Genomic DNA, 72,089 nt, shown 5'->3' with positions numbered 1-72,089 from the left:
TATCTCCTTTATTCAACATGTATTTATATGAATGCCAAATTTCTCGTTGAATATTTCATTTTTATTATCATCTGATGTATATTCTTTGTCAGTCGATCTCATTTAGGAATAAGGTACAGTATAAATCAATAGTAATCTATCTATTAGATGTGCATGAAACTGGAAGGCAAGTTTACAAATAGAAATCTAAAGATTAAGTATAAAGTAAAGGTTCTAAGTGATAATTAAAATGTAATAGAAGGACAATTCAGACTGTTGAAGTGGTTAGGAAAGGCTTCAGGGAGGATGTAGAGTTTAAGCTTGGTTTTGGGAGAAGTAGGAAAAGCATTTTTACAGTAGAAAAAAAATGCAAAGGAAAAAACCAGAAAGGTGTATATGAGGACTGATAAAGGAGGCCATCCTACTAGAATAAAGGTTGCTATAAGAAGAAAGTAATAAAGTTAAAACAGGCATTGGGACAAGAAAATGTCAAGATGTTGCTTTCATTAAACAACTATGAACTTTATCCTGCTGGCACATGGGTGTCATTGATAATGGATGGAAAGAAAACTGACATTGATAAAACTAGTTTTAAAAGAAATAACTTACCTTAAAAAATAAATAAAAATAAAAGAAAAAAGCTTATCCTGCAATAATGTGTCCAATAGATTAGTTAAGATTTCAGAGATAAGGAAGTCCATTAGGAAAGTATTGTGATAGTTCAGGCATGATATCTAACACATAATATAAATGTTTAATACATGTTCATTCAATAAATTAATGACTGATATAACAAAGGAATGGATAAGAGGGAAAAGGAACACCATTTACTAAGATGGATGTGAAAACAATTATAAATGATAAGTGACAGAATTGGAAACTAATTGCAAAAGAAGGTGTAGAAAAGATTAGAAATTCAGTTCAGATGCTTATCATGTTGGCAAAAATATGAAAGATAAGAACAGTAATACCTTTATTGAAGATGACTAATTGGATTTTAATTATTATTATAATTTTAATTATATTGAATTTGAGGTTAAAAAAATCTAGATGAAAATATTTTAGTATATTTAGAATGCAAGATTATAAGGCAGAGATTTTTTAAATTTATTTCATTCACTGTTTACCCCAAGCACTTAGAAAAGTACATGGTACACATTGGGCACTCAATATATATGTCTTAGATTAAATTTAAATGTTTAGTCAAATGTGACTTGACTGAAGTTCCCAATAGAGATTATGTCTCATGGTAATTATGTACATTATCTACATAAAAATAATATTGAAAGCGTTCTTCTGAAGTGAACTTAAAATAATGTAGCAATACTATTTTAATTGTGTCCATTTACCCAGAACTTATTTTGATCTTATTGGATTGTCTTATTAAATATTCTTGATAATATTTGAGCAGAGATTGAGATTACCATAAACCCATATTGAAAAACACTCCATAGATTTATATGAAAGAGGAGTTTCTGACTCATACTTTACTGGGAGGCTGTGACCTGTTGTATGTGTAACTATTCTATTCATTCTGACTTAAAAATATTTTGGTATCAGGGCACCTGGGTGGCTCAGTTGGTTAAGCATCTGCCTTGGGCTCAGGTCATGATCTTAGGGTCCTGGGATCTAGCCCTCCATCAGGCTCTCTGCTCAGTGGTGAGTCTGCTTCTCCCTCTCACTATCATTCTGTGCTCTCTCTCCCTCAAATAAATAAATAAAATCCTTAAAAAATCCTTAAAATCATGGTACACTATATCTAAAACTAATGATGTAATGTATGGTGATTAACATAACAATATTTTTTTTTAAAGAAAAAAACTAATGATGCAATGTATAGTGATTAACATAACATAGTAAAATAAAATTTAAAAAAACAAAACAAAAACAACAACAAAAAACCTACAAGTATAGATTTTCCTTTATTATCTAGTTTGTGATACTGATTTGTTAGGTATCCCCTGTGTCATGTATCTTTTCCATAGGGGCATAATGTACACTAAGAATAGAAATCGATTAAGCACAAAGAGCCAGAGGAGTTACATGGAGGGCTTCTCTTCTCACTATTATTAAAGAATAAATAGTTCATTGAATGTATTAGATCCTTCTAAATTTTAACATATTGCTGAAGAAAAGTTGGTATGAGAGTGTCTACTTACAGTAATGTGCAGATCTGTGGAACAAAGGCAGAAAGAAAAAGGGATAATTTCACTTCATCAAAAAATAAATATGAACAAATGATATTTTCTTGCTCTTTCTCATAATAATCCACAGCTAATTTGAGAAATATTCATGAGGTCTATAAATTGTAATTACCTCATTTTTATACTTCCTGAAAAGAGAAAAAAATAAAAAGGAGATCTGATACTACTATTGCTATGTTAACAATTTAAATTTAAAAGTTTATACTAACTACTTTTCCATGATGTTTTATTGATTTTCTTTTGGTTCAACTTCATTGATTAAATGAGACAAAACATATGGTATTGAGATTTCTCACTGATGTTTTCATCAAAACTGGATAAAATCCAAATGATATAGTATCTTATAGCCTGAATCAAAGCCCTGATTTTACAAGATAGCTGTCTATTTTTTCTTTCTTTCAAGGGCTGGTTTCTTTCACTTGTGGCTTAATATTTAAGTACAAAAGTGATGCTTTAACAGTCTCACTTCCTCATAAATAATAAATAATCAAAATAAATATTTTAATAAAAAATTGTCTATGTCATTTTAAGTCCTAAAAACAGTAGCCAAATGGTATTTGAGCAAGAGAGAACAAGAAAAAGAGAAAGAGAGGAGAAAAAAAATAATTAAAAGAAGAAAATCTTTGATCATTTATTTATCAGTTGGACTTAGTATTAAATAAATACTTAATAGTCTCTTTTATCTTTTGGACTTTCTGAAGATTCAAACTATGTAAGTCATGTAACATAAGGATTTGTTCCACCATGCATAAGAATCCTATGCAAGGGTGTGTATCTGTGAATTATTTCATGGCCTCAAACAACAATAAAATTGTCCAGATGAAGGCAAATGGGTCAGAGATTCTGAGAACTAATCCAGGAATACTTAAACTTAAACTTTCATGAAATATGCCCAATTTAGGTCTGCATTGTCCGCTCTCTCTCTCTTACCATTTCTTATCTCTCAAGCTGTTCCTTTAATATGCTGTGCCCATTAAAAACAAACCACGAGAGACTATAGACTCTGAGAAACAAACTGAGGATTCTAGAGGGGAGGTGGGGGATGGGTTAGCCTGGTGATGGGTATTAAAGAGGGCACGTTCTGCATGGAGCCCTGGGTGTTATATGCAAACAATGAATCATGGTACACTATATGTAAAACTAATGATGTAATGTATGGTGATTAACATAACAATAATTTTTTTTTAAAAAGAAAAAAACTAATGATGCAATGTATGGTGATTAACATAACACAGTAAAATAAAATTTAAAAAAACAAAACAAAAACAACAACAAAAAACCTACAAGTATAGATTTTCCTTTATTATCTAGTTTGTGATACTGATTTCTTTTTTCTTTTACTTTTTGTTTTATTTTAGAATTTCTTTTCATTTTTAGATTTTATGTGAGGTGCTTAAATTCTGCTTTTAATTCTTAACCCATTTCTCATAAAACCAAACTAGGAAATAACAGTTTTGATCAAAAGTTGCATATAAGCAAGGGTTTATTTTATATTGCATAATTAATTATAACATTGGATACAACATCTGATCTCTCTGCCTTTAGCTTCTGTTTCTCCTCTTCCCGAAATCCTCATTGGGTTAACTCCTACTCATGTGTACCACATTTTTCTACAGGCCACTTGGTTAAATAAGGAGCTCCAGTGCCTGAGATCCCTTTACCTGTTGGGTTCCTGGTTAGACCTGGCCCAGAGTAACATATGGGAGATCTGAGAAGTGAAAGTGAACTAACAACATTACCCTTCAACTGTCTTACTGTGGTCATACAGATGGCAGAGAGACACAGTGGTGCCTGGTGGATTTCAATTTGTTCTTGTTCTCCTCCATTCTGTGGCCAACTCTTCTACCCAATTGTTGACAACCTGATAGCTAACAGTGACCCCAGATCAAAACAGGCAGAAGTTACACAGAAACAAGAGCTTCCTCTCAAATTCTTCAGGAATTTCCCTTACAACCAACCTCGTAGTTGGTTACATTTGTATATCTATATTAATAGTCACAAACGACAAAATTCTAGTTTGATCTTTTCAAGCAAATCACAAGTTCTTATAGATGTATCAGTTAGTTAAATCATGAATATAGAAACTACCAGAAGTATTTCAAATAGGAATGGATTTAACACTGGAAATCAGAGGTTTGCCTAATTGTTGGAAGAGTTAGGACAGTGAAGATCAGAAAGCTCCTGATAGATTTCACAAAACTGGGGAGTGTAGAAATTATAGAAAATTGCCACTCATGTTCTCAGTGGCTTACAACAACAAAGTGGATGACTCTCAGGAGGGCACATGGAAGTGGCTGGCAAACACTCACAACTGACATCTGCCAAAGCCATGAGCCTGTTCATAGCTGTTGGCTGAAAAATTATTACTTCTGTTTTTCTTCCATTCCCCAAATATTTTGAGAGTACCTCTCATTGGTAGAAATAACCATACTGGCAGGAGATAATGGTAAATCCAGCTTCCAAATTCTAATTCCTATCATGTATGGGAAACTTAGATAGGAAGGGTATTATATGTGATATAGTGATTGCTTTTGACATAAAAATTCATGTAGAGGCATTTATCTCCTCAAATCTCAACACATAATTTAGGTTTTCCTCCTAATATTGTTTTTTTTTTTTTTCCTATTGGTAAAATTTAAGGCTCTTCTAAAAATGATAAGATTATACGCTTTTATTGTGTCACACATATGCTATTTTATTCTTAAATAATAACCAACTTTTCTAATTATTCTCTTGAAGGAAAGTTACAATATACACATAGAGATTTGAAGCAACGTGTGTGAAAAACATCTGAAAAAAAATTAAAGTTTCTGGACAGATGTTATAAGAGTCTTGTAGAAAAAGCTATCAGCATTACAATCCCAATTCTAATTTACTTTACATCAGGCATTTAAATTTATTATCTTTAGGCCATATGTTCCAAATGAAGCTTGGTTCTATATTCATGAATCAGTTGACAATGAATAGTTAAGTTCTGCTAATTCAGAAAGGTGAAGTTGAGTGAGCTTATTTAAATGGTAGAATATTTGTAACTACAAATTCTACATGCCATCAGAAAACTTCCAAAAAAGACCTGCCATATGTTTTAAACCATGATGGGAATAGTTTAAAAAAAACCCTGCAGCTTTTATGCAGCTATACTTGAGAATATCTTAGCATTTCCATTAAAATTCTATTTTGAGAGTTTTAAAGTTGGTTCTAAAATTCATTGTAGACTAAAACTTAACATGTGAAATCTAAGGGAATATTAAGTAACAGAATATGTTAAAATAATTAAATGGCTTCAACATTTTATAGGTCTTTAATACCTTAGCAGTACAGTTAGATTTATATTATTAAAAAAAATTGTGCCACATGGACTATTGGTTGTGGCTCACTTTGGTGTAATAATGAACTCCCAGCACACCAGTCATAATCTTCATGAACATTACACTCTACTTGCTGGAAAGAGCAAAAATGACTACAGGTAGAAAAACTGGGAGTGGGAGGTAGGATTCCCTGAACTTCCAAAGACCTCAAATCAAAAAGTCAAGGATATGTTCCAGATTCTCTAAAAAGTAGCCCATTTAAATGGGAAGCAGTGTGTTATCAGTGAAAATTTAGAGATCAGTTACCAAAATGCTTAAATAGAACCTGAACAGAAGTTAAATAGAACTGAATATACGAACAAGAGACTCCTTCCAGTTGAAGGAGTCGGTGAAGATCATACAAAGAATATCTTTACATTTGTGTTGTAAAGCCTGATTCTCTCCCCTGAAACCCAGCACAATCAGAGTGAGTATAAATTATCAGCTCAGAAAGCCTGCAAAAGGAGAGACCCAGTCCTGTCTACAGCATGGTTCCAGGAATACATTTCTAGAGGAACCTTGTTGATCCTCTAGTGCTTACCCTGGGTTAAAGGGATGATGCAGAAGAATGGACAGCTTTTGTATCCTGTTAAAGTCATGTTGGAATCAGAGAAAGATGTGTTTGAGCCTTGGGTTCTGCCATTTTCAGCCTGTGTGTTCTTGGGCAACACAATAACCTCTCTAAATTTCAATTTACTAATCTATGAAATGGGGTGATAATATAAACCTCAGAGGTTTTTAAAATTAAGATTAACTAGATAACTACAAAGTAGCAACAATGTGCTTATCACATATCAAAATTCAATAAAACCTAATTGTTGTTATTTTATATGTATGGAAACCAAACACTGTTTCATTGACTCTAAATACCTAGTACCTCTATTCCAGCTATTATCAAGAGGAGGGTCCACCTGGTTACTTTTGATTCTCCCTCTGACATTGATTATCACACTCATGGGTATCAGGAAGGTGATAAGAAGGCAGAAGACAAAAGCATAGTACTTGAGAATGAGAACCAAATCCATTTTTTTTTCTGGAATATTATTATTTGATTTAAATATTGATCTTTCAGATCCATCTAGTTCTAAGAAATTTTTACATTACCTTAGTTCATTCAGTAAACATTCATTAAGGCTTTGTTGTATGCCAAGTTCTCTGTTAAAAACTGGTGCAGAAAAAAAAAGAAATAAAATATGTTTCTTGTTCTCAAAAGCTTGTAGTTCCAAAGGTAAGGCTGACAGGAATGAAATTATCCTAATAGCATGGGATCAGGGCTGAGAAGTCAGATGCAGGATGCATTAATATTAGATTGTGATGTCTGGGAGGGCTTCTTAAAGAATGTGATGAAATGGGTTTTAAAAAAAGAATTTTAGTTGAGCATATGAATAAAGGGAAGGAGAATGTTTTAGTAACAGGAAGAGCACATTTAAACAAGTTATGAGAGAAAGAAATCATTTAGTTTGGAAAAAGTCTAAAATTATGATAGTAACCCATATAGAAAGAAAGATACGCAAGGAAAAGTCAGAAAGAGTTTCTCCCAAATCATATGGGAGCCTATCAAAGGATTTTAAGTAGGTAACTGGTAGAATTAAATTTGCATATGAGATTTTCAGTTCCGTAGCCCTGTGAAGGATAAGATTGCACTCAGTGAGATCAGTTACAAAGCAATTCAATAATCCTAATAAAATAGTGCAGTATTTACTAATTGTATAATACTGGGAAAGCTATTTGGTTTTACTTGACTTTTTTAAGCATCCTTCTCATTAGTATTACATAAAGGTAAATACTAACAGCAGCAACAACAATAATAATAACAGGGTAGGTCCAATCACCTACCAGAGATTGATACAAAGATTAGATGAAGAAGTGTATGTGACAGCATTGAGCTCTGTGTCCATATAGGAGCTTAATGTGCTTGTTCACATTTTTCATCCCAAACCACATTGGCTCATGTGGAATAAACACATGGAGGTGAATTTTTGAGCTGTTGGATGTTTTGTTGTGATCATTTGGGGATCTAGGCAGAAAAGGGTGACAAATGATAAATATCTACATCTTCTGTAGGGCAGCGCTTTGCATACTTGAACGTGTATAAAAATCACCTGAGTATTTTGGTAAAATGCAGATTTGCTAAAGTACAGATTCAGAATGTGCAGGCCTGGAATAGGGCCTAAGATTATGCATTTCTGAAAAGTTCCCAGGTGATGTTGAGGCTTCTGGTCCATGAACCACCTTTTGAATTACAAACTGTAAGGAATACTTGGAATTTTGTCCATGTTCCTAAATTATTTATTAAAGATTGTATATATTTGTTTGAGAGAGAGAGAGAAAGAGAGAGCAGGGGGGAGGGGGAGAGGGAGAAGAAGACTCCCCACTGAGCAGGGAGCCCTATGCAGGACTTGATCCCAAGACCCTGGGATCATGACCTGAGCTGAAGGCAGTCGCTTAACCAACTGAGCCACCAGACTCCCAAAGGAGAGGCAGATTTTAAAAAGCAAATGCAAGAGATAATGGAATTAGCATGCTGAAATTCTACTGTGACTCATTCTATAGATCAGATCCTATTTCCCACAACATCTTTTTCCCCTTTAAAGCTATGTACTATATATCATATATATAAAGCAGTTATTAATTCTGTGATTTAATTTCAGACTATCTAATTTCAAGATGTGGTGAAAAGACATTCACTGTTTATTTTACTTAATTTTTAATCACATTCTCAAATTAAACATTTCAGAGTACTCCATCACCACATGGGCTTTTGGCAGATTGGACAATGGCTTCCCTGGAAGGAAGGGTATCAGATGAACTTTGAAATTTGAAGATGAGAAAATTTAGGGGTCAGAACTGGAAAAAGAGATAATAATGTATCCCTCTACTTTTCCACAGACTTGATCAGTGGCATAGAATTTTACATAGAAAGACCTAGTGAGGAGCAAGATTGTCCTTGTCAGCAATTGGACAGATTGCTAAGAAAATGCCTTTCAACTACCTTTAACTTAGGATCTATTTAAAAAGAAGTATTTGCTATTGACTCCCATGAGGTGTTTTACTATTGAGAACTCTGAGGACTCTTAATTTCTAGGAAGTTAAGAAAGAGACATCAAATAATGATTGAGGATTTATAAAATTATACTTGCTTGAAAATATTCCACATGCAATTGTGCAACCAAGAGATTAGGCAAAATTCAACACTTTTTTACTTGGATTAGAAATGTTTTATAGGTATAAAAAGTACATATTCTGAAGCAAAGTCAAGTCAAATCTGAGGCTGGGCTTTTGAATCAAAGAAGAAAATTTCAATGTTTGGATTAAAAAAAAATGTGCCATTTCTGGAAAAATTGCCTTTTCTTGTCTATTTTTTCTTGTTTCATACATCTGTGCTTTTGTAAAATAAAAACTAGTTAGCATGGCAACTGGAGAATCACGTGTACTATCTCAGAGCTAAAATACTCCTTGTTTGAGAAATATTATGTTTGCTATTTATTTGAACATGTATAATATATTCAGAGGAGAAAGTATTTTATAGGTACCATATCATAAAACTATTCAATGTATTTTAACTGTTTTTCCAATAAATAATTTATTATTATTTAAACAATATGTTGGATAGTACCAATGAAGAAAACTCAGTTATAATAAAAAATAAAGGAGGTTAAAATTTAATATTCTAGATGAATCAGATGACAACTGAAGGATACTTCCTTTTAATGAGGGAAATAAGTTGTTTTCCTAAATATGTTAAAATTATAGTAAATAAAGATATCAAGGCACAATTATAAAATAAAAAAAAAGCTGCGGAAGCTTCAGTATATACCATAAAATTGCTAGTTATTTTACCATCATTCTATTATTCAAGACATTTTATGTGGCAATTTAAACTAACTTAAAAATAAAGGAGACAGTTACGGATTCAACTTAACCAAATTCCTAGGAGGGACAGAATAACTCCGGTCCTAGGGATGACTAAACCATGCTCTTATATGTTAAGAGACTCTTCTATTAATTTGTGACTGTCTCTTAAAATTATCTTTATTCTCTCCTACTTCTATCCTCAACAAAGCAGGATACACCATCCACATCTCAAGGATTTTACTCTTTCAACATTCCAACCAGAGAGAAAGGGTAATTTTTTCTGAGAGAGGAATAACCCTTCCAGGACCATCCTGGGTATGGTACTCTATCATTAAATTATTTAGCTATGGTGAAAAGATTTCAGAATAGAACCAAAGGATTGAATGAACATGAAAGCTAGGAAAATTGTAATGTAAAGGACAGCTATGACCCTCAGTCCAATATGTATATTCTCTAATTATCCAGAGAATAAACACTGAGTTCAAGTTTATCTTCTCTGAATTAAACAAGAATATTGCTTATATATCTCATATTCATTAAAGTCTGTATTTATTTCATGCAGATTTTCTTCCTTTGCCAGGAAAGGAATTTCTTTGTATTCCTCTGTTTTGCAGTAGTAGTGTGCCTGCCTCCATCATAATTTCTATAGGCTTTCTTTACCATGCTCTAGGAATGACTTAAAATGAAGTGTTCCATGATTCATTGTTTGTGCATAACACCCAGTGCTCCATGCAGAATGTGCCCTCCTCAATACCCACCATCAGGCTAACCCATCCTCCCACCCCCCTCCCCTCTAGAACCCTGTTTGTTTTTCAGAGTTTTCAGAGTGGAACACTTCAAAATAAACAGGGGATAATGGAGGTTTTACCAAATAATTGGGTGTGCCCCGCAAAAAGAACATTGCAAGAAGGATATTGGCAGTCAGGAAATATATCTCAAAGCTAAGGGCTTTTTCTTCTCCTTCCCTGAGACTTTAATCTTTGTAAATCACCAAGGACTGTAAAGATCTGAATTGAGAGAAGAAAATAAAATAAACCTCTGTTGCTCATGAAAGTAGAGGTATATTCGTTTGGCCTTGCCATCTTCTCATCTTCTTCTCCATCTTGTCTTTGTTTTTGTCTTATGCTTTCATCTACTTTTTCTGCGTGATATATGTCTAACAAAATCCAGGGAAAATCTACCCATAATGCAAGGATTTTGACTCAAGATATACTAAGGAGCTATAATCCAGACAAGTTAAATGACACCAAATAATACTGCTAAATAAGTAACATTTATAATTAAGAGAATTATGTTTAAGAAGCTTCCTCATGTAATTGATGTATATAATTGCACAGATTAAAATTAAGTGGATTAACTAGACCAAGTGTCTTTCCTGTGAGAACTTTACTTACCCACCTTATTTATTTACAAGTCAAACAGTTAGGAATATAAGTATTTATAAATGCTGTTCACCATGAGAGACGATGGACTCTGAAAAACAAACAGGGTTCTAGAGGGGAGGGGGGTGGGAGGATGGGTTAGCCTGATGGTGGGTATTGAGGAGGGCACATTCTGCATGGAGCACTGGGTGTTATGCACAAACAATGAATCATGGAACACTTCATCTAAAACTCATGATGTAATGTATGGGGATTAACATAAGAATAAAAAAATAAATTAAAAAAAACCATATGAACTTTAACAAAAAAAATAAAATAAATGCTGTTCACTTAATAGTACTTTAGTAAGGGTATCAATGTCATGATTGTGATCAGCACCATAATTTATATATATATATGTATGATTTATTTCAGAGAGAGAGAGAGCGCATGCACATGAGTTGGCAGGGGGCAGAGGGAGAGAATCTTCAAGCAGACTCCCTGCTGAGCTGCAGAGCCCAATGCAGGCCTGATCTCACAACCCTGATGCCATGACCTGAGCTGAAATCAAGAGTCAGACGCTTAACCGACTAAGCCACTCAGGTGCCCCCATAATTTATAAATACTGAGTGATTATGTTACAGTGACCATGCCAAGCACTTTCCATATCTTATTTAACTTACTCTACACTAAACTCCACAGGGGTAGTTATGATTACCCATGTTTCTCAGCTAAAGAACTATTAATGATGTTAGATAACTTATACTAGAACATAGATTATATCTACATGTGTAAATCAAGTAGAATTTTCCCAAGTGTTATCTTTCTCTGGAAATGGAAAGGAATTTAGGATAAATTTGTATAAAATTTATTTGATAGTAACTAAGTGGTGGAAGGGGATAATTTCCAAGTAGGTCCTTAACCAATGTGAATGCAGGATGATAGAGGATTACTTAATTTTGACCTCTCTGTACAAAATGACACCCAGTTGGACAATTGAAACAATGCAGTCATGAATTACTTTCTGCTATGTACAATAAAGATGGTGATAATTCTCTTTTTTACTTAAAATTTACCAACAGAGGTAATGAATTAATATCAGTTAATGTCAGTTACAGTGAGCAATACTTCCCACCTTTGACTATGCCTTTTTGCAACTCCATCTCTTTCTAAGCTGGAAAAGAGAATGTCTTAGTTTGTAATTCATGCTGCAAAATTTCATCTACAAAAGTTAAAATAAGAGTCAATAGAAAAGTCTATGTCCTTAATATAGAACAGTCTATATCAGACTACATTATATATATGCTCTTATGAAGTGTTTTAGGCTGTAAAATGTCTTTGTTATTTAGAATCATTTTTATGACATTAAGATAGTTTTCTTAGTGCAAGAACCTCAGGAATTATTTGTTTGTCCAGTCTAATTTCCTAAAGCAATTTTAACATAACATTAATTGAAAGCAATATTAAAAATGGTCTTGTTTAAAAAGGGGAGGCATGATTCCATGGTAAAATATTTGCAAAATTCTGGATAAATTTTAAGGAAAATTAAAGACCCCCCAGAGCTTTTCATATGTTAACTCACTATTAGTTTCAAAAAACAGACAAACATAAGTTGCTGAATTTCAGACTAAATTAACCATGGATCTCATCAGCCTCCCATTTTCTCTCATGGGATCTCTTGCAGGACTGATAGTCCCGGAAAAACATTTTGAAAAACACTCTATGAACACCACTGTAAATATTGTTCTCCAAACACCTACTATGAAATAATTTAAAATAAATCTGAAATAACTTAGCCTTTGTTTGTAGTATTTCTCCATATGGAATATTCTCCTGCTCTCCTTATTTTCCAATTTCACCTGCTCAACTCCTATTCATGCTTTATGGCCAAGATCAATTATCACCTTGTCTATCAAATAGTGTCCCTTAACTTCCCTGGCAAAAATAATATCACATTTCAAATATGTTTATTATGACTCTAATTTTTATAAAACTGTCTCGTGTTAGTTCCATGAGGAGAGGGAAAATTTTTATCTACTTTGTATTTTTAATTTGCTAGGCAATTAGGAAAAGTTTTTGAGCAGGGAATAAGGTAACTTAGCATCAAAGCAGGTTTGAGAGAGAGAGAGAGAGCTCTGGTAAAGCTCTGGAGAGAGATTTAGAGGGAGAGTTCTGGCAGCTAAGCATAGGAAAGATCATGGTTGAGTAACTGGTTAAGAAGTGATGACAATCATCCAAGTGAGAAGTAATGTCAGTCCAATGGAGTGTGGTAACATTAGGAATGGGAAGCTGGAATAACAAATGATTTGAAAGAGACCTGATAACTTCACTGGTAGATTATGGGGTGGAGAAAATGACCTGGGGACACAAGAATAGGAGAAGTTAAAGATGATGTTGATGTTTCCCAGTTGGGTTTCTTTAAATTTAGTAATATCATGAAGTAAAATTAATAATACAATTTCTCTATATCATCACATACAGAAGAATAAGGCCTTAGAAAAGATACAAGGAAAAGTGAAGAATTGTGAGTAGTAGAGGTTTAGAGTCCCACTTCTACTCTGAGCAGTGGTGGAGACCATCTCAAGAAAGGATACCTTTCACAATTCTAGGATCAGCCCCCGGGGTATCCTGAAATAATTTGGATACAGTTCTGTTCAAGGTTTTGTTTTCAGTCAATGTATTTTTTTTTATTATGTTATGTTAATCACCATACATTACATCATTAGTTTTTGATGTAGTGTTCCATGATTCATTGTTTGCGTATAACACCAGTGCTCCATTCAGTACATGCCCTCTTTAATATCCATCACCAGGCTAACCCATCCCCCCACCCACTCCCCTCTAGAATCCTCAGTTTGTTTCTCAGAGTCCATAGTCCCTCATGGTTCATCTCCCCCTCTGATTCCCCCCCCTTCATTTTTCCCTTCCTGCTATCTTTTTTTTTTTAACATATAATGTATTATTTGTTTCAGAGGTACAGCTCTGTGATTCAACAGTCTTACACAATTCACAGCGCTCACCATAGCACATACCCTCCCCCATGTCTATCACCCAGCCACCCATCCCTCCCACCCCGCACCGCTCCAGTAACCCTCAGTTTGTTTCCTTAGATTAAGAATTCCTCATATCGGTGAGATCATATGATACATGTCTTTCTCTGATTGACTTATTTCGCTCAGCATAATACCCTCCAGTTCCATCCATGTCGTTGCAAATGGCAAGATATCATTCCTTTTGATGGCTGCATAATATATATACAATGAAATATTATGTTGTTGTTTTTTAAAGATTTTATTTATTTATTTGAAAGAGAGAGAGAGAGATAGCAAGGGACAGATTGAGCAGGGGATGGGGAGGGGGAGAGGGAGAAGCAGACTCCCTGCTGAGCAGGGAGCCCGATTTGGGGCTCCATCCCAGGACCCTGGGATCATGATCTGAGCCGAAGACAGACTCTTAACTGACTGAGCTACCCAGGTGCCCCATGTTGTTGGTTTTTTAATCAATGTTTTGCATTTTTTCATATACATAACCATAAAATAATTAAAATAACAATAATGAAAAGACACTACTGCCTAGTACAAATAATTAGAAATCTAGTCATGTACCTATTTAAATTTAAAACATTAGCATTTAACTCAGCTTAATTTTAAAATTACAAAATGTATCCTATTTCCCAAACTTTAGACATGGAGATAGTGTGCATGTGTGTCCTTTGGATCACAGAAGGGAGGAAAACATCCTACAACACACTCTGTCCCCAAACCCAATTCTTCACTGAAAATAGGCTGAAACCCAGATAGAGTTGGGACCTGTTGGCTACTGCCTGAAGTAAACACTCCTGCTCTCCAGCTTTGGAAAGCAGCTGTCAAAGTGCCCTTGGCCTATATACATGTATGTGTGGTGTATGCAAGAAGCCAAGCGCATATATATTTAGAATAGCATGATTCTAAACCTGCTGAGTATCTCCTTTCCTGCTTGCCCATGTCTACTGTCAGATATCACAGCATATAGGAAATTGCAGTCAGCCTCATGGGAAAGCACCCTCTCTTGTCACTTGCAGAAAGACCGAGATGGTCCTAACAGAAAATTCACTCTAGAAAAATCACTTTCAGCCCTATCTTGTTTAGTATATGTAATGACTTCACTAGAGACCTAAAAGAAATAAATGCAGGCTCATAGGCCAATTTAATCTGCCTAATCAAAAGAAAACCTTTAAAAGTGTACCCAAGTAAATTCCTAATTAATGATGCAACAGTTTTCCTATACTGTTTCTCTCTATTATATTTTTTAATTTAAAAATCTGTCAGTTTGAATGCCATCATTATTATTATTAATATTTTGTATATGTCTTCCCATGACATGGCTAACTGTCCATTGATTTCTAGGACTATTTTTAATGTGGATACTTTTTAGTAATAAAAAATGGAAGAGCATCTATTCATATTTCTAAAGATTCTAAGATTTTGTTGGTTAACAGAAGAAAGGAATGGCTAGACTGTATAGATAAATGATTACTGCCTAGCATTTATTGTATTTTCATCAATACATAATTATAAAACAAGATGAAACTAAAGGCCTAGGTCATTCTCCCATTAAATACAGTTCGTGATTATTTTTAAAAAGTATTAACCTCATGAAGTTGCTTTCTACCAATGAGACTTAATGGTGTAAAATACTTAAACTTCTGTCAGTTCAGTTTTTCACTTAGAAAACCAGCTTTATAGAAATCTAGATGAAGCAAATGAACATGGGGGATGGGGTGGAAGAGAGAGGGAAGCAAACCATAAGAGACGCTTAACTACAGAAGACAAACTGAGGGTTGCTTGAGGGAGGTGGGTGGGGGATGGGTTAGATGGGTGATGGGTATTAAGGAGGACACTTGTGTTGAGCACTGGGTGTTATATGTAAGTGATGAATCACTATAAATTCTACTCCTAAAACCAATATTACACTATATGTTAACTAGCTAGAATTTAAGAAAAATTTGAAACAAACAAAAAAAAAGAAAACCATCTTTATAGGATTCTATGAAAGAACCTAAGGGCCAAAGTGGACACATTTTTAAGGTGCAGACTGGGCTGTAATAGCCCCTTCATTTAGTTTATAAATAAAAAAAAATACTTATATTCTATTCAAAGCATTTTCTAAACTGAAAACAAAACATGATCTTGTCATTATGAAGTTTCCAGTTTTAGACACATTGAGGGCTATCGGATTGCATTAGAAAATAAACCTTTATGTTATCATTATATATACCATTAAATAACGAGAGTAAAATACTTTTTTACATTCCTTTTGACTTTTGAGCATGGAAGTGAATCTGATCAAGCGTTTCATTTTTCTTTTCCATTTTTTTAAAACTCTATCTCCCTGCTGCTGCCAGTATATCTCATCTCTCTATATTCTACCCAGATTGAGTTTAACACTCCTTTATTGAATTATTTTTATTTACATTTTTGCAAATTTTATATTCTACACACATATTCATACTTGCTTAGTTGTTGTTATTCTGGACTTAAAAAATATAAATATGATGGTTATGTTATAGAAGGGTCATGTATTTATTAAAATTATTTTATATTCACATTTATATAAGAATTTGAGTGATTGAAATAAATTTCAAAAATAAAACTGACTCATATTGGTTGATACATGTTTTCAGAAAAGATCGTAAGACTCAAAACAACACAAAAGTCTGAGACCATTCCCCTAATGAAGTGTCTCCAATGATTTATTTTGCTTTCTTGATCTCTCAATTGCAAAATGTGTTTGGCCTGCATTTGTTTCACATTTCTAGCTACTGTCTCTGCACCTGTTACCCCCATAATCTATGTCTGACATCTTTGTTTCCCATGAGGTTTTTCCCTATGAATAGCATAATTCTGCTAAAAGAACAATACTTCTGTCACACATTTGTATTTACTCCTCCAAGGGTCCTATGTCAGGATAAGTACTCAATTAATGATGAATCAGTTGATCTTTTTTTGTCTTATTCCCCCCTCCTCCACTCTCTTTTCTAGTCATTTATCAAGTCCTGCCAGTTTTCCTCTGTGGGGTTTTACGTAACTGTCCTTTACTCTCTCCCAGACCCACCCTCTTCTACTTTAATCAGAGTTACCATCTGATCATCCTAAGGCTATTGCAATTATCTGCTAATTGAACTCCCTCCCTCAAGACTCTTGGTAATGCAATTCATTGTATAAAACATTGCCTGATTAATCTTCTTAAAATGGTATTGTGTTCATGTCAGACCCTGCTTGAAAATTTGCACACATCTCTATAAAATTCTAATTCTTAAGTCCCAAATTGAAAACCCTCACAAGTTGCCTGCTACTCCCTTTCATGAAAAATGTATTTACTGAGTGCCCAATACATGCAACTTACAGTTCTTGGTGCTAGAGATATATAGAAGGAATAAGACAAAGAACCTACCATCCCAGAGAAAATATAACAACGAAGTCCTGCTGCTTAAGCACAGATTTTATTTCCCCACTTCCACACCAATGACTGGCAATGTACACTCTTCAAATCTTCTTCTAGAGCAACTCCAGTTTGGCCCTCTCGTGATGCCTTCTATTGACAGAAGAAATGTTCATGTTTCACCTTCATGTTTCTCTGGAGGGGAGGAAATTTCTTCTCCCCTGGAGTAAAAGGTTTTGAAGGTGCCATTCATTTTTTTCCAAAGCCTTTTACTGAATCCTCACCATGAGAGCAAAAGTGATTTACCTGATTAATTGGTCTATAGAGAGAAGAAATGAACCTGTGTGGCACAACCCCTTTATAGTTTTCTCTCTCTTGGAGCAGGCTGCTCTCAAGTTAGTCTCTTTCTTTTCTCCTTTGCAATAACTAGTCTGCCCCTGAATGGAAGTTCTATATTTGTTGAGCTCTGCCTGGTCCTGGGTAGGAATATTGAGTAAAGCGGACAGGGAGTGTCAGAATGTGGGAGTGTCAGCCTACTTGTGTCAGCAAATCTAGTCTCCTTCTAGTATCAGCTTTACAAGTGATAAAATTAATAATTTGATTTCTTTATGTCTGACTCTTTTGTCCATTTCTCTATTGATTTGGTTATCTACATAATATTGCTTATAACGATGTTTTTATCTTTTAGGACTAACAGAATGTCCCGTATATAGTATTTATATCTAATGGGAAGATAATTTAGTTTTAAACTTTGTGGCTTAAGTGCTACAGAAATTTGGAAAAGGGACACTAACGAGTTCCAAAGTATCTAGGGTGCTTCCCAAATGTAAGAAAACTGACTTGGGGGTTAAATACATTTCAGATTTAAATAAACCATGAGTGGAAGGCAGATAATTCATAGAGAGTAGGAGTAAAATATGAAATAAAGTAAAAAGAAGCATGTTTGTGGGAGAAGTGAGGAGATAGAAAAGGGAAGGAAACTAATCTTTCTTGGAATTAACGGGAAATTAGTTTTCAGTGTTACTCAAATAATAGATAGGCTTAAAATTCAGGAGATTAACTTCAGATTACATGGCATAAAGAAATAACAACCATCAGAATCCCATGTGTTCCTGAACATTTCTTACCTCTTATGATGTTGGAGCCATCTGATTGGCCATGGCCAGTGGGTTGTGCATATAAATGCTATACGCCTCTTTTGGCCTAAAGCAGATTAATGTTGCTATGTCTCTCCCATTTCTGCATTTCCCTGCTTTCGTGATCAAGTGTTAAAAAAAATCACCAAAAAAGGAGCTGTAGATCTGTTTACTGGATGGAGTAAAATTCTGGCTACCTGCAATGAATAATATATATTTGAGAAATAAACGTTTGCTATGTCAGGCCACTGAGATTGGTTGAGATGATAATGTTGCCGAATCATAACAAATATAAATTGGTCAGGAATTCAGAGTAATGACAAGCCAAATTCTATGTTATTCTGATCATTTTCTGGCCATAAATTAGCATTAATGAGTAACATCTAACTCAAGTAATAAGTACTGTTTTAGTAACTCCCTTTCAGAGGGCTAAGCAAATGTGTGTTGTGCAAATATATTCTGCAAGTAGACCTCACTAGGGGTGAGGCATTACCTAATTTATCTCGTAGGAAATATTTACAGAATACATTGCTGTGTTCTGTTGGTAGGAAGGAAAGAGTAGTCTATCAGAATGAATAGATTAAATAATCTCTCAGTACTTTTAGATTATATGGAGTAGTTGGAGCAATGATACAAAAATATACAGTAAGAAGTAAGCACTAACAAGAAGACGATAAATAAGCTTTCAATTTGCATTTATCAGATACACCTTCTCGGAAAAGATGGGACTTCACTTGGTCTTTGAAAGAGACATGTCAGGATTTTTGTGGAAATGTAGGAAAAATGGCAAAACAAACAAAAAAAGATTAAAAAATAGGTGAAAGTCATTTCAAGGAACTGTGAATACAACATTTTGGCTGGCATGTGTGATTGCTGCAGAGGAACAGAGAGATCAATTACCTAAATGAGATTCTGAGGCCAAAATGGGGAAATATTAGCAGTTTAAACTTTGTTTAGAAATATACGGAGATATAAAAGATTTTAAAGCAAGGAATTACACATGTATTACTCTGAGTTACTCTGAAAAACAAAGATTCCTGTTTTATTTCCCGGAGAAAGTGATTATAAAAATATACTGTGTAGCTCAGAAAATTGTTTAGGGGCTAAATGATGAACCTCTGAGTTGGTCTCCAGGAACAAACCAGAATCTTGCTGCAGAAGAGGTCTGTGGGGAAACTACTAGTTGTAAAGTTGTAGCATGGTTACCTTTTCTGGACCAAGAAGTCAACCTAATTGCTACCATTGCTTTTCATGTCTATGTGCCAGTTCTGTCTCAGGAAAGGTCCGTTATAATCATTAATGCTGCCAAGCCCAAGTATCTCCAATACTTTCTTAACTGAAATATGCCTGGTATCTGAGCCCTATTTCTCTTACTTATGAGTCAAAATTTCATACCAGTGAGTGTGGTTTGTGATTCTGAGTCACAGACCTGTGCCCTAGCTGCAGAGGATAATGGAAAAGCAATTTTCAGGCTTAAGGAAAAAATTAAGAGAAAAATCCCCAAACATAAGCAATATGTTCAAAAAGGCCCAAGGATAAATTTTATAGGGATCCTCTACATATGTTCATAGCTGTACTCTATTAAAGTTAATCTTATGGAGGTTAATAAACAATAAAGGAAAAAAAAGACAAAAAATGCATATTCATTAAGAGACTATGGTAGTATTTTCCTCCCCATCCACCCAAAGCAGCATGATCCTAAAAATACAGCCTGAGAGAATAAAATAGAGGATGCTAAATAAAGGCACGTTTAAAAGTTTAATCAATAAAACAGATACTGATTGAAATATTGGATGGGACCAGGAAGAATACAGTGTCTATATTCCTAAAAGGTTGACCCTATGTATACAAAGGATGATTGTACAATAAAAACTAATTAAAAATTCAGGAGGAGGAGCTAATTTGGAAGAAGAGGTGTTGATTTGTGTTTCAGATATGTAGAGCCCAAGATGAAGTAGCATATGTGAATTATAAAAAGAATAAACTCAAGAAGATTGTGGAAAACTTAAAGCCATTATTTTGATTAAGTTTCTAAAAGAAGATCTAATTTGAGGAGGCCAAAAAATAAGGTGCTATTTAGTTTTAGCCACACAAATAAAGGTCTAAACTATTTGGGTTGTGGACATTCATAACAGTGTTATGTTGATATACCGTTCTCTAATTCCATCGCGGCGAAACCAGAAGAAATCAGTTCTGTGGGAAGAGTGTGAGGCTATAGGCATCAGACTGGACTATCCCAGTAGAATGCAGAATGTCCACTGAAGATCTTTGAAATGTTAGATAGAACTTCTACCTGTCTGATTTGATTTAGAAGTGATAAAAGTTGAAGCCAGGGGATGAGAGTCAATGGCCTAAGTGAGCTTTTACAAGCATCTGCCATATTGTAGTTCCATAATTCTTCTAAAAGATTGCCAAATTTTCATAAAGTTGCAGTATAGTCTAAGAAATCCACTTCCTTTTATGCAGAAGAAACTCTCAGGGTTGTTTGCAAAACTTGACTTCAACCTGCAAACTATTTCTTAGTGGAAAATAATCTAAGTATTCTCCAAGAGTAGGAGAGAAAACTCTAAGCTTCGTATTATTTTACATGTAAGCCCTGGAAAATATAATTGGTTTCTCAATCATAATGAGCCTGAAACAACAGCAAAAGAAACTATTTTTTCATCACCTGTTGGAGAAGTGACCCCTTAAGTCCAATACTGTCCTCAATTTAAATGCATTAGTTACCTGTTTAATTATATAAGATGCAGTTTTTGTAGTCATTTATCCTTAGTTCGCCAAGAACAGAGAGACAGAGAAGGAAAAATATATTCTTTAAAACAGCTGTTCTCTAGTAATTTGGGGATATTTATGTCACTAATTTTAGGGCGTACATAGACGTAAACAGTTAATAATTGATTTAAAGATCTGTCACTGCAGAAACTAGGGCAGTGATATATTGCATTAAAAGCAAAAAAAAAATGACTAGATGCTTTGTGTTTCTGAAAAGGAAATAACTAATTATGTATATGAAGGCTTCTGAGATAAAATTTTCCAAGAGACATATGGGTTTAAAGAAGAGCTAGCTGACAGACAACTCTTCTCACAAACCTAAGCTGAATAAATAAGCTCAGTAAAAGACCCATAGGGATAGAAAGCTTAATTTGTGGAGCTAATGTGTAAGTCCTAAATTGGTCAGGTTAGCTTAATTGAAATGGTGACCATGAAAGCTTTCTGTTTGTTTTAACAGACTCCAAGTGTTAATAGAATGGGATTTGCAAAGTATAAACTTTAACAGGGGGTTTGTAAAGTCATTGGAAGTTAATAATTAATTGGGCTGTACTCTCTCTGGAATTAGTATCCATAGTCAAAAATAGATTTGGGAGCAAGAAAAGTAGGAAAAAAGGGTCGGTTTCCATTAAGAAACAAACTGGTTTTTAAAATAATAAGTTCCGGCGCACAGTAACTCAACATTGGTTTTTGCAAAATACCTGGGCATTTGACTAACTATTACTCATTTGCCATGTTTTCCAACCTGGTAGGCCTCTAGCAGTAAAGTAGGTGCTCAGGACAGCACCATGCCTTCTGCTGATCACTAAGAATCCTTTTCATTGGCAACAATATCATACAGTTATTCTCTTTGAGACCATGGTCAAATATTTACTGAGCCCAAACTAGATGCAGAGCATACTACCAGGAAGGTGCACAGCTGTAATTCCACTGAATGCATAGGAGGAATTATCCTTTAGAGATGACCATATTGCTTTCACAGTATAGTGACTATATTACAGCATAGTATAGCAGTACAGATTACCATATGGCGTTTCATAAACTGCATGTCCTGAGATTTCTTTCTTTTTTTTTTTTTTTAAGATTTTATTTATTTATTTGAGACAGAGAGAATGAGAGAGAGAGAGCACATGAGAGGGGGGAGGGTCAGAGGGAGAAGCAGGCTCCCTGCCGAGCAGGGAGCCCGATGCGGGACTTGATCCAGGGACTCCAGGATCATGACCTGAGCCGAAGGCAGTCGCTTAACCAACTGAGCCACCCAGGCGCCCTGTCCTGAGATTTCTGCACCCAGGCATACCTCTTTCAGCAGCAGGGGGAGAATCTTATACAAAGATTGAGATTTTACTTTTGCTGATAGTTCCTCTTTCAAATATTTGGACCAGTCTGGTTATGGTTCTGATTAACACACAGCTGTTTCCATTTTCCAGTTAATGTCAGTGACCCTTGGAATCTATTTCATTAGTCTGAACATTTGGCCTCTGTGGTAGACAGAATGATGCCATATACCACCTCCTACCTCCTTCAATTCTACCCTCACTTCAAAGATGGCCACATCCTTTTCTTTTTAAAAAAAGATTTTATTTATTTATTTGACAAAGAGAGATACAGTGAGAGAGGGAACACAAGCAGGGGGAGTGGGAGAGAGAGAAGCAGGCTTCCCGCGGAGCAGGGAGCCTGATGCGGGGCTCAATCCCAGGACCCTGGGATCATGACCTGAGCCAAAGGCAGATGTTTAATGACTGAGCCACCCAGGCACCCCAAAGATGTCCATATCCTAATCACTGGAAGCTGTGAATATGTAGCCTTGTATGGCAAAAAGGGATTTTGCAGAACTGATTAAACTAAAGACTGAGATGGTGAGAGATTCTCCTGGATTACTAGGGGAGGTCCAATGTGTTAATTCACATGGTCCTTTATAAGAGGGTGGCAAGAAGGTAATAGTCATAAAAAGGAGATGTGAAGATGGAAACAGACACTGGAGTGATGGCTTTGAAGTTGGAGGAAGGGGATAGGAGCCAAAAATAAGGAGAGCCTCTAGAAGCTGGGAAAGGTAAATGAATGCGTCCTTCCCTAGAATCTCTTGGAGTCATATAACCCTGTGGATCATTTTAGACTTAGGACCTTCAGAAAAGAGAAAAAATTTAAGCCACTAAATTTTTACAACAGCAATGGGAAAGTAATATAGCCTCTAATAGCAGATGAAAGAATTGCAAAGATCTAAATCTTTATTTAGATTTTTGAGATAAATGTTATGTATAATGAAATCACAGATATTAAGTATATAATCTGATGATTTTTGACAATTTTGTACTCATATAATCACCATGCAAATTGAGATATGGATTATTTCCATTTCCCCGGAAGTTTATATCTTATCCTTTCTGATCACAAATCAGCCCCTCCCGCACCCCCCACTGCCTCCCAGGCAACTATTGTCTGTACTGTCTGATATCTGTCACCTTAGATTAAATATGACCTTTCTCAGATTTTACATAGATGGAATCATATAGGATATACTCATTTATGTCTGATTTTTCATTCAACATAGTTTTAAGATTTCTTGTACTCTTTTGAATATTAGCATTCCCTTTTATCTTCTCTATTGACTTTTTAGCTATCCTTCTATTTTTTTAGTGGTTTCTCTAGAGATTACAATATGTATCCAGGCCTATTCTATTTATTTATTTATATCTTTGTCTATTTTAAATAAATGTATAATACTACATTGATAATGTAAGATATTTAGGAGCATAATTCCATTTATGTTTCTTGATTTTCATATTGCTATCATATAGTTTACATCTGTAACTTATAAACCTTAGGATGCATACTAGCATTTTAGCTTTAAACCTTTTAAGAGACAATATCTTGAAGTTCTTTTAATATTTCTTGTGATTTGAGACAAATTTTCTTACCTGTTGTTTGCAAATATCTTTATTATGCCTTTGTTTTTGAATGATAATGTCAATGCGACAGTTTAAAATATTTCTTCAGTACTTTACAAAATTTTTTAGTACTTTAAAAATGTAATTTTATTGTCCTCTGGCCTCTATTGCTTTTATGAGAAGTCATCCATCAATCTTATTGTTCTCCTAAATAAAATGCCACTATTTTTCTGGTTGTTTTCCATGTTTTTTTTCTTTTTTTCTTTTCTTTTTCTCTTTATCATTATATAGTTTTAATAGTTCAACTCTGATATTCCTCAGTATTTTTTCCTTTACATTTACTTTAATTGGAGGCTCCTAAACTACCTCAGTCTATGGGTTGATATCTTTCATCAGATTTGGAAAATTTTCCACCAGTATCTGGCTTCTGCCCTATTGTCTCCTTTTTTCCCCTAATAGATGAACTATACTTTTGTTAGAACATCATATTGTGCCACAAATCTCAGAACCTCTGTTCACTTTGTACATATAATTATTTCTTCTCTTTGATATGGTTTGATAATTTCTTTTGACTTGTATCAAGTTCATTTGTCCTTTCTTCTGCAGTGTTCAGTCTTCTGTTAAACTACTGAATAAATTACTCATTTCCGACATTATGTATTTCAAGTATGGGGATTCTTTTCAGTTTTCACTTTACTGAAATTCTCTATGTGTTTGCACATTTCATTGTCTTTTAATGTTTGTGTCTTTGTTTATCTTGAGAAGTTTTATGTCTCCTGGCACACAATGTTGTTGCTAATCCTGTTTGTTTGGCACTATGAGCTCACATTTTTCAAATCAATTGGAGAAAAAGAAAAAAAAAATGCCTTCCTGAATGGAGAAAGGGCCCTGGGTCAAAGAACATCACAAGTGTACCTCTGAAATCATTTATGTCTTCTTGACTAGTCTGTCTCCAGAACTGGTGCATCCATCAGTGGAATTTTTCTAACACATGAAAAATTGTGTCCTGTTATGCTTTAGTTATGAATGGAGTTTTAAAACCAAAGTTGTCAGCTTTCTGTGTTTTTCTAATTCTGGGAGTGTGAACATAATGTCACTTCCCCTCTTTCTAAAGAAGGTAGAGTAACAGTAGTCTGTTTATAAGTAGAGCTCTCTTTCTCTCTTTCTCTCAGTTTTGAAGATTAATTTGTCATAAAGATCCACCATTTCTGCAAACTATAGGCATATTTACTGAAACAGACGGATCAGCAAAGGGGAGAAAATACAGAAAACACTTTTGATGACTTACATTGAGTGAATTTGAGTAGCTGGTGATAGAAATAGTCTTTCACTGTGGCACATCTGTTAATGACATGCCAAATGCCCATTTCCCTCTTTTCCTTATTAACAGAATTACAATTTAATAATGAGTAGAAACATGTCCAGGTTACAATTTATATTTTTTAGATTCCCTCGTAGCCAGAGTTAGTTACCTGATATACTTTGGGCTCATTAAGTTTATTTATATCTCTATACTTTTTAAATTTATATTTTCCGAATCCTTCTGCTCTTCACCTTTTTTCTTTTCCTAATTTTGTCACCACCCTTCTTCCTTTAGTTAACCAAAAAGGAAAAGATATTTGCTACAGTTGAAGTAGCCATCTTGAGATCATAGCTAAGGAGATGAGAAAATCACAGAAATCTCTGCCTTTATAATCTTGAACTGATTACTCTAGGAAATCCTTACTGCTACTTTTTTGTTTAACAAGAAAAATAAAGTTTTTCTTTCTTACTAGGAGTTGAATACTCATCTTAAGTAAAATATTTGTCTGAAGATACTTAAAATCTTATAAACATATTAGAACCAAAGCCAGAGAAGAAGACTAATAACACAGTGAAATAAGTCATGTTGAGTTTAAATTGAAAGGTACTAATATTAATTGCTACAGAGATTAATAGAGTTCAAGTCATGGAGGAAAAACTCATACAGAAATAAAACTAGAGCCAAGCATTGAAGCTTAAAAAAAAAAAAAAAAAAGTAAAACATGTAAGTGGGAAAAAAAAAAATAGTGGTAAGTACCAGAAAAATAGCATGAGAAAGTATATGGGAGGGTGCCTGGGTGGCTCAGATGGTTAAGTGTCTGCCTTCGGCTCAGGTCATGATCCCAGGGTCCTGGGATCGAGTCCCGCATCAGGTTCTCTGCTAGGCGGGGAGCCTGCTTCTTCCTCTCTCTCTCTCTCTCTGACTCTCATGAATAAATAAATAAAACATTAAAAAAAAGAAAGTATATGGGAAATGGAATTTATCATTGGACATTATGTTTTTTGTGACACAGCCCTGTAATGTTTCCTGTTGAATATTTATTTTTCCTTAGTACCTGAATGTAGGCAATATGTTATATTCATCTGTGCTGAGTTCTAGTAATGTGCCTGAAACATAAATAATAATCAGTTTTTGTTGAAGAAATGAATGAATCTATGTATTTAGAGCACTGGTAAGAGAGGAAAATGGAGAAGTAATCTGGTATATAATTGTGGAGATCTTTCACTTTTGATGATTATCATCTAAAGGCAAAACTGTTTTTTCTTTTTTCTTTTTTTTTTTTTTTAAGCTGGAACTTGAAAAAAACTGGAGTTGTATTTTAGGAAAATAAATTACCACTGGTTTAATAAACATCAAATAGAAGGAAATGGATCTCCAGTTAGGAAATATATGTAATATACCAAGAATGAGATTAATATGCCCTGAGTTATTATAATGAAACAAAGAACATAAGGAAGCACATAAAAAAATAATCAAGGATCAAGGTACAACATGGTGACTGCAGCTAACACTGCTGTATAAAATATAGAAAAGTTATTAAGAGAATAAATCCTAAGAGTTCTCATCACAAGGAGAATTTGTTTTTCCCCTTCTTTTCTTTTTACTGTAAACATACAAGAAGACAGTGGTTAGCTGAACCTGTTGTGGCCATCATTTCATAATATCTGTAAATCAAGACTTCATACGATAGACCTTAAACATATATAATATGTTATGTATGATGTATATCAATTATTTATCAATAAAACTGGAAAAATAAAACTGACAATTAAAACTAAAAAGTAAGTATCAGCAAGACAACAAGTATATATATGGAGAGGAATAAAATATTTTTCTTGATATTAAAATTAGGGAATTTAGGTGAATAATAACATCCTTTGCAGAAGACACAAGTTTGGTTCAAGCTGAAAGATGTTTGACTTGTATATGCTGAGTTTGAGGGGTTAGAGACAGGGATATTCAGATAGAAGTGATTATTAGGAGGTCTAGAGATGTAAAAGTGAGACTTTGAGAAAGGAAAACTTAGAGGTATGGTTTTTAGACAGATTTTTAAGCTACTAATGAATTATCAGAAAAAAACTGATCAAAAACAGCTTTATGGTCTAATTCTGCAACAGATGAAGTACAGCTTCTCATGAGATGTTAGTGAAGGAGGGTCTCTGATAGTGACTAAGAAGGAACTGATAGAAGTCTAAAGGGAATCACAACTGAAGAGCTTCCAGGGGGAGGGGGATGGTGATTAAGATAACAAATGCCTTAGAAAAATAAAAGGAAATTAGATGGTGTTCAGTAATAATAAAGGAAATTCAATAATAAAAGATGATTTTGTGTGATTGGATAAAGAAATTTCAGTAATGGTATGAGAAGAATTCAGTTTTCATTGTGTTAAAGAGTGATAGACATTGGGGAGGGTACGTGCTATGGTGAGCACTGTGAATTGTGCAAGACTGTTGTTATCACAGATCTGTACCTCTGAAACAAATAATACATTATATGTTAAAAAAAAAAAAGAAGAAGAAGAAGATAGCAGGACGGGAAGAATGAAGAGGGGGATAATTGGAGGGGGAGACGAATCATGAGAGACGATGGACTCTGAAAAACAAACTGAGGGTTCTAGAGGGGAGGGGGGTGGGAGGATGGGTTAGCCTGGTGATGGGTATTAAAGAGGGCACGTTCTGCATGGAGCACTGGGTGTTGTTATACTCAAACAATGAATCATGGAACACTACATCAAAAACTAATGATGTAATGTATGATGATTAACATAACATAATAAAAAAGAAAAAGAGTGTGTGGTTCACGAGGAAATGGAAGCAGTGCACATGGGTTATTCTTAATGATTGGGGTGGTCAAAACGAGAATGGTATGAGATGGTACCTTAAAGGCATGTTTGTGTCAAGAACTGTGAAGGGCTTGAAAGTTTACTCTATTTGCAAGCAAATAGCGTAACTTGTCACAGTTTCATGGATGCTGGCAGAAGGCACAGACTCCTGGGTCAGAGACAAAAATATTATTACTCACAGGAGTAGTGGTATCAGCAGAGTATCATGCGTGAGCGTCCTGAGCTACAGTTCTCACAGACAGCCAGGTGAGCGCCAGGTGAGATGCCCGCACATGGAGTGGGTTTAAATATAAGAAAAGAACCCAGAGTTTAGGGAACCTATTTAGAATTGTCCATAAGCTTGTTTGACCTTTGTCATGAAAGAGACATTACCATTATTATGCTGCACAGCAAAGAAAATTTCTCTTTGCTCCACAGGGAGATACTATCTCTTTCTTCCAAAAAGCTATTTGCTATACAAACATCCTTAAAAAGATAGGCCAGAACAAAGTCGGTCAGTGCCTTGGCTTGCAAGACATGAAGAAATGTGAGACATCTATGGAGAATTGTCTCCCTATAATTAGATTGGAAAATAAAACTAAAGTTTTATGTGAAAAACTTTAGAATGTCTGTTAGCAGAAAGACAAAATCTCTGTGAAAATATTTGTTAGTAATAGAGGAGAGAGAAATAACAAAATACTTGAGGAAATACATTGGAGTATAGTAAAAAAAAAAAAAAAAGATAGTAAAGTGACATTGCCAGAAATGGGTAGATGTGGAGATATTTTACTCTGGGAAGAAGAGAGATTTTGCAGAGTTATGTCAATATTTACAAAAATACAGGAACTGAAGCGATTTTCTGTGAGTACAGAAAGGTTTCAATGAGAATACATGACACCTCCAAATTATTTGATGAACTATGAGACAAACCAAAAACTAGAGTAGTGGGCCTGATGTGAACTCAACTGCAAGAAACTATCTTTATATTGTTGTTGTTGAATTTAAACATAACAATGCATGTTACTTTCTGAGTCTCAGACAGGTTTCTAAGTAAACATAGATTTCATCAGTAGTTCCAATATTAACTTGAAATGGAGAACTACATGATTAAATGCACTCAGCTACTGAATCACACACACACACAAAAAAAAGAAGAAGATACTTGTACATGAATAACACAATCCAAGCTCAGGAACATCTCAAAACAGAATTTTACGATTAACATCTTTATATTTTGACAATAATTTATGTTTAGGTTTACTTACAGGAATATAAGTAAAATTAGTTGGTCAAGCTGCCCCACCCTGGGCACCAGCCCAGTAGGTAAGGTAGCTGTGTGGTTGCCAGAACTGAAGGATCTTTAATTCATATATTATTTATTTTTTTATTTATAAATTTAAGCAAAGGGGAATAATTTGGAAACCACTTAATCATGTTACTAAGGGCAGATTTACCAAGCAGTGAAGTTAAACTTCCCAACTAATTGTTGACACATTCAATTATGAGGTGAGCTTTAACAATTGTGTTCTTCTCTCTAGAGTGTAAGTTAGAGATCATTAACATACCATTTCTATTTGTTCTTGTCATCTTAACCAGTCAGTGGATCCACAGATTATGGTGGCAGAAACCTATAAAATCCACTAAAGCTTCCTCACGACAGCTCCTATATGCCTTTTCTCCATGTACCCTCTGTGTGGGTTCTCAGTTTACCAAACTAGAAGCAGTGTTCTCAGATGCCAGACCCTGTCTCCCCGCCCTAAGCTTCCTATCATAGTGTCAAGACCACAGGTTTTGTCATCAACACTTTCTCTGACCCACACCTCTTCCATTCCCATGACTTCTCTCATTTTGCTACAATTCAAGATCTCTCAGCATTTCCAGTGAGTGTTCATGATAACTTCCCTACTGATGTTTGTTGTACCCACAATTATTTTCCTCTGTATTACATATGTTGAGACCCATTTTCTAAAATCTCTAAACTTTTGAAATCCTAGAGTAAGTGATCATGCATGTCTTGCGTATTTATGACAAAATATTGCAGCACAGTTTCAGAAGCTTTTAATTTATTCAATAATTCTTTGGAGGCTTTGTTGCTTTTGCTACAAATTATCAAAAATACATTTTCTCCTTGCAGCATACCCATCATAGTCTATACATTTCAATCTCCATAGGTTTCCTTGTTTGGTGCTATGTGTATTTCTGTATTTCTATGAAGAGTTTTATCTGACTCAACCAATCTCTCCTTCTCCCTTTCTCTCTCCCCACCGCCCCAACCTTCTTTGCTGATCTGATGGTCGACTATTTAGCTGCCAGCATCCACGTCATCTATCTGGAAGGTTCTATATTCCCTTACCTACTGTTTCTTCAATTCTTTCCTATTTGTTATCTTTCTGATTGAATTTACTCAGGATGATAATAATTACTAATTCTCCCTTGAAATAAATATATTCTGAAATCGGAGGAAAATGCCTAACTCCTAGCAAACAAAAACCTCTTAAATAATGCAAGCGTTCTGTCTTTGTGTTGCTTATTTGTTTTCTAACTTGATTTAGACTTTCCAACAACAATACACAATTTACATCAAAGATATTGGACAATCTCTCTATGGATTTACTAAACACATGCCTTGGCCCAGGGGTGATATTATTAGAAAAAAAAAAAAAAGTTTAGTGGCCAATACAACAGAGGAACTGGACAATGCAGAAAAAGTGCAGCTAAAGCCTAGAGCAGAGTCCTGCAGGCTACCTGCTATGAGACCTGCTAACTCTTCAGTTGTAGTTTTTGCTGGCAATGGGGAACAAAAGGACCTCAGTGTCCAGATGAGGGACTAGCTGCTGCCAGAAATGATTATTTTAAACCTGATTAGAACTCTTTTGATATTATAACTGTTAAGGCCATGTTGCTATTTCCCCCCCCCCCGACTAAATCTTAATCCTGTCTTTAACTGCTTCCTGCTTATTACTTCCCAGTAAAGAAATTCCAAACATCTTGTTACTATTGTCCAAACTGGACCTTGTGTTAATATTTAAATATGGGAGTCACACCCCTGCCACTCTAAATCAGAATCCCCAGGGGAGGGGTCTGGGTAGTTAAAGCTTTCACAATCCCGGCAGGTGACACTTATCCTTATAAAATTCATGAAACAGTGGCTTACTTGTGATCCTCACAACTCACCACAGTATAAACTTTATGAAGTCTATTTTCAGAAGAGAAACTGAACCACATCAAGTTTTCATAACTTAGTATTAGGAACCAAGCCTTCTGTTTCTAATTACAATAGTTTTAGGATAATTAGATTGGATTATTTCCCTGCACTAAGAAGTTTTGAAAAATGGTAGCATTTCTCTTCAGATTTTGTCTTTGTATGCTAATTTTTCCCTATGTCATTTTTTTTTATTTTATTTTAGAAGATTACCTACTGAAATACCACTTAGTATTATTTCTATTTGTCTGCTTCTTAAAATCAAACAAAATATTAACCTCATTAGCAAAATAATAGGAGCAAAATTTTTATCATAAAATTTATCCTAACAATAAAGTTTCTTTTGTAAGTGACAATTAATACAAAATAGAGGGAATTTAGTTTCCCTAAAATGCACATGAAAGTTAAGGTAAAATGGAAATAATTTTGGAAAATAGTAGCTATTCAACCATCTCTCTTTGCATGTTTCTCCTAACAAAGTACTTGTTTTATCAGTTTGCCTTTTGGAAATAATTGTGAATAAATTTCTATCTCTTTGTAAATGATATTTTTTCTTTTTTTTCCCCCTTTGAGGTTAAAATACAGTTTCTTATCAATATAAAGTTGGTGTATTAAATGTATACAAAAAATGAAAAACATTAATTGACATCTCTATAGAGAGATGTCAATGAATGATTGAAACTAGGCAACATAATACGTGGGATGAAGATTATGGTATGTCATTCATTGAAAAACCTGAAGATGGCATGGAGAATCCAACCCAATTGAAAAAATTGAAAACTTTTTTCTGCCAATTGAAAAAAAAAAAAAAAGATTGCCAGGGCCATTAATAATCAACCAGGAGACAGGAACTTCTCTAGACTGAGATGAACTTCCTAATGTAAAATTTCCTTGTTTTGGTATTGACTAGACCTTCTATATAGAACTGGGTATATTTACGTGACTGTTAAGTCTAAATTCCAGGAAATTAGGAATCTATCATTAGGGTCCATGGATCATTTTGTCTCAATAAGGGGATTTGGAATTTAAAATTAGGTCAAATAAAATAAGATTGTTTCTGAGGAACTCATTTTTGGCTTCGACATAAAATGTGTTTGAGTGACTATAAAGATGGAGAAATTTGCCGAATGTTTTAGAGATTGTTGGGAGACATATGTAATGCTAGAATGATTGAGAATTTTTAGTTATTTGTTTTTTGTGGATATTCAATACAGTTTTCCTCAAAATGAACCACATGTTGGAATTATTGTAGTGCTTATCATAAAGGCATACTCCTGAGCTTCTTTGAAAATGGTTAACTGACAAGTATGTCTGCATTTATTGATAAGCATTCTGGAAGCTTCTTATGCACAGTGAGGTTTTAGCACCACTGCTCTAACCTTATTGAATCAGGTGCTTTTCTTTTTTTTTTAAAGATTTTATTTATTTATTTGACAGAGACAGAGACAGCGAGAGCAGGAACACAAGCAGGGGGAGTGGGAGAGGGAGAAGCAGGCTTCCTGCTGAGCCAGGAGCCCGATGTGGGACTCGATCCCAGGACCCTGGGATCATGACCTGAGCCGAAGGCAGTCGCTTAACCAACTGAGCCACCCAGGCGCCCGAATCAGGTGCTTTTCTACAGAAGCGTGTTCTAAAAATTTATAAACAGATCTCAGTGATTCTACAAACATGCAACTTTATGTGAAGTTATCATGTGATGTGAAGAGTACTGAAATAATGTGATGTGAAGAGTACTGATGTGAAGAGTACTGAAATAATTCCTCCCCAAAAGACAGGACTGCTATGAAACCTAAAACTTCACTTTGTAAGATTTATTTCCTCAGATTAAATAAAACCATCTTTATACATCCTCTTCCTCTTCCTCCTTCCTCTTCCTCTTCTGTTAAGGGCAAGTCAATATCAATAATTTTGATAAAAAGAATTTCAACCCCTTTGCTAAAATCTTTCATCAAAACTCTTGCCAAAGGTACTACAGGGCAAAGCATCAAGAGAGTGAATGCTGTGATGGTTAAGACAGAACACAGTTACACATTTCTACCAATATTATACTTGTGATTTGTCTTCTATTGTAATCAGCCATGTGTACATGTATGATCGTACCTAGTGACTAATAAATTCTTGAAGGGCAGGGACTGCTTTATTGATCTTTTATCTCCAGGAATCCAGGGCTTGCTTACTACTTGACACATGATAATTTATTGTCTGAGTAATAATACTGTTATAAAAGAATTAAAGAAAAGGCATGGGTTAATTTTGGGGGAAGGCTGAACGACTGGGAGACTAAGGTATTCAATCCCAAAGGAGAAAGAGATCCAAGGTAGGATGAAAATAGAAGAGAGGAGAGAATGCATTTAGGTTCTTTTTAAAATTCTGTCAGAAGTCAGTACTTCATTCAAAAACATGTTTTTGCCTCTGGACCTCATTATTTTAAGTAAATAAATAAAATTTGGGTGTATATGTGTGTGTGTGTGTTATTGATAACTGCATGATTTCCCTCTATATTAAACTTAGTGATTGCTTAAGCAGTGATAGCTTTTTAAAACATGCATATATTTCATTTTTTAAACAAATTATGCATTTATGTATAAGCCACTCACAATTTATTATTATTTGCAAAACACTAAGGTAAATCTAGAGAATTTGGAACTAAATAGGTTACTTTTTAGAAGGTCACACAGTATCTTTGATTAAAAATTGAGTAGGAATCATCAAATGGGTTTGTAGTCTAAGATCGACTATTACTTACAAGAGTCTATATTGGTGAACAATTTTATGGCCATGACCATACTAGTTGCCTAACTGAACTCATAGACTGATTTTGAAGTTGGAAAGAAGCACTGTGCATGAAAACATTTTGTATAAATTAAACCATATATATGTGTGTGTGATAATCAGTGTCAAATATTAAAATTATATTCATAGGCTTCCTTTGGACTCTTAAGAAAATCCTTGAGCAGCATCAGAATCTGATATTCAGGCTTTTTCTCCACCTATTTTCTAGGTTCTGTCTTCCGAGCAGTCATATTAGTAGCCAGAACAAGTGACATAAGATCCAAACAATAAAAGGATCAGACATTGGACTTTAAGGTTTGTTAAGTGCATCCATTTACAGTTATTTGCAATTGGTTGTGCGATACTGTTTTTAAACCTCTGAAAAATTGCTGATTACTCTTTTAAGTTTAAATCATTTAATTCGTAAGTAGGAGAGAGAGAATAAGATTTGAATGCTATAGGATTTAAATGTTTTTATAAAATCCTGAAAGTCTGGGGTGCCTGGGTGGCTCAGTCATTAAGCGTCTGCCTTGGGCTCAGGTCGTGGTCCCAGGGTTCTGGGATTGAGCCCCGCATCGGGCTCCCTGCTCAGTGGGAAGCCTGCTTCTCCCTCTCCCACTCCGCCTGCTTGTGTTGCCTCTCTCTCTGTGTCTCTGTCAAATAAACAAATAAAATCTTAAAAAAAAAAAATCCTGAAAGTCTAATTTTGATCACTTAAGCATATCCTTTCTCTGCTTTGGTTGATGTAGTAAGACCATGACTGCTATTACTAAAATTTTTACACATTTATTGATCATTGTGTTAGACTGAAAAATGACCTTCCCAAAGGACAATAAGAGGCCTATGCTCTAATTCCCAGAATCTGTGAATGTTACCTTGCAAAAGGGACTTTGCAGAATGGATTAATTTAAAATCTTGAGATGGTAAGATTATGTTTGATTATCCAGGTAGGGCCAATATAATCACAAGGCCCTTATAAGAAAGAGGTAGGAAAGTCAGGATTAGAAGAGGAGATCAGTGATTTTTTTTAAGACTTCAGTTTTTATAGATGCCATATGTGAGTGATATCATACAATATTTGTTTTTCTATGTCTGACTCATCTCACTTAGCATAATGCCCTCAAGTTCCATCCATGTTGTCGCAAATGGCAGTATTTCCTTATTTCTCATGGCTGATAATATTTCATAGTGGGTGTGCGTCTGTGTCTCTGTATATGGGACTATATATATATATATATATATATATATATAATAATAAAATATATAACATATATATATTGTGAATAATCCTGCAATGAACACAGGTGTGCAGATATGGAGACCTTGATTTCAATTCTTCTAGATATATACCCAGGATTGGGATTGCTGCTAATGCTAAAGTGGTAATTGTATTGCAATATATAAATGTATCAAACCAGCATATTGTAAATCTTAAGCTTACACAATGTCATCTCAAAAAGAAAAAGCAAAGATTGGAATGATTCAGTTGCTCACTGGGGGGCCACAAACCTAGGAATTTAAGCAGCCTCCAAAAGCTGAAAAAGTTAAGGAAATGGATTCTTTCCTAGAGCCTTCAGAAGGAATGCAGACTGGTTAACACCTTGATTTTAGGGCTTCTGACTTCCAGAACTGTAAGATAATGAATTTGGGTCATGTTAAGCCACTATATTTGTGGTAGTGTTGTTACAGCGACAATAGAAAACTAATACGGTCATCAGATACAGCCATAATTTAATTTCCATTGAAGAAGAAAAATATAAGTAAGAAATGGTTAAGAGTTTAGTCTATGGAATCAGAATGCCTGTATTTAAATCCCCTTTCTACCACTTACTAGATGTGTTACTTTGGCAAGAGTTTTTCTGCTTGCACAAGAGGAATAATAATAGTACCTACCTTATAAGATTTTTTAGATTAAATGAGCTAGTACATTTACAGCTACTGTGTGACACACACTAGATTTTCATAAGCTCTAAATCATCATTAATTGTTGTGGTTATTATTAATATTGTTATTATTAAAGTTATGGTATCATTTACTTATTCTTTAAATAAAAATCCCTGTATTTTTCTCTAGAGTGGCTATTTAATGGAGAAGGTATCAAATGTATTTTACCAAGTCTCTGCTTTTGGGAGCTTACAATCATGAGAGAGAGGTAGAAATTACTGCAGTACAGGATAGAAAATTATAAATGTCATACATGTTTTTCTTTCTTCCCACCACTCTGCTTCTAAGTCTAGCAAGTTTGATAGGTGGTATATTGTATATCAGTCCTTGACTATGGAAGTATCTCAGTTATAGTGCAGTTTTTGTCCCAATTATATAGGTAAAACTCCTTTTGATTAGAAAAATAAATAAGTTATTTTTGGGGAAATAAAAGGCATTTGATTCTGGTATGTGTTGGATTGCTGTCCATAAATTCCTCCCAGTTTATGATAAGTTACAATCTCTAATTACCACATAGCTCACCCACCATCACACAAAACTGTCAGATATGAAGTTATTTCAGTTCTAGTGCTTAGTTAAAAACAAAAACAAAACAACCAACAACAATAATAAAAATTATGTTTTATAGGTGGCAAACTACCTCTTCTGGTGAAAGCTCTCATATTTTTTTAGAATTATAAAATGACAGCCCAGGACTGTGACTAAAGCATCAAACAAAAAACAGTAATAACAATCTGAGTCTATGTAACAATTTTCCTCTAAAATCAACCTTCACAATGCTATGATGGATTAAACAAGTACCATTTTCAGATGTCATCTTTAAGAGAAGGAACATTCAAAGCTGTATGATCCATGGTAAAAAAATGAAAGATAAACATCATTATGATCTAAAAAAACATTTAATAAGTGCTTTTTGTTGTTTTGTTTTAATTTGTTTTGCATGTGTTGTATTTCTTATGGACCAAAAAAAAAAAAATTGGCTTCAAAGTAGGACTCAATTTGTATATATATGATTGAACAGCTAATTATAAGTACCTTCTTCACTGGGTCAAGATGCTGGACTATAGGCATGCCAGTCACACTTTTGTTGATCTCCGCTAGCTGGCACTCTAAATTTAGGAAGGTCACATAAACAGCATATTACATGGATTAGCTTAGTTTGCTTTATCTCTCTGGAGATAGTGCCTGAAAAAAATCTATGTTTAAAAACTATGATTTTGTTTGAAGTTAATGGAAGAGCATGAATTAGAAATAACAAAATGAGCCAAAATATTAAGATCACCATATAAAAGGGAAATGACTCAAGGGAATTCTAGATATTTCAACTTGGTGTTTTTGGCTATGTAAAGTTCAAAGACAAATGTTCACATAAATTTGTATACTTATCTTTCCTACAAATACTTTCAACTTGTAAATGCACATATGTTGTATCTATTTAAAAGATAAAATTATGTCACTACAATGCATAATCTTTAACTGATGGCATTTGATATTTGTTAAATATCATTTGAATAATTAGGACCAAAAAACTATTTTAAAAAGTCAATATTAGCAACAAAAAGTTATATTTTCATAAGAGCACAATTTGTGACCAAGTTACCTATTTTAAGGATCTTATAGCATTATAAACTTCACTGAACTTCTAGATCTTGGTGATGATTTGTCAGACATTAAATTCATCCTTATAATATATCCTACTTTTGTTTTTTTCAGGTAAATGCTGCAGGCTAAAGGCCTTGGCTGAAAATTAAAACATTCTTTATGAGGAATCATATGGTACAATGCTATATACCAAATTTAGGCTGAATATGGGGTTTTTTTCCAAGACATGTGTATTTGGGGAGCAGATCTTGACAACTCAATGCTATACTTGACAAACCATGGATAAAACATTGCCTTCTAGGGCGCCTGGGTGGCTCAGTTGGTTAAGCAACTGCCTTCGGCTCAGGTCATGATCCTGGAGTCCCAGGATCGAGTCCCGCAACGGGCTCGCTGCTCGGCGAGGAGCCTGCTTCTCCCTCTGACCCTCCCCCCTCTCATGTACTCTCTCTCATTCTCGCTCTCTCAAATAAATAAATAAATAAAATCTTAAAAAACAAAAAAAACAAAAAAAAACATTGCCTTCTAGGGGTGCCAGAGTGGCTTAGTAGGTTAAGCATCTGCCTTCGGCTCAGGTCATGATCCTGGGGTCCTGGAATCAAGTCCCGAGTCGGGCTCCCAGCTCAGTGGGGAGTCTGCCTCTCCCTCTGCCTCTGCCTGCCGCTCTGCCTACTTGTGCTCTTTCTATCTCTCTGTCAAATAAATAAATAAAATCTTCAAAAAAATAAAACAAAACATTGCCTTCTAACCTCAGGGTACTTTTAAGTTAAAACAATACAGACATGTGCTAGAATCTTGTAACATTGTTATTCTTTAGTTGCAAATCACAGAAACTGGCTATAACATCCGCAACAAGAGAAGTATTTGAAGTATTTAAGAGGATTTTGGAGGAATGCAAAATGGATTTTAAGGTGGGACCTCTGGGCTTGAAATTGGACAAGAAATTCTGGATGGCAATGGCATTAGTTTTAAAGCAGGAGGCATGAAGTCTGACAGCGTCTTCTAGAATGGAATGAAATGGAGTGTGTCTATATCCTTTCGTGGCATGTTCAAGCTTCTGAGTCTATTGACCTTGGTTGAATCAAGAGCTCAAATCTTGCTAAGGGCAGAACAATGCACATAGTTAAGAGTCTTACCACACTAGACAGAAGAGGAAGAGGATATCTGAATGTGATCAGGAGGAAAGAATGGCTGCTAACAGACCATCTTCCTCCCCCAAATCCAACTGTGTGCTATAGGTGTATTCTTATATTTTGACAGTTTTTAAAATTTTATAGCTAAGAATTAGGAAACTCAAATATTTCTTTCATTTTTTATTAAAGTCTTATCAATGCTGGTAGCAGGAAATGGACTAGCTGGGGTGGTGGTGGGGTATGGGTAAAAGGAGCATTTTTTAAAGAATAAATTTACCTGAAAACATACAATTTTAAAGAGCTCTCTTTAGCCTGGATTGATAATTAATTCTGAATCTTTTTTATCAAGCAAGAAGCTGGAAATAAATCAAGCTTCCTGTATTATACCCTAGACACCTGCCATCTTCAGTTGTGATAGATGCAGGCTAAATTGTTTGAATTTTTACTTAAATGAAGTTTAATATAGAATTTAAATCATATAAAATAGAAAAATAGCTCTAATTGCATAATGCATTATCTTTGCAAATAAATAATATATAATTCACAGAATCTATAAATGACACCCACAGAACTTTAATAAATTTAATTGTGTTACTCCCACCCATCAGCAATTCTATAATCACTTTAAGTCTTCATGAGGTGAAATTATTTTAAACTTTTCTAATGCTGACAAACACAGACATTTTTATTCTCCATTTACAAAATGACATCTGTTCTATTTCCATTTTACTTTTTCAAAATGAGGTTACTTTTGTATTTTATTTCTTATTTTGTCAAATAGCTTTGCCAAAGATGGTGAAAATGCAGTCCCTGAAGACCAAAAATTACAGAAATGTAGACATAATGTTTTACATATGGTAGTTATGTACTTAACATTTTATATTAAGTTATTTTAGACATCTATTTCCCTCTATATTTTTTAACTCAACCAAACACAAGAAAAGTTTAAGCAAAAAAAAAAAGCCATTTAGCAAGTAGAAAACTATTATTTAAATGGCAGTAACAATATAGTATTATTAATATAAATCAGTCTTCCCATCTGATCATCTAAATACAGTCTATAACTCTTTCTATTCAATGTTGACAAAAACAAAAGTAAAACTCTGATTAGAGATATCTTGCTATTGTCATCTGATTACCTTATCATCCTCTCCCTCACATTATATACCTTCTCCCAACTGATATGCAATGCCCATGCATGCACACAGGTGCACATATGTACACATACAGACACACACACACATACATACACACACTGGAGTATGAGGGATGCTGTAGATTTTGATGTCAGACTCACCTAGGTTTAGAGCTGGCTCTATCATTTACTAAGTATGCATCTTCAGCTAAGCCAATTCTCTAAATATTGGTGTCTTCATTTGAAAAACAAAGGCATCATTCATGTTCTTAGTAAGTGTGAAGTGCTCATATTGCAATTTACTATTGTTGGTAGAGTGCTTTTAGGAGAAATAGTAGCTGTGATATTAGTAAGTGTCCATGGTTTATCCTCTGTATTCAAAAAGTTTATTCCTAATCATAATCAGATAGAAACATCTTGTTGAGAGATCATTCCTGGAACATAGCACATATAAGAAAAATAATTATAAAGCCTAGGATGAATCATAACTTTGATAAATCCTGAGACAATTCTGTCATTAGAGCTACATATTTCTTTTTTCATTTTAATCTTTTCTTGCTTAGTTATTACAGAAATCAGAATATGAGAACTCAGCAGGCCTACTGGTGACTACTGATGAATTTTAACAAATAGGGTTAGATGAAACAAGGTCCAAAACACATTTTATTATATTATTACAATATATTATTTTCATTTATTTGTACATCCTTTATCACTGCAATTAATTCAGGCTCAAAATTGAATTTTATTAATGTTTTAATCAATAGGATCCCAGAAAGATACAATGCTATCTTAAGAAAGTATATAGCTTTAAGCAGTGACCTTGCTTCTAGTTTTTCTCCATTTCTTTACTAAAATGCCTATGTCTGACTGCCTGTTTGACATCACAAGAATCAGCATTTAAATAACAGATGTCAGTCTCTTCTATGTCTAGCTTGAATATTCCCTACAGAAGAGGAGACTTCTCTAAGCATATCTGAGCTAAAGATACAAAAACTTTGTTCTGGTCTTAATCCTTCAAGTCTAGGCTCTAGGCTACAGCATTTTTAATTCAGAAATCTCACTTCTTGATACAAATGAAAAAAATAACCTTAAGCAAGAGTAGTTTAGGAGAAGAAACACAACTGAAAATCAGAAAGTCTGGCCTAGCCCAGAATCAGCTTCTCTATCTTGGTAACTATGAGCAAATAAAACTTAGCTTCTCTGTAAAATGAGAAAGTTTGGTTAAATTATTTCAAAGCATCACTCCAGTGTTAATGTTTCTGGGGAAAAAAAATCCATCACCATGTGTTATGTTAATCTAATTAATGTTTTTCATGACATAGACACCGTACACACTTTACATGTACATTTTTACTTGTAGATTACACACACTTTCTCAATCTCTCTCTCTCTCTTCCTTAGCCAAATATTGAAATCTAATACTTCAATAGTCTCACTCTTATTAAGCAAAAGATAAATCTAAAAGGATTTGTCATCAGATCAGGAGGATTCTATGGCAGATTTATTTCTTTGGGGACATATATAAGCCAATGATAGAATTCTAGGTCTGACTTTGCATGGTGATAAAATGTCTATTTTTTTTTTTTGGCTGGTAAAAGAAAAGTGGAGGAGAGGCCATTTATCATCCTGTGGAATAAAGAGTGCTCAGAAAATGCTTAAGTAAAATCCCCCTCCCCATTTAAGATACAATCCTCCTAAACCCACATCTACTTTAATGATTGATTTTTATCTTCTTTGCCCTCAAGAAATAGCAAGAAACATGTTCAATTCTAGCCTGGGGAAAAATAGAAGAAAAAAAAGTAACATCAGCAATCTATCCTACTCTGGTGAAAAGATTGACTTGATGATCTAATTGCCCTTCCTGACATTAATTTGTATGACTGACAGTTAAAACTCCTTGTGCTAGGTGGAAACCAAGTTGAGGACCATAGTAGAGAGAGAACCAACAGTCAAATTGAAAGGTAAATTAGATGTGCTTGTCTGAGTCTGAATTTGCCAAGCTGTTTTATTGTTTCTCTATGGCAATGTGTAATTCCATCCACAAGAAGGTAAAAAGGAAGTTAGAAGAGCCATCAAGAGAGGAAATAAAGTAAATCTTTATTGATCTTCAAAGGAAATAAATATCCCATTAGTCTGACTCTTTGATGCTAAACTGTTAGATTTCTACTATCCAGGGAGATAATTTCTGGGTTATTTGAGTAAGCTAAATTTTCATGATACTACTCAGAAATCCAAGACAGTGACTTATAGATATTTCTCTGTTATGGCAGCTGGGTTCATTTGACTGCTCAAACTCTTCCATCTAACTCTTCAGTGGATGCACTAGAAAATTGTACGAGGTAGCAATTATGTTGTATTCTTACTGGTACAAAATGATGCACACCAGGAGAAATTTTTCCTGACCCGTAAAAACAAGGCAGTGTCATAGACTTTTTATATAAATTCCATAGAAACAATGAAGCTGATCAAAGACAAATATAAACAAATGATCACCTAAATAATTTTGACTCTCCCAACTATAATAGAGAGTAGAATTGAAGAACTTTCTTGATCCATCTGCTCTTTCTTTTTCAACCACCTTCTATTATTCTACCAAATCCATAGTGGAAATATATTGAACAGTGTATGCCTCTCACCTTCGATAGCTGGCCTGAAAAACATGGCTAAAAGATGACTACTTGCATGCCTAGTAGATGGAAACTCAGACATTTGAACTGAAAATGCCAAACTCACAACCCAAACTGTAATAGCAGACTTTTGTTCTACTTGTGAATTATATGGAGAGGATCTGAACCAGTGTTCTCCCTTTTTCTTTTATTCTCCTAGGTGCCAAGGAGTAGAAGGAGGTTGGATGTACTACATTATTATTAAAAGGCATGGAAAATGAATAATGGTAATAGTCAATATTATTTATGTGCTCATTGCTCTAAGTTTACATATCTTCCTTCATTTCATTTTCACAAGAACCCTCAGAGGAAGTTACTAGTAATATTCCCATTTTACAGATGAGGAGACAGCATTTTAAAATCCGAGTTTACTCAACTAATAAGCAGGAGAGACAGTATTAAAGCCCAGGCATTTTGTATCCAGAATCTGTCATTTTAAGTATTCTGCCACTTGGGCAGAATAGGATTGTAATTTACACCAGGATGATACATTAATACTCTGAGTTGCAGGATATTTTAGCCAATATACTGCTATTATATTAGAGATGAATTTGTACCTTAATTAGAATTCCATTAATCATAATTTTGTTTCTGCATATCAGCAGATTTTCTATTTTATACTTTCAAGTTTCTATGGAGATTAAAAGTTAGATTAATTTTTTGTCGACAAGAACAGGATCTGTGTTATAAACCACCAGTAGCCAAAAGAGACTATTAAATAAAGCAAACAACAACAAGAAAAAAACAAACAGAAAAAAAAAAAACACACCTACCTTTCCTGTGGTAGGTGAGAATCAATAGGTATATAAAGGGAAGAAGGGCCAGGCATGCCCATTTAGATTGACCATTTCCAGCCATGAGAAGGATACAGGAAAAAACTGAAGAAGCTCAGGAAGTAGAAGCTAAACAGGTGTCTGTTTTTTTTTTTTTTTTTCCCTGAGAAGTCTTTGCCATTATTTTATTTGTTCTTCACTTAAAATATTAATAAATATGGAATTGTCTACACTCATTTCTTTTCCTAGTAGGAAAATGAAGAGATTACTATATAAAAAGTTCTCTTACAAAAGTAAAATCTGAGGCACCTCAGAAATGCTCAATTTGACTTGTTATCAAATCCATCACGTAGAAATAGGGGAATATTCTTTAAGAGAGTTTATTGAACTTTAGACATTATATTAAAAAACTCTACAAGCTCAAAGCATCGGTGACATGCCCTGCAAATTTTAATAACAACAAGCTATCAGACATAAGAGAAAATAACATAGTCATCTATGCTTTGCACTGCCAAATAAACTGCTTCAGATGTAAACCTTGGGGTTTGCATCCCTATATGAACAATACCGGCTGGTTGGATGAATTGCAAATTTGCACAACAATTGTAGATAGAACTGGAAAATAAATGAGTTAAATTGTATTAATTCAGTTTCTACCCATTAGAAATTCAAAATGTGTACAATGTTCAATGACTACAATTTAAAAATATAAAATGAAATGAAGAAAACATTACCACAACTAATATCAATTCATAAGCATTCAGCTTTGGCAATCAACCTTACGAATAAACTATATGATGAACAACACTCATGTTTGTGTAGGACGGTACTTATGCACAGGTCTAATGAATCTGGAACATTTAATGAACACACACCATATGTGTACAGAATATGTAAGCTATAAAATTGGGAAAAAAAACGATGGAGATGGTCTCTTCAGTTATAGAACTTATAGTAAAACATGTCCTCATAATAAAATATTGATGAAAATATAACCCAAGTTTTCTGAAAAAATCTCCTTGTCAACCCTGCAAAGCTAAGGGCAGTTTATCAAATAAGCCAACTCATTCTGTTTAATTTGAGCCACTATAGTTTACTTTCAGCATGCAGGTTCTCCAAGGTCAAGGACCTTGCTGCCCCACTTTGGGCTAAATTCTCTGTCTCTAGAAAAATATTGCCAGATGTTGCCAGATGTCAGGTTCCTAATCTCTTTCTCTCAATAAAGATGAGTAAGAAGGCACGCAAACAAATTTACACAGACTTGAGGCTTTCTCAAAGGAGGAAGAAGCACATTTTTACCAATTCGGTCTGAGGCAGAGAATTAGAGAGGATTTCCTGTATAACCATTTTGCTCTCACCTTGAACTCAGTCTCTATTTTGCAGAATCTAGCATCTCACTTAAACATTATACCTACTTATATGTTTATATTTCTTTGGGTTTATCTGAACTAAGACAGTGGCTCCCCAGAATGATATTACAGTTTGCTTTAAGTTTAGCTACATAATGACAAGCGTTCTGTAAGAATCAAATATATCTCCACACCAAAACTGAGAGCCTTCCAGACAAGGGAAACAGAATTTTAAGCTTTTACTTAAAATGTATAATACTGGAAAGATCATTATTTTCCAACCTTCCAAAAGCAATGTAAAAAGCTGGGTAGTGTACTAAACCAAAATTTCTGGAACTCAGAGCAACAAACTAACCAGAATTCTGTGGGAAGACAGAGGGCAGATGCAATAAGCCAACAAGCAAGGAAAAAGAAGTCAGCAAACATTTAAATAAATTGCTAAATATTCAACATGGACCAGTGTGAGAGTATAGAACTCCTAAGCGCTAAAAAACACTAAGATAATTCATGCCCACTTGTAAAATTTCTCCACAGACCTCAAGATGTGATCATGAGAAAAACTGGAGTCAAAGTGAGAGACAGGAGAGCCCTCATGATGTGGGCCAAGGAAGGGGACTTTCATGCGGGATAGGTATGAAGTCCCATTGAACACAGGAATACACCAATAGTTACAGAAATTTCCAGTCAAAAAGAAAACAAACAAAAAAAGGAGATACCTGACCCAAGCAATTTCAAAATCCAGGTGGGAAAACAGTAGGTTCAAGGCCTGGGAATAATACTCTGTGTTTGAAGTTTACACCCACTGGGCTTATGCCTCTTGTTCTTGGAATCATTCATCCTTTTCATGTTCATGAAGCTTAGTAATCTTATCATCTTGTTTCATGCCTGCAGAATTTTGGGAGTCTCACATCCTTCTTTTATTTCCTCTTTTTTGTGTCCTTCTTAGTACAAATTGGCAGTGTTTCTGCTGTACAAAATTTTCAAGTACCTTGTGCATCTCCCATGTATGTCACATGGACTTACTATGTTAGACAAAGGTTCTTCCATAGATCTTTCCTAGATAATCCCATATCTATTCCTACCTTCTACTGAGATGGCTAAAAGGACCCACATATCACATCCAATCTCTTCACAAAGCCTTCTGTGTGATGAATACTGTGTCCTTGTAATCCCTCTGAAGCATTATAAAATGATTGCCTAGCCGCACCCTGGTTCTCTCTCCAGAGCAGCGCTTCTTGGCAGTAAATTAATTTTGGTAGGCAATGTAGGTAGCCTGAGAATTTCCCAAATCATCATTTCCTGGTTTCTTTTTACTTAAAAGTTCTTCCCTCAAGATATCTCCTTCCTCTGACATTTTACTAGAGGCAGCAATAAGAAATCAGACCACATCCTCAATAGACTGCTTGGAAAGCAGTGGGGTAGAAGCCTCACTGACACAAGGAACTTGAACACAACCTCTAACCAAATATAAAACAGGCTTCTCTGACCTGGAGGTGATGCCCAGGAATCCAGGATTACAAGCATAGCCATCCCCGACAGTCTGGAATACTATATACATGACCAAGTCCATGCCTTTTCAGTGGTCAGAAAGAGAAGTTCCAAGGTGCAATTTCCTCTCTGTATGTGGGACAAAAATCAACAAGAACCACCTACAAAGAAGGAAAAGCAGTATTTCTCTCCAATGCTTTCATGTAAGGAAGGTCCTCAACTTTTCTCTAACTCTTGCCTCCAAGTGCAATTGGTCTGTAAATATAATAAAGATACAGGAAATACAATGCTAAATCCACAGAGTTGAATTTATGTGTCCTTTTTCAAATCAACAGCTAACAAATATAACCATGGGTAACAGTTTATGAGAGATTATCAGTACCACAGAGCTTATGTTACTCTTTTAAGGAACTAACTTAAAACATAGTCATTCCAACATATATTTAACTGGTGCACTAATTCTGGTATCTGAGTCCCCAGTGTCACGTTAGATCACTGATAAAACAAGTCTTGTAAACTTCAGACCTCTGGCATTCTTTGACTATTAAATATAATTATCTCATCCGCCATTTTCAAGTTGCCTTCGTTGTTGTGTGTTTTTTCCTAATTAGTTTTTCTTCATGTTTTGTACTCTGTGTCATCTGGTAATACAGTGCAAGTTTTCACACTCTGATGGCATTCATCAAAGTGTAAAGGGCTTGATTTTCTCATTAGTCATCTTTCATATTTTTGCAAGCTTTTATTGACTTTTAGCTTAAAACATTCCTCTCAACATTCTTTAACCAGTATTCCTATTTTGTTGACATGAGTGTTACCAAATAAATTAATTTTTTCCTAAAAAAAGATATTAAAATCATTTTATATTTCTGATATCACACAGCTTAAATTAAAAAAAAAATAGGGTTTTTTTTGCTTTATTTTGAAAGTAGCATGTTAAAATAAAACAGAGCTTATAAAAACCCATGATTTGAATTACTTTTATGAAAGCTTCTGATCAGACTTAAGTGTGGGCATAATCCTAACTATTGTTGCTAGTAATTAGGTAGAAATGATAGGTCCAAAAAATGTCTTTGTTGTTGTTGTTATTGTTGTTGTTTTATAATCCAGAAGACTGAAGGATGAGAAAACACAGGGCAACAGGAAAGTGCTATGGGGCGTTCCTGAAAATTCCTGGCTGCAGAAGGTGCATTCAGCCTGGCTTCAGCCCATACTCCTTCAGGAAGCACACAAAGGCTGCCAGAACAAGACCTGGAGATTCCAAACCCTTCCTCCTTCTCAAGCCCTCTCTCTGAAGGAGAACCAGATGGATAGTTCTCAGTGTATCCCTTCTCCCCTCTATATTTCTGCTTGAAGCCAAATAACTTGACTTTCTTAAATATTTTCCCCCTGATGTACAGAACAATGACATTAACAACAAGCATGAGGATACAGCATCGAGTGCGAAACCATTTCGGTTTACTCAGGATTGAAGAGGTTTCCAGGATGCAGATCTTTGGTGCTAAAACTGAGGAAGTCACAGGCACTTCCTGACAAATTAGGAAGCATTTGTTACCCTCATACAACACCATGCTAAAGGTGACCTCAGGATTCGGTGTTTGCTGTGTACCAGATCTCAGCACCAAAGGATGCTAGATGTTAAAGGATGTTAGATGAGGCCATCCAAAAATCCTTCAGAAGCATCATACCCAAATATCTTTAGGGATAGAGGATTAATATAAATACCAAACTGCATAAAAATATTAGATTCTGTCAAAAACAAAACAAGATTCTGCACTCTTATTTTAATAATTAGTTTATAATTCATGATAAATCACTTGGTCTTCATCACTAGATTAGGGATCTAGCCCCAGGCATCTTCCTAATGCCTTCACATGCAGTGAAACATAGTGGTCATGATTAGTGGCATGTGGATCAGAGCAGACTTTGGAGGCAAACACTGAGAGTTTGGATGCCAGCTGTAAAACCCAGTATCTGGGTGGTTATGGGAAGTTCCATAACCTCCTTGTGCCAATTTTTTAGGTTTTACTAGTGCCTGTCTTATAGCAATGTTGCAAGAGGTTAAAGTGTTAATATATGCAAAGAATTTAGAACTGCGCCTTCGTTCATAGTGAGTATGAAAAAAATAAAAGTGTTATTTACTTCCCCATCTTGTCACTCATCACTTAGCAAATGTCTATCAACATACATGGCATGCCTTATTATTTTTTTTTCTCTATCTCCAGTGCCCAGAAAAACACCTGGAACTTAAGAGTGATAGATATTTGTTAAATGAATGAGTAGTGGAGTGTTGGTTAAATGATGAAATTTAACCAAGTCTCCTCAGCCCATCATGATATACAGCCTGAAATATCACTATAAAGAATGAGTCATCTATGACAAATAGTGTTAATTTATACAGAATTCTTTTAAATAAGGGGCACTGAAGAAATGTACTTTGGGATAGCAAGCAGAAAGGACATGACTAGCAATACTTTTCTAGAATATTCAGCTATTGCACTGATGGTCATGGATGCTGGGATCCCTAGCTCAGATGTCCCTGTCAGGACTGAGAATATAGTCCCCCAAGTGCCAGTTGTCAAGCTCCTATGGGAGCTGCCCGAGCTGAAGAAAGGGCCCCCCAAAGTTATGCCTCCTTTTTGAGACAACCTTCTTCTAGTGGCTGATGCTCATGGAGGTATAAACACCTGCCCCATTGCCTCCAATCAGGAGACTTCTAAAGGGCCATCCCAGCTTCAGAGTCCACACAGGGCTGGCTTAGGCCTTGTGGTAACACTACAGATCCCAAATCTGTCTTCCCAATCTTTATTCCTTCCCTTCTCCTTCGGTACATTCCTTTCAATGACCAGGAGTTGTTGTGAGGCTTAAATGGGAAAGCTTGTGAAAAATGACTGAACAATGTTTCCACACATAGTGAGCACTCAGTAAATATTAGAAATTTGTATTTCTATTATTGAAGCAAACCACCTATTCCAGATATGAATCCATGTAGCATTCCTCTTTGAAGGCTGATACATCTGGCATCTAAAAAGTCCTATCAGGAAACTTACTGCTTATACTGAGCAATCCTGCTAAAAATCTGTAGGCAATGCCTTCTAAGTCAAAATATCTTTCCTTGCAATATAACCTGCACCCATTTTCTTCCATAATTACCTAAGATAAACATAATCCTTTCACAGCTTTTCACATTTCATCTTGATAAAGAGAACATTTTCTTATTACCTCAAAATTACTTGATATATCCCTAAAACAAATTATAGTTCCTTTGGTGTTTGTTTTCTTTTGTTTGGAGCTCCCCAAATGATCAAGACTAATTCTCTCCTAGCAGACTGTAGAAAGAATCTCCTCGGGGAAAAATAAGTCTCTCTCTCTTATATCCCTTGTATTCCTAATATATATATATAATATTGATATATATATTATATCATATCATATTATATTATATTTGTGTGTATATGAATCTGAAGAGTCAGTATTAGGTACTGTCCCAGGAGAATGAAAAGATTACTTATTAAAGAGATTACTTACAAAAGATAGATCTTCTAATAATTTAGTCAAGATCTTTTTTATTACCACAGTTGGAATATTTAGAAAGTCTTCATGAACCTCTTCTTTATGGATTTGAGTGATAACTGAAAATGCAGTGAGCTGAGAAAGTGAGACAAAGAAACATGCAATAAACAATGAGGACCTATTGTTCTTTTGGCCATGCCTTTTTGAAGGGACAATTTTTCAGGGCCATAATGATATGGATCAGGCAGAAAGCTCTACTGGACAGGATGCTCTAATGTGTTAGATAGACGGGTGCCCTTCTCTTCTTTTATTTCATGTAATCCCAATTTACTCCTACATGCCTACCCAGGGCCCACACTAGGTAGCATAAAGAATTAAAACAGAAAAACTGACGGACTGATAATTACAAAGGTATTCCAATTTCAACATGGCAAATTTTTCACTTATAATATTTTATTCCTTAAATTTTTACCAGTGCAATATATTAAAAAGTAAAAATTAATACAACAGTACATGAAGCATCTTGTGAAAATATTGCCTTTTAGGGACCTTTAACTTGTAATATTAGTTTTTTTATTGAAGCTTGCAAGGGACAATGGCATATACCAACACCTAAAGCACATAAACTCATACTTTTCACAAGCAGAGCACACAATCACTGCTTCTTTGGCTGAGCAGGTCACAGACAAAATAATGAGTTGATGCTGTGTTTTTCAGAGAAAAGTGGATGTGGTGTATGATCTTCTTTGCCACAATGATAGCTGGCAGGTGCACCCTATCATTTGATGAGCTAGAATAGGACTATTTCATAGTCAAACTCCTGGAGACCAAAGGCAAGTAAAATTGAAAACAAAAGATAATGGAGAAAAATAAATCACTATTGCTTATTATTTTTCATTTCCTTTTTTCTTTAAATGGCTGCTTTTACTTGGCTCAAAGAACATGGCAGTTGTTTGTGTCTTTGTCACAAGGACTGACAGTTTGCCTATAGCAAGAGTATTGAGGCAGAGTTACAGGAAAGTAATATTTTATGATTCAGAAAGGACAAATATGATGTTTTAACATATATTCCCAATTTCATACCTTGTATGAATTTCTGGAAATCAGTAAGTGCTTCATATTTTTCTGCTTTGCCCTTCCTTTTATGCAGCCTAAAACTGCATGACTCCTGGACATTGTGGGAGCATAGCCTGGTATAACTGGTACTCAGTAGTAAAGAGTAAAACAAATTTGAGAAATCTGTGACCATCAGCACATGTAAAGCTTCTACTATCATAAATCATAAGGTACTGTTCTAAACTGCCATTAAATTTTTTAAAGATTTTATTTATTTAAGAGAGAGAAAGAGAGAGAAAGGGAGGGATGGGGAGAGAAAATCTAAGGCAGACTCTGCGCAGGGTTTGATCCCACCACGACCACAAGATTATGACCTGAGCCGAAACCAAGAGTTGGACACTTAACCGACTGAGCCAGCAGGTGCCCCTAAACTGCCATTAAGTTTTAAGAACATCAAATACTGTTCTTTTATCAGCATCTCTGGTACAGTGTCACCTAGATTTCTGGTTTTTTTTTTCTTTTTTTTTTTTTTTTTATTACTCTAGACCTATCTCACGTTGCCAAGCACAAAATATCTACTAAAGGACCAACGATAGCAGGAATCGTTTCTAAAAAAAGATTGAAAAATTATCTATTTTTTTCATATACTTTTGCAAGTGCTGTTGCTATATATATTTACTAGAGACTTAAAAAAAAACCTCTACATATTTTAGGATTATTCTCTGTGCCCAACTGGAGAACTGATTCCAAAAGAAGATAAGTTTCACAGTGCTGAATTTTAAGATATGAATTTCTAGTGTGATGTTTCTTCAAATCCTTGTTGGAAATAAGAAAGGTTTCATGCAAATATCTGAGAGAAAAAGGAAAACCTACACATACTCCTGAAAATAAGTAATGTGGGCAAGTGTCTTATATGACTCCATCAGAGGCAAGTAACATGGTCAGAGTGCTCAACACACTCTATTAGGGATTTAGGAAAAAGTACAATCTATTTTATAAACATGAACAAACACACAAACACACGTCTGCATGAACAAAATAGCTTGAGAACTATTTCAAATATATTCCTAGGAATGGTGTATATTTATTTATCAAGGTGTTCAGTTATAAATAACAAAAAAGTCAAGTCAAACTTATTTGAATCTTTGTTTTTTAAATGACATTATCAGCATTCCTAAATGAAAACTTAATTCACAGATGGTTCCAGGGGCTCAAATGATGACATCTGGAGCAGTAATCTTTCCCACTGGGCTGATTAATTCTTCTTTGTGCTTTGCTTCTATTTTAGGAACCTATGACAATATGATGGACCCTCAGTATTGCACTCCCACATTCTCACAGTATGTATATGAGAGAAAGATCTTTCTCTCTTCTCTCATTTCAGTAGAAGTACTTGACTTGAGTCAAGTTATTAATAATCACTTACTGTGGACGGGGTTGCAATTTGTTAAGAAAGCCTGGATTTATGCCCAACTCTGGAGCTAGGGTTCAATCAGTTCAATCAAATCCCAAAGAACCATGTAAACAGGAGATGGGAAAGGGGATTCTTGAAGATAAATGGAAGTCCTGTTATCAGCAAAAGGGGAAATGGTTGCATGTTCAGCTGAAATTCTATCTTTTATTTCTGACAAGTGATATAATAGGATGCAAACGCTACTTGTTAGTTACTTGTTAGGGTAATGTGAGTTTCAAAATACAGCATTAATTCAACTAACATTTCTCCAGAAATGTTGTAACTGCCTTTCTCATCATCAAAACTACCTCAGTTCTGTGGGCTTGTGTTATTCATGCCTTCATTCCTTTCTTGCCTGGCAGTTGTGTTATCCAGACAGAAAATTTCAAATTGGCATCCCTGTCTAATTCTGTAGATGAAAGATCAGTTTTGTGGTACTACATTTTTTTTTAAAGATTTTATTTATTTATTTGACAGAGAGATAGAGAGAGAGATCAAGTACGCAGAGAGGCAGGCAGAGGGAGAGGGAGAAGCAGGCTCCCCGCTGAGCAGGGAACCCGATGTGGGGCTCGATCCCAGGACCCTGGGATCATGACCCGAGCCGAAGGCAGCCGCTTAACCGACTGAGCCACCCAGGCGCCCCTGGGGTACTACAATTTTGAAGTAAGTAATTCCAATTTAATCCAGTAAACATGCAGTGATTTACTCAGAATGTTTTAGGCATTAGGCAGTGGGCTATGCATTTTGTTAAATACAAACTTCAGTTCCAGACTAAATAGCTTGAATCTAATGTGGACAAAAGAGCTAGCTGTGAAATTCTGAAAAAAAAATTCTGAAAAGTGTCAAAAAACTCTATGAATTTTATCAGACTGTTCTTTAGAAATTATATACATATATTTTTGCATATAACATATATAGTAATTGATATAGTACATATAACATAAATAGTATATATAACATAATAGTAATTGATATAGTATATATATCTTATATGACTTAGGAAATATATATATATATATATTTATATATAACATATAACATAAATATAACATAATAGTAATTGATATAGTACAACACTAATCATAAAGATATAAATTGAAGAGTAGACAAGAAAGCCTAAAAGTCACCTAAATATATTTGAGAATGTAATCTATGATAAATGAGCTCAAAAGTAAATTTATTTAAAATCAACATGTAAAATAGTTTAGGGAAATAGAGCAGACAGTTGAAAAAATTAAGGATGATATATTTCATGACATGTAACACAAACTGGAAATGAATCAAAATTGAAATATAAAAAAACAAAAACATTAAACTATGAGACAAAATTATGAAATATACACATATATATCCATACATGCATAAATACATATATACATATTGGAGTGGAGAGGTTTTTCTAACTACAGCCTAAATCCAGATATATATCTGATAAATTCAGTGATATAAAAACTAAAAAAATATAAACTCCACCATACTCAAAATCAAACTACAAATATCATAGTGGAAATATTTGTCACTTATGGCTCAAAGGACTAAGTTGTCTAATATATAAAGAGTCCCCCAAAATGCATAAAAACAAGACCATAAGGAAGACATACAGAGAGAAGACACAGAATGACATTTTATAGGAAAATTTGTATAATTGCTCCAAATCATATGAAAATATTTCTATTTCCTCAGAATCACTGATATTAATTAAAATTACAGCAGTATCTAGTAACTTAAAATTCAGTATTTTACTATAATGTTAAAGATTAAAAGAACTCTACACAAATACTATATTCCAGCTAGTAAATTTATTTCTCACAGGGCTAAAGGTCAGCAGTTCTAAAATGCTTTATGCATATGCTAGGGTTGAGTTAATAAAATACATTGTAAGTGATGTGAGCCAGATTCCTTCTAATGACAGATAAAAGTTACAAATAAAGAAAGGGGGAAGGCTAAAATAAACTCTCTGTAGTGCTGAACTGGAATCACAGATGTAATTAAGAGCTTGTGAGTTTTAAATATATGTATTTAAATATACACATGCATACATATATATATGCAAATATGTATATGTGTCTCATTCTGTGTGTGTGTATATGTTAGTAACATACATATATTTCCTAGCTCTGTTTACTGAGAAGGCATAGAAATATTGATATCCCAGGGGCAGTGAGCACACCTACGTGTTAAATACCAACATCCTATAATAAGAATTAGGGCTCAGGGTGCCTGGGTGGCTCAGTTGGTTAAGCATTTGACTTTGGCTCAGGTCATGATCTCAGGGTCCTGGGATCCAGCCCTGCATTGGGCTCCCTGGTCCGCGGGGAGTCTGCTTCTCCCTCTCCCTCTGCCCCTCTCCCCCTTTGTGCTCTTTCTTTCAAATAAATAAAATCTTAAAAAAATAAGAATTAGGGCTCCTTAGAGAAGTGATTAATCCAGATCTGGGTCAGGGGAAACATAAGATGAACCTGGAACATTTGTGATTTCAGAAAATAAGGAAGAACTCAAAAAAAAAAAAAATGGGGGCATGTCCAAAGTCATAGGAACCAACATGAAAGATTTCCCAATGGCTAATCTTAAAAATGAATAAAAATGGTTTCAGACACTAACTCATAGAATGAAATATTCATGATTCTACACTGATGCAAATAATTAGAGAGACATAATGACTAAATGCAATGTGATATCCTGGATTGGGTTCAGGAGCAGAAAAAAATACATTAATGAAAAGAAGGAGAGGTGTAAAATCTAAAAAAAATTCTGTTGATTAGTTAATAATACTATACCTATCCAACATCTTAGTTTTGATAACTGTGCTATGAATATTCAAAATGTGAACATCAGGAGGAAATCAGTGAATGGGAACTATCTGTACTATTTTTGCAGCTTTACTGAAATTCTAAAATAGTTTCAAAATAAAATGTTTAAAAAAACATAGTTCAGAGGAGTATGATAGTATGCCCCTACTTTTTAAAATATTAGACATAATTTTTAAAGAATCTAATACATACACGAAAAGTAGGATTTATATGTTGTGAAGAAATGTACTCCTTAAAATTTACTGGGGTCCAAAAAGGCAGTTACCACAATGAACTAGGATAGTGATTCATGCCATCATGAAAAAAGTAGGTGTTAATTCAAAACTAAATATAATTCTGCAGTGTGAAAACTAGTGGATTAGACCAAAGAAAAGAGGGCATTAGAAACAGAAGGAGTAATGAGAGAGCAATTTAGAGGTGGGAAAGAGGAGGACATATTTAGGGAATAGGAACTAAAATTATTAGACCAGAACATATAAAAGGAAAGTAGAAAAAAAGATTCTATCTTGGGGAAATCAGAAACAGAGAGAGAAAAGCCACCCTACATTAAAATAAACATAAAATATAACCCCTGGAGAAAAATGTTTGCTTGCAGGTGTGTTTTATAATTTTCCACAGTTAGAAGAATATACATATAATAAAATTCAATGTGAGATTTTTAAGATACATTAAAAATCCTTTATTAACTAAGTAATCAGTTGTTTCTAGTTCCAGAAGGCTTTGTTTCATGGTGTGTATGTGTGTGTGTGTGTGTGTGTGTGTTTCAAAAGCATCTTATTTCAACTCTAACAACAATACTCCAAAATTGGTATTATCTACATTTTATAGATGAGGATGAACATTTTAAATTACTCATTCCCATCCTGCAGCCAGTTGGTAAAAGAGCTGGATCTAAAACCACACTTATCAAGTACCTTATTCGATACTCTGTTCAATATGTTATGGTTCTGTATGCTTTTTATGTTACTACCTAGTAACAGCCCACAGTTTTAGAGAATAGGAGCAAGAAATAACATTTTATAATCTCAGAATTTAAAAGCTGAAACACCCTAGAGATGAGTTAGCCTAGCTCCAAAGTATGATAGCTCAGAGTAAGAACCAGCCTAAAGGCATGCAGTTAGTTACCATTGCTGTTGACCAGACCCAAGTTTCTCAGCTTCTGGCTCCTTCTTCTATATCAAATGATGTATTTTTCTGAAAAATTATATAAGAGAAAGCTAGGGACAAAACTAAGATATTTCATTAATGAACTTACTGAAAAAAAATCAATTTACAGGAAAAGGATACCTATAAAATAGGACTTATTATTTTTTTAAAGATTTTATTTATTTATTTGAAAGAGAGAGAGAGAGAGAGAGAGAGAACACACAGAGGAAGAGGGAGAAGCAGACTCCTGGCTGGGCAGGGAGCCCAATGCAGGGCTCAATCCCAGGGTCCTGGGATCATGACCTGAGCTGAAGGCAGATGCTTAACTGACTGAGCCATCCAGGCACCACAGCACTTATTTTTTTTAAGAGAAAACTATTTAAATTAAGTTACCCTAAGCTAAATCATTGTCCAGATCCATACGTGGTTACTTCAGTTCTTATGGCCACATCAGAGTAATTGATATCTACAAGTATAGGCATTGTTAATATGTAATAGCATAAATTCTAACTTGAAAAAGAAGGTTGGAGAGCAGTGAGCATATACTAAAGCATTAAGTGGCAGAAGTCATAACAGCAAGAATCCTTCTGGCATTACTTGCTCAAGAAGAAAATTTTAACCATTTCCTCTCTGTAAATCAGAAGACAGGCTTGACCTAAATTAGCATCGGGCATCTTCAAACCATCCACAGAATTCAGAATCAGTGAAACGTTGGACAGGGACGAGAGCAGATTGGCATAGTAAATTGATCGTACTCATGTGGTTAAACAGTGCAGACAGATCACTGAAGCATGTCCCTGTAAACATGGAGATGTGGGACGTGGGCCAGTTACCCTCCCTTTCTCTTCCTCTTTCTTCATCTCCTTGTTCTTTACTCTTCCCATTCCCCTCTGCCTTCCCTCTTGCGACACACCTCTAGGTCTTTATTTCTCACAAGCTGCAGTTAACCCAATCCTGAGAAAGACATCACAGCAATCACTTCAGTAACCTTCACAGTGTCATCACCCGGTACCCACTATTAAGATGGTCAGAAAGCAAAGCAAGAAGCTTGATAAGTCATCTAGCTCTTGAAAGAACAAGATAAATTCATGCCGCTTCTGTCTCAAAGAAGCATAATATACATTGAAAGATGACAGTCACCCTGTGGGTAAAACTCAGACTAACAATGTAAAGCAGATTTGGAGAGTTGTGCACATTTTCCCATCACACACACACACACACACACAAAGTGTATATATAAAATGTATATACTATATATAGTATACAGATATACACATATATAGTACATAGTATACACTGTGTGTGTATATATATACTATATATATATATAGTGTACACACAGTTTTCAAGATGTGTTGGAGACAAATGTGGAATTTTCAGTTTCTTCCAATTGCTAATTTGGTTCTAAATAGATTCACTGATATAGTCATTACTGTATGACCCTTATGAGTCAAATAACATTTGGCAAAAAGATATACAAAGAAGAGTGAAGTAAAAAAGGAGAATGATTTCTTATTAGTGAACTTACTGTAACATTTTCTAAAACAGGCATAATGATAGAAAAGAGACACTAGTTAATCTTAATGTGTTTTTCTCAATAGCAAGCAGGTAAATATCTAGGAGTCTTGCCCAGTATGTGCCTGAATAACCTAGTTAAATGTCCTTAGTTTTTATTTGCTCTGGTTGGGGTGTTTTGGACATTGGGAAGATCGAAATAAAGTCAGTAGTGTCCAAAGCTACTAGTAATAAGATATGAAAATAATATATATTATGTTATTATATATTAATATAGTATATGTATATATTATATGTACCTATAATATATATATATGTGTATATATTATATGTACCTATATTATGTATATAATATCTCTCTCAGAACAAACTATATCCACATTGCTATTTTCTTTCAAGAGGTCATTCTGAAGTACCATATGTTATTGATCAAAATATCTACACAGATTTTAATGGGGAATTGAGAAACTACAAATTAGAGCAATATTAGGTTGTAAAAAGTATAGAAGCAGAGACTGGTTTCAACTGTTATAAAACTAATGATAATAGCTGCCTTTGGTTGAATGCTTACAGTGTTTGCCTTCACTCTAAATGTGGTTCATGGCTTAACTAATTTAATCAACACAATAACATTATGAAGAAGATATTTTTCTTATTATATCCCCACTTATATCCCTTATTATTTTATCCCCACTAAATAAACAGTGTAATCTGATCAAGTTACCTAAACTCTTAGCATCTGTCCTCTGACAGAGGATTAAAAGAACATATTTTCAAAGAACATTTAAAGTTATAGGAAAATACTCATCATATATTACCTCTAAAAAACAAGCAGAGTACAAAAACTAAGTATATTTTTGAGATATAAAATATGTGTGCACATATATATTTGTTTCTATGGCATTTTCCCCTTGCCTACCATTTGGATTCTTGCTAATCCTTCTAAAATCTATCTGAGGTCACTGACCCTATAAGCCTCCCTATGACATTTCACAATCAAGACTACCAGGAGTGACATGTAGACCAAGTTTTACTAAAAAAGATTATTGTGTGGACTGATATACAACTTCTAATTAAAGTAATTGAAATCGGGGCGCGTGGGTGGCTCAGATGGTTAAGCGTCTGCCTTCGGCTCAGGTTATGATCCCAGGGTCCTGGGATCAAGCCCCGCATTGGGCTCCCTGCTCAGCGGGAAGCCTGCTTCTCCCTCTGCCTCTGCCTCTCTCTCTCTCTCTCTCTGTCTGACTCTCATGAATAAATAAATAAAACATTAAAAAAAATAAAGTAATTGAAATCACTGGATGGAATTGACAAAAAAAATATGGATTTAATATCTAGTTGCAATATCACACTATTTACTCTTTTTGCATTTTTCTTTATATTATTATTATCCTGCTTCGCAGATCTAGTGTCTGTAGACTATTCCTTTAAATTTCTTTTCATATAAAGAAAATTGGGAGCAATGAGTTTCTTAGTCCATTTTTAATTGAATGTTAAATTTTCTATTTAATTTGTGCCAAATGATAGTCAATGACTGAAGAAAATGTCTCTTTTTGCTAAGACTGGCTTTTTAGCAATGACTTATCACTTTTGGATCATATGTAATCCAGAATGCCGTTGAAATCATCTCATTTTCCTCTGTCAAAAGATAATAATGCTTACGTTGGCTTTCTCATAGAGCTCCTATGATGATCACATTGATCCTATATGTGAAATTATATTGAAATATTAACTACTTACTTTAGTCTGGGTGCTGTTTTCTGTGGACAAAGAGATGAGATTAAACATATAAAAGTTTTACTAAGAGAAATGCCTGTGAGAGAAAATGAGGAGGGGTTTGGGGAAGACTGGGACGTCCATCAGACTACGATACAAGAGTGAGCCTGAGGGAGACAGGCAGATGGAAGTTTCCTAGACTGCTGTGTAGGTTCAGAAAGGTTTGGAAGGTTGTGGGGAATCCGGAGTCAAAATCCCCCTTCAGAAGAGTACCATGTCTCCAGGAAATGGATCTGCTTTGCTATCTCCATAATGCTTAATCATTGGCTGGGGAAAGCTCATGGGAGGTAGTCTCACTGCAAATGCAGGATGGATCTGAGTTCAGCAGCTGTAGCCCATGACAATTAGCCTTTCTTTATTTGCAAGTCTGAAAGGTACATTCTCTCTTTCTCTTTTTTTTTTTTTTTTTAAGATTTGTTTATTTATTTCTGAGAGAGAAAGAGAGAGCACAAGCAGGGGGGAGGAGTAGAAGGAGAAGCAGACTCCCCCCGAACAGGGAGCCCAATGTGGGACTAGATCTCAGGACCCTGGGATCATGACCTGAGACAAAGGCAGATGCTTAAACGACTGAGCTACCCAGGTACCCTGAAAGATACATTCTTATGACGACTATACTACTCAAGCATTTATATTTACAATTATAGTCAAAGTTCGTATGTTACATTTAACTGGTATTGATGAGTTTAGGACAACTTCCCATGTTTTAGCACAACAGGTTTACAAGTGTATGGTGTGTTTACCTTGCTTTTTGTTTAACCCTTAGAAAATTAATATATTTTTCTGAAGAGTTATTGCTGGGTACTAAATTACACAGACTTGCAATGATATGTGATGAGGAAGAAGAAAGGAAAACTAAATTTAGCATATTATTTTCTTAAACTTCCTATCTGCTACCTTTGAAGTTCCATAAATATTCTGCTTGATGTGAAATTACAAATGGAGGAAAATGATGAATATCATTTATTTACCTTACTATATTAGTTATTCTATGGCTTCAGGGAAAACATCCAGTTATTATCTTCAAGAAATTTTTCCACATCTTTTTCATTCTCCCCCTTGATTATTAAAACACAAACACAAGCAGTAATACAATTTGAATTATATCTGTACTTTGCAGGAGATTCTAAATGCTTATGGTGAAGCCAATCTTTGGGGAAAAAAAAAAAAAACTAAGAATCAAAAAGCAGCATACTAATACAGAATTTGTTTTCTTTGTCCTTGTTGCTGAGACTTTTATGCATGATGCTAATCATTTGTAAATATTTTTAAAACTAAAAACAGAGAAAGAAATATATTTTCACAGCATTTAAGTAAAAGCATCAGAATTCTCACAGTAAAACATTATCCAATCCATTAGAAAATACCATTGTTTTTCTTTTAAAGAGTTCAGTTGTCTTTAAACTCAAGTAAGTACAATAGTACATATTAGAATTTATCTTACTCAATAATCAATAATAATGCCTATTAAAATTATAGTTCAAAAGAGATTTGGATAAAACTTTTGGTCTCTCTAAAGCTGTCATAATGAATAATTTTCCATGAAACAATAGTTTTATGAGTTTCCTTGGTAACACAGGCAGTAATAGCTGAAAATTATTGCTGATAAACAGTCTAAAACACATTATTCTTAAAGATCATGACTTTGAGACCCTGCCTGGGAAACTAACTAAATTGGCAGAGCATCACTGTGTGGCCCACTAGTATCACATATGGACCTTGGGTCACGAGGCTACCCAAAGGAAATTAAATGACCAACAGACTCAACTACTTGACATTCCTAGCTTCACACGAAATGCCTGGCTCTCAGTAAGAGTTTGATAAAAGTACGCTGACTGAATTATAACTCAGAGCACCTTATTCCTCTCATCAAAAATATCCAGTGGTTTCCTTTACCAATTAGAATGAGCCAAACTCCTTAGAACGCCCAAAAGCCACATATGACATGTTCGTTAATTATTTCTGCAGTTTAATATCCTAATACTTTCTCTCTTGTTCTCTATATTTTGACTGATTTAAGCTTCTTACAGTGAGTTAAAAGAGTTGAGCCCATTCTTGTTCAGAGACTTTATAAAGTTCAGAAACTTTATTGTCTGCACTTCCTCCGGTCTTCCTTAAACATGCTGGGGTTTGGTCATTCAGGTCTGTGCTCAAATACCATTCAAATGTCATACCTTCAGAGATGCTGTCTCTAACCAAATTATCTCAAATACCTTCTCAGCTCCTGCTCAATATATATGTTTCTTTTATCCCAATATCCTACTTTATTTTCTTTATAACACTTGCCACTAAATGAAATTTATTTATTCTTCCACTTAAAGAATATGAGTACCTTAAGAGATATCCATGTTATCATTAGAGCCTAAAATAGTGCCTATAAACAGTGTTACAATTAAAAAAAAAAAAAAAAAACCCAAAAAACAGTGTTACAGAAAAAGAATCTTGCCTCTATTTAGGAACTAATTATTTGAATATGCAGGGTATATACCCTTATAATTCAGTGTGAATTAATTCAACTTAACAATCTGATAAACTAAAAAAAAAACCATGATGTTATATTAATCCCCATCATGTATTACTTACTTCAGATGCTAAAAGAGGAACTTCTGGCTTCCAGGCTGGATAGAAGCTCCCTTTTCAATTTGCCTTTCTTCAAGTAGACTTGTTTATCACACAGCTTCTAAGATATTAGAAATAAAAATAAACAATGCACTGATATATGTGATTGCCTTCCAGATCAAGCTAATTTATCTTGCATATCTGTAACCCTTATTTTTATATTGATTGCTTCTTAAGAATAAGGTTGGCCTTCAACATATTACCAACTATATTGTCCATTCAGAAAAAAAATTCTATTCCTCATAAATTATTATAGGCTACCACACATATTTCATGAAAAAAAATGGAAAATACAAATTAAATTTCAAATAGGCTCTTCTTTCCATTTAATGAAATTCAGACCCTAATATTGTGTAGCCATCAGAATCTAAAACACTTGGACATTGCACAATGACCCGTAATGCATGTGGTACTTAGTTCATTTCTCCACACTGAATAATCCAGCAAACAGAAACAAATTTTCTCTCTTCCCCTGCCTAGGAACAGTCGTATGATCAGATATGCTCCCTACTGCAGCATTTATCATATTGCATGATTTTCTGCATATGCTTTTTTTTTTTTTACCACCCACTAGACTTTAAGCACAAGTAAACACTGACCATGTCTACTTGTCCACATTAATTTAACTTTTGTACCTAAAAGAGATCCTAGCAGAGTAGAGGTACTGAATAAATATTAGTTGAAATACTGAATGAACTAGATAAATGACAACAAATACTAAACATACTTTGATTGCAATAATATGTTGACCTATACCTTCCTTAAAATATACTCGGAGAATTACTTAAATGTACCAAACTCTCACTGAAAATGACAGTTGGCTATTGTTTGCTGTTGTGGTAAGACTAAGATGAAGTTGATAAGAATATTAAAAGAGGGGTTTCATTGATAGGAATATCCTTCTTGATTCCTGGATGATAAACTAGGTACCAAAATAATAACTGAGGCCATTTGGTAACACTATTTGTAATATCCCTGAGAATTCCAAAGTTAAATTCATTTCTCTCAATAAATGGACAACCTTTTTACCATTGTCCACTAGATATTGTAAGATAAAGTTTGACAGCCAAGAGGTACTGCTTATATAATTATTGCCAAATGGAGTTGTGTGTAATTACAGAAGAAGTTGGATCAAGTTTTGATGTTATTTGATGTGATTTTAATTTGTCTTATGAATCATTTCCATTGAATCGAGGCTAAGAAAAACACTGAAGCATAAGATGGTTACAAACTACTACATATACACTAAAATATGATCTTCAATTGGGATATGTGTTAACTCTAAAATAATATCTAATTCCCTATAATTTTCACCAGATGTCTCATGTGTCTTAATTTTATTTAACGTCAAGGTTTAATTTCTGGTCAGTGTGATATGGAAAGGTCTTGCTTCTATGCACAGACACTGTTATAAATCAATAGAAACAGTAAATAAAATATAAAAGGAGAGTTCTGTTTCCACTTAAAATGTAGAAACTTGTAAAAGAATGTTCTTAACATGAAAATTAGAAAAACCAAATTATCCACAAAATCATAATTTTTCTTGAGTCTATCCCAGAGAAAAATTTTAAAACCCTTTATTTCAAGGGATAAAAATCCCTCTTTGGAGAGAAGGAATACATCCTTTTTAAAGCATGGGAGAGAGGTGACTGCCATGAATGTAAGATAAAATTGATATTTTTATAGAATCTTTAAAGGGCAAGTGTGGGCTAGCATATCAATTTTGCATAGCTGGAAGCTCCAGAAAGATAAAAAGTTTACAACTAATCTTAAGATATTTTCAACAGGTCTCTACCAAGAAAGACTGGGAATAGGTCTGAGGAGAGATGCTGCTTGGTGGCAAAAATGTACAGGACATAACTGGATGCCACTGGAATTCAGGCATGAAGCTACACCTGCATCCCTAAACACTTCCTTCATAGGAAATAAATAAAGGCTTTAACTTGATAGTGCAGGGACAGTAAATCCTTTCACCTACAGGGCTCATAGAAAATCCACTGCATCTTGTGGAATGGAAAAAATAAAATTGTTTACCTCTTGAAGATGGTTAGAAAACACTTTCCAAACCAAAAATAAGCAGCGATTCATTGCTCATGAGGTAGGATAAAAGAAAAAACAAAAACAAAAACAAAAACAAAACCCTCTTTCTGTAGGCCCAAGTTTATGTATCAACACCAAGAAGAGAGGAGCTATTGCTAATGATGGGGCAGAAAAAAGCCTTCTCATGGAAGACTAGTCACAGGTAGAAGATAAAATTTAGTTGCAAAGTAGGGAAGGAAAGCTGAGGAATCCCTACACCTTAAGCCCAGGTATACAGGTGCCTGAGACTTAATCTGACCCAGGAGAATAAAGAATACTTCCTGGTCCCACCAAGTAGAGTAAGCAACAATAAGACCCCTTCCATGGCACATGTGTGCAGTAATTGCTGAAAGTTAAGAGTAGAATGGGAACTCTAAGAAAAAGTCTCTAGCCTCACATGCCCCCTTCCAATCATAAGGTAATAGCAACCTGGCAGCAACTGGCCTCATTAATGCCCAGAAGAAGTGTACCCAGGTATCATACTATTTATCCCATTTTCTACTGTTGTTCCCCACACATCTGTTACTAAATCAAAAATTGTAATAGAGCTTGAAGTCCGGTTCTATTACAATTTTTGATTTAGTAACAGATGTTGTGTGGGAGAAAGGGGAACCCTCCTACACTGTTGGTGGGAATGCAAGCTGGTGCAGCCACTCTGGAAAACTGTATGGAGGTTCCTCAAAAAGTTGAAAATAGAGCTACCATATGATCCAGCAATTGCACTACTGGGTATTTACCCCAAAGATACAAAAGTAGGGACCCGAAGGGGTACGTGCACCCCGATGTTTATAGCAGCAATGTCCACAATAGCCAAACTGTGGAAAGAGCCAAGATGTCCATCGACAGATGACTGGATAAAGAAGATGTGGTATATATATACAATGGAATATTATGCAGTCATCAAAAGGAATGAGATCTTGCCATTTGCAACGACGTGGATGGAACTGGAGGGTATTATGTTGAGTGAAATAAGTCAAAAAGAGAAAGACATGTATCATATGATCTTACTGATATGAGGAATTCTTAATCGCAGGAAACAAACTGAGTGTTGTTGGAGTGGGGGGTGGGGTGGGAGGGATGGGGTGACTGGGTGATAGACACTGGGGAGGGTATGTGCTCTGGTAAGCGCTGTGAATTGTGCAAGACTGTTGAATCTCAGATCTGTACCTCTGAAACAAATAATGCAATATATGTTAAGAAAAAAAAAAGAAGAAGAAGAAGAAGGTAGCGGGAGGGGAAGAATGAAGCGGGGGGAATCGGAGGGGTAGACGAACCATGAGAGACGATGGACTCTGAAAAACAAACAGGGTTCTAGAGGGGAGGGGGGTGGGAGGAGGGGTTAGCCTGGTGGTGGGCTCCACATTCTGCATGGAGCACTGGGTGTTGTGCACAAACAATGAATCATGGAACACTTCATCTAAAACTAATGATGTAATGTATGGGGATTAACATAAGAATAAAAAAAATGTAGGTGCACAAAAAAAGCAAAAACAAACAAATTTTCAAGGTAAAAAATAATCAACAAAACTAGATTTTGGATTATGAGAGGAGTACAACATAATTATGATTAATATTACAAAGGATCCAGTGGAAAAGGTGGGCACCATGCATGAAAAGATGGAGGATTTCAGCAAAGAGGAGGAAATTACACAAAGAGACAAAAGAAAATGCCAGATATAAAAATATAATACTAGAGATGAAGAATTACTGTGATGAACTCAAGAACAGATTGGTTACAACTGAGGAAAACAAAAGTGAACAGATAGAAATTATCCAAGCTGAAAGATAAAAAGAAAAAAAGGACAAAAATAAATAATTAATTAATCAAATCAAAAGTAGAGTATCCAAGACAATGGTGTGCAACACAAATCTGATCAGAAAATGGCCAAGAATTTTCCAAATTAATGGAAAAATGAACCATAGGTCCAAGAAACCCAGAGAATACTAAGCAGGGGAAAAAAAAAATGCTGACACATAGCCAAAATGCTGATTAAAAAAAAAAAGATAAAAAAAAATATCTGAAAAGCTCTCAGAGAAAAAAAGAAACATAAAAAAAAAAAAAAGAAACATAAAGAGGAACAACAACAACAATGAAACGTAAGATTCCCCTCAGAAATTATGCAAGCTGTAAGACATGGGATGACGTTTTTAAACTATTGGGAGTATTTAATTCAAAATTCTATATCCTATGAAAATGTTTATAAAGTTGTTTTATTGATTTCTCTGTTGTTTTACTGTTTTCTATGTCATTGATTTCTACTCTGATGTTTCCCATTTCTTTTTTTCTATTTACTTATTTTGAGTTTTATTTGCCCCTATACTAGTTTTCTTCTCTTTCCCTCTTTTCCTTTCTTCCTTTTTTTTTCCATGAAGATACTGAAGAGATGATTTATTCCTTCTCTCCTAAAATAAACATTTAATGCTATAAATAATTCTCTAATTACTGCTTTGGTGACAACTCAAAATTGTAATATATTTTGTTTTTATTTTCTTGTAGTTAGAAACACATTCTGATCTCCCATTTGATTTCTTCTTTGACTCATATGTTATTTAGAGTTTTGTAAATTCATTTCCATATATTTGGGTATATTCCAGATATCTTTCTCTCACTGTATGCTACTGATCTCTATTTTAATATCAGGTGTCAGTGAAGATACTTGGCATGACATGAATCCTTTTAAATTTATTAATAATTTATTATTACAAATATATTTAATATCCAAGTACTTGTGGATTTTCTTGTTATGCTTTTTTGCTTATATTTATTTCTATATATTTTGAGAGAGAGAGAGAGAGAGAGAGCACAAGCGGGGGGTGGGGCAGAGAGAGAATCTTAAGCAGGCTCCACGCCTAGCAGGGAGCCCCACTCAGAGCTTGATCTCATGACCCTGAGATCATGACATGAGCTAAAATCAAGAGAACAATGCTTAATCGACTAAGCCATCCAGGCGCCCCCCTGTTATCCTCTCTTACTAGTGTCTAATTTGATTCCATTGTGGTCAGACACCATTTGTAGTATGATTTTGGTTCCTTTAAATTTTGGGGGTGTTTTATGACTAGAATATGGTCTATCTTGGTATATGTTCTCTGGGTGCTTGAAAATAATGTATATTCTGCTGTTGTTGATGGACTATTCTATAAATGTAGATTAGATCCTGTTTGTTGATACTGTTATTAAATCCTTCTATATCCTTGCTTATTTTCTGTCTAGTTGTTTTATCAATTGTTGAGACAGTGCTTAAGTCTCTGTGATTGTATATTAGTCTTCCTTCTGTCAGTTCTATCAGTCTTTGTTTAACATATTTGGAAACTCTGTTCTTTGGCATGTAAACATAGGATTGTGCTGTCTTCTTGCTTATTGATACTTATTATTTTGAAATAGTCCTCTTCTTCTCTAGTCATTGCTTTTCTCTAAAGTCTACCCAATCTGATATTCACATAGCTATCCTTTATTTCATTTGGTTAATATTTGCATGATATATCATTTCCCATCTTTTCCCTTTCAGCTTATCTATATCATTATATTTGAACTGAATCTCTTGTAGGTGACACATAGTTGGATCACATTTTTATTTTATTCACTCTGTCAATCTCTGCCTTATTTAAAACATTTACATTTAATATAATATTGATCTATTAGGGCTCTAATAGTTTTTCATTTTCTATTTGTTATCTTTGTTTTCTGTTCTCTGATTCCTTTTCCCCGCCTTTCTCTGGGTTGTTTGAATATTTGGGGAAATTTTACAAAATTTAAACAAGCAACAAATCAAATGTTCATTCACAGAGGTACAAAATTTGGTTGTCATCATTACTTTGTATAGAAACATATTTCTATCTGGCATCATTTTCTTTCTACTTGAAGGATATTCCTTAAAATTTCTTTGTAGTATGGGTCTGATGGTAATAAATTCTTTCATCTTTTGCATTTTGAAAGTCTTTATTTCTTCTTTTTATTGGAATAAAGTTTTGTCCAGTAAATAATTCTGTTTTGACAGGCTTTTGCTTATCCAGAACTTCAAAGATGTTATTCTACTCTCTTCTCTCTTGACATCATCCTTGTTCTGGTTCCTCTGTTTATATATGTCTTTTTCTCCAACTGCCTATAAGGTTTTCTCTTCACCTCTGGTTTTAAGACATTTGAGTATGATATGTCTTGGTGTAGTTTTCTTCGTGTTTCTTTTGTTTGGAGAACATTTCAGGGAACACCTACTATCTGTGGGTTTGTGATTTTCATCAAATTTGGAAAAATTTTAGTCTTTCTTTATTTTTTCTCTACTTAAGAAACTCCAATTACCAATAAATTATGCACTTAAACTTTTTCCATTTGTAACTGATATTTTGCTCATTATAACTTTTTGCTTACCCTATTTTTTTTAGTAAAATTTAATTCCTATGTCTTCAAATTCACTAATTTGTCTATAATTTCTAATCTGCCATTAATCCCATCTAATATATTTTTAGATATTTTAGTTTTCATTTCTTTAAATTTGATTTTTTATATCTTTCATATCTCTACTTATCTTTTGAACATAGGGAATACAGTTATAGTAACTGTTTTAATTTCTTTGCTAAATCTAACAACTTCTTCCCCCATGGGTCTGTTTCGATTGATTTCTTTTCCACATTATCTAGTAATTTTTTTTTTTTTTTGAATACCATATATTGTAAATTTTACTTTTATGGATTTTTTTTTATTCCTATAAATATTTTGAGCTTTGTTCTGGCTGAAATTCAGTTTCTTGAAATTAGTGTGAGCCTTTTATTCCAGCTTTTAACATTTCTTAGATGGGACTGGATCAGTACTCAGATTACAACTAATTATTCCCCTCTACTCAATCATTACCCTTCTGTTTACTCAATTTTTCTTGAATTATGAAGCTTTCCTGTGTTCCCAGGAAGAATAAACACTATTGCTGTCCACTGTCCCTGTAAGAGCATCAGGAGATGCTACTTTTAATCCCCTTGTGTGTGTGTATGTGTGTGTGTGTGTGTTTCCCCATCTCAGGTAGTTACCTCACACAGATATGTTATCACTACTGTGCTGAATACTTGAGAAGGACCTTCTCTAAATCTCTGAAGTTCTTTATCTATATAGCTCCTTTCTATATTGTACTCTGTTTACTCACAATGGAGTAAAGCTCAGACAATCTTGGGTGGTCACCCTCACTTTTTTCATGTTACTCAGGCATTACTGAACTTCCTTCATTGACTGACCTCTTAAAAACATTGATTTATATATTTTGCCAGTTTTTTGGCTCTTTCAGGTGGATGGATCTATCCCATCTTTATTACTCTGTTTTTGTTGGGAGGAGAAATTAAATTTAAGGTTTTAAAGCTGGAAGGAGTACATGCTTATTTGTTACACTTTTGCTATATTTCCTGCTATTTTTGTGAATTACATATTATTTTTAATGTTGTTAAAATAATAAATCAGCTTTAGTTAGGAGATAGACCTTGGATGCTCAAGTCTACATTAGAACATTCGGTAGGAATAATAAAACACGATCATCAAATGTCATTGTTTAATAACTGATGGGACCATGACAGCATCTCAGACACCAGAAAACATGAATATTCATTCCAATTGCTTTGAATCACATTGTGACATCAGAATGAAGCTTCAAGGGTATGCTCTTTCCAGTCTTTTGACTTCAGGGCAGACAACAGTGTCAAAACATTACCATACTATGATAGGAAGCTCACCTGCTTCTTTCTCCCTTTGAAATTATTATCAAGTTTTGGAATAGGCTGCAGTCATCACACTTAAGCTTTGGATATTGAACTTGTGAACAGAATATTAGCAAACAAACTAAAGAAATCAGTAAGCAGTCAGCAAGTTCAGAAGCTGTTATATTGGACTACTTTAAGGTCAACTACCATTTCATTAACAGAAAATTTCACTAGAGTATTAAAAAATGTTCAAAGAGTTCTCCTTTTTAAGTGGATTAGCAGTTCATCCTTATGAGGGGATATAAGATACAGACTTTCTCTTTCTCTCTGTATCTGTCTCTCTCACCCACTTTATATCTCTGAATGGCCTGGTTCAGTTTTAATATGATTTTGGGGGGATAACTGATATACAAATAATTTAGCTACATCATTTATAAGAATTAATAAATTTTCATCATATATCAAACCAAGTGTCTATTTAAAGGATTTTTATTCTTCATGACTGCAAAAATATAAAGCTCTCTGTGTTAGGTACAACAATGGTCCACCAAATTGATCTATATACTAATCCTTATAACCAGTGATTATATATTCCATACAGCAAAAGAGACTTGGCTGAAGTGACTAACTTAAAAAACTTGAGATTGTGAGATTATCCTAGATTATCTGGTGAAGCTCAATGGTGTAACAAGTGTCCATATAAAGGAATGGATGGAAGCAGGAGAGCCAGAGTCAGAAAAAGAGATCTGACAATGGCAGAAATCAGACTAATGAAAATATTAGAAGGAGAGGTCACAAGACAAAGACTGTAGGCACCCTCTAGACACTGAAAAAGGCAATAAATGATTTTTCCCCTAGAGCCTTCAGAAAGAAGGCAACTCTACAGCACCTTAAGTTTAGCCCAGTGAGGCTGATTTTAGATCTTTGATCTCTAGAACTGTAAGAGAATAAATGTGTGTTGGGTTGAGCACCTACATTGCAGTGATTTGTTACAACAGCAACAGGAACCTAATACACTCTCTAATAAGGTATCACTTTTTACTCTGCCTTATAGCTATTTGTGTAAAATAATGTTACTCCAACAGGCTATAACCTTAAGGTCAAATGCTTATAAACACTATGTTGCTTAACATAGTACTTTTCACCATGTGTGCTCTAAAGAGAAAACATATTTTTACCACCAAACAGACCCAGGTGATGGAAGGTTCCCAATAAATAACAATCCTAACTATAAACAAAGGAAAGATTACATGATGAATGATAGATGTTAAGAAGTGAGAATATATTAAATACTAGATAGTCACTTTCCCATATTTTCTGAGATCATCTTTCTAATATTGTGGATTTGGTTTGGACCTATTGTCCTAAGCAAAGACAAACAAATAACAAAAAGGAAAATGTTATAATACCTGTTCCAGGATATCACTATTTAGGTGGCTTTAATGGGAAGGTATAAATATTTAGGGTTTTCCTCAATATCTTTGCAGTTGTAGATGTCAGAAATGAAAACAGATCTGTAAAAGTTGGGAGATTTAGGCCGCCTAGTTTTAGAGAAATTGAAAAGAATTTTCTAAGAGTCTGGCTTGTGTTTAAGCATCTTCCATTTCTAAAGTAAAATTACAGTGTGTTAGATAATTGGATTTTCTTTTCTTTTCGGTGAAGGGATAAAGAAGCTGTGATGGGGATGAAAACTTTGGTGGGTGCAAGGAGGGGGCAAGAGGGGTCTTTACCTCACTAAATATAGCTTCTAAACATATCTTGGGAAGTTATCTAAAAGGAGAGAAGTTGAGCAGCATATAGAAATATTGAAGTGCCCAGGACTGCATGGGAACTGAATTGCAAGTCACAATTATCCAGCCTGATGCTGCATAATTGTGGTTTATCTTTTCCTTGTGGAGCTACACTGTGTGGACTCCTCTTCTAATATTCAGGAAACCTAGTGAAGTGATGGTGACAAATCTTCACAACTCTTTGGAGGAGAGGCAGAAATGAATAACTCACACTGGGAATGAGATGGGATAGTGAGATCCCTGTGATTATACTTTATATAATATCCATGTAAAAAATGGAGGGGGGATTCATTGTTAAGAGAATTCTCCATTGGGCCTCTCATGTTTCTGCATGTCCTGTAAGCTAAGACAGTGAAAGCTTTTGATCAGACTAACTTCTCAAGAATTTTTATAGAGTAAATGGCCTTGGAAGATAGAGATAGTGTCTCTCTCCAGAGAAAAGGCAGGTTTATTTGACATTCAGAATACTATCTCCCTACAGGGCAAGATTTGGGCAGGTTCTTGTGCAGTCTTTTTATAAAAGT

The sequence above is a fragment of the Mirounga leonina genome, unplaced genomic scaffold, assembly GCF_011800145.1.
Source record: "Mirounga leonina isolate KUSES-001 unplaced genomic scaffold, KU_Mleo_1.0 Mir_115, whole genome shotgun sequence".
NCBI classification, from domain to species: Eukaryota; Metazoa; Chordata; class Mammalia; order Carnivora; family Phocidae; genus Mirounga; species Mirounga leonina.
This window is presented reverse-complemented; position numbering follows the sequence as displayed.